This window comes from Helianthus annuus, chromosome 12, assembly GCF_002127325.2.
Source record: "Helianthus annuus cultivar XRQ/B chromosome 12, HanXRQr2.0-SUNRISE, whole genome shotgun sequence".
Taxonomy (NCBI): Eukaryota; Viridiplantae; Streptophyta; class Magnoliopsida; order Asterales; family Asteraceae; genus Helianthus; species Helianthus annuus.
In genome coordinates this window covers 144,636,457-144,708,545 of record NC_035444.2, presented here as the reverse complement: position 1 = coordinate 144,708,545, position 72,089 = coordinate 144,636,457, and the positions used below count along the sequence as shown (strand labels likewise).

At 35.3% G+C, this 72,089-nt stretch overlaps 4 protein-coding genes, 3 long non-coding RNA genes and 1 other non-coding gene across 13 annotated transcripts; 4 read left to right on the top strand and 4 right to left on the bottom strand.

The window, feature by feature from the left end:
• The first annotated feature begins 866 nt into the window (after positions 1 to 866).
• On the top strand, positions 867 to 1,514 carry LOC110893301. The gene has a single exon (XM_022140414.1). The coding sequence runs from the start codon at positions 867 to 869 to the stop codon at positions 1,512 to 1,514; it is 648 nt and encodes a 215-aa protein (XP_021996106.1).
• A 17,857-nt stretch (positions 1,515 to 19,371) lies between these two features.
• On the top strand, positions 19,372 to 19,478 carry LOC118485159. The gene has a single exon (XR_004875464.1). It is a non-coding gene; the product is annotated as a small nucleolar RNA R71 (small nucleolar RNA).
• Positions 19,479 to 27,171: 7,693 nt separating this feature from the next.
• Positions 27,172 to 28,825, bottom strand: LOC110895605 (protein JINGUBANG). Its single transcript, XM_022142923.2, has 2 exons — positions 28,115 to 28,825; positions 27,172 to 27,977 (listed from the first exon to the last, which is right to left on the bottom strand). The coding sequence occupies exons 1-2, from the start codon at positions 28,707 to 28,709 to the stop codon at positions 27,259 to 27,261; spliced, it is 1,314 nt and encodes a 437-aa protein (XP_021998615.1). The 5' UTR covers positions 28,710 to 28,825; the 3' UTR covers positions 27,172 to 27,258.
• A 5,050-nt stretch (positions 28,826 to 33,875) lies between these two features.
• LOC110895606 (protein root UVB sensitive 4) lies at positions 33,876 to 38,807 on the bottom strand. 6 transcript variants are annotated; one of them, XR_004875051.1, is made up of 12 exons: positions 38,205 to 38,806; positions 37,610 to 37,756; positions 37,389 to 37,535; positions 37,030 to 37,092; positions 36,891 to 36,967; positions 36,700 to 36,805; positions 36,147 to 36,249; positions 35,922 to 36,070; positions 35,793 to 35,858; positions 34,838 to 35,151; positions 34,204 to 34,618; positions 33,876 to 34,074 (listed from the first exon to the last, which is right to left on the bottom strand). XR_004875051.1 is itself a non-coding variant. In XM_022142924.2 (10 exons), the coding sequence occupies exons 1-10, from the start codon at positions 38,688 to 38,690 to the stop codon at positions 34,945 to 34,947; spliced, it is 1,551 nt and encodes a 516-aa protein (XP_021998616.1). In that variant the 5' UTR covers positions 38,691 to 38,806; the 3' UTR covers positions 34,756 to 34,944. The 6 variants fall into 6 exon arrangements, 2 of the variants coding, with proteins under 2 accessions (XP_021998616.1, XP_035836922.1); XR_004875052.1 differs by having other exon boundaries at positions 34,208 to 34,618; XR_004875053.1 differs by lacking the exon at positions 35,793 to 35,858 and having other exon boundaries at positions 38,205 to 38,807.
• Positions 38,808 to 41,018: 2,211 nt separating this feature from the next.
• On the top strand, positions 41,019 to 42,314 carry LOC118484917. Its single transcript, XR_004875050.1, has 3 exons — positions 41,019 to 41,147; positions 41,654 to 41,847; positions 41,957 to 42,314. It is a non-coding gene; the product is annotated as an uncharacterized LOC118484917 (long non-coding RNA).
• Positions 42,315 to 42,832: 518 nt separating this feature from the next.
• On the top strand, positions 42,833 to 44,206 carry LOC118484916. Its single transcript, XR_004875049.1, has 3 exons — positions 42,833 to 42,920; positions 43,444 to 43,917; positions 44,004 to 44,206. It is a non-coding gene; the product is annotated as an uncharacterized LOC118484916 (long non-coding RNA).
• A 12,843-nt stretch (positions 44,207 to 57,049) lies between these two features.
• On the bottom strand, positions 57,050 to 58,236 carry LOC110895608 (B3 domain-containing transcription factor VRN1). Its single transcript, XM_022142926.2, has 3 exons — positions 58,110 to 58,236; positions 57,549 to 57,890; positions 57,050 to 57,453 (listed from the first exon to the last, which is right to left on the bottom strand). The coding sequence occupies exons 1-3, from the start codon at positions 58,176 to 58,178 to the stop codon at positions 57,187 to 57,189; spliced, it is 678 nt and encodes a 225-aa protein (XP_021998618.1). The 5' UTR covers positions 58,179 to 58,236; the 3' UTR covers positions 57,050 to 57,186.
• A 9,308-nt stretch (positions 58,237 to 67,544) lies between these two features.
• On the bottom strand, positions 67,545 to 68,907 carry LOC110896991. Its single transcript, XR_002568347.2, has 3 exons — positions 68,795 to 68,907; positions 68,430 to 68,520; positions 67,545 to 67,769 (listed from the first exon to the last, which is right to left on the bottom strand). It is a non-coding gene; the product is annotated as an uncharacterized LOC110896991 (long non-coding RNA).
• Between the last annotated feature and the right edge of the window lie 3,182 nt (positions 68,908 to 72,089).

Below are 72,089 nucleotides of genomic sequence, written 5' to 3'. Positions count from 1 at the left end.
CAAAGCTGGTGCAAGTTCCGTCCTAGCTCATGTTGATTCATTACTGGTCGCCAACCAAGTCAATGGAGAATACGAGGCACGTGAAGAAAACATGATTCGGTATTTAAACCAAGTCAATAGTTTAATGTCCACATTCGATTCATGCAAGATAGTCCACATCCCGAGAAGTAAGAATAAAAAAGTTGATGCTCTGAGTAAACTTGCATCCGTTGCATTCTGTCATCTATCCAAAGAAGTGCTGGTTGAAACTCTGCAAGCTCCGGCCATCAATCAGGCAGAAACCGTAATGTTAATCTCCATACAAGAAAAATCATGGATGGCCCCAATTTTAGATTATCTAGAAAACGACACGCTTCCGTAAGATAAAGCTCAGGCACGGAAGATGAAGGTCAAAGCACTTCAATACCAAGTTCACGATGGAAAGTTTATCGAAAGACGTTCCTGGGTCCACTCCTGAGATGCCTAACTCCGGAAGAAGCCAGTTAGTTATGTTATAAGGGAAATCCATTGGGGAATCTGCGGCATACACTCCGGACCTAGGATGGTGATAGCCAAAGCAATGAACGCCAGATATTTTTGGTCGGGCATGCATCAAAGCGCTGTAACAAGCCTGTGAAGATTGTCAGCGGCACGCCCCGATCAGCCAACGAGCAAACAACGACCTCGTCCCTGTAACTTCGGCTTGGCCCTTCCAGAAGTGGGGAATCGACATCGTCGGTCCTTTCCCCGTCTCCACCGGAGTAGTAAGGTTCCTATTGGTCGCGATTGATTACTTCACAAAATGGATTGAGGCCAAACCACTCCGAACCATTACAGGAGATCAAATACTAAGGTTCGTATGGGAAAACATAGTGTGCAGATACGGAATGCCGCTGTACATCGTAAGCGACAATGGGAAGCACTTCGCGGAAAAACCGTTCAAGACCTGGTGCGAAAGAATGCACATTGAACAAAATTTCACTTCGGTCGCCCATCCCCTGGCTAACGGACAAGTAGAAAGAGCCAACCGCAGCATCGTGGAGGGTATTAAAAAACGTCTGGGGAAGGAAGGAGTCTCCTGGGTAGACAAACTCTCGCACGTCCTATGGGCGCACCGGACGATGCCAAAGAAAAGCACAAGGGAGACCCCCTTCAGTTTAACGTACGGCTCGGAGGCAGTCATACCCACCGAAGTTGGCGTTCCTGCCCCCCGCATGCGACAAAGTCAAGAAGAGAATGAGCAACAACTCCGTCTGAACCTTGACCTAGCCGAGGAGCGAAGAGAACTCGCGGCCATCCGAGAAGCAAAGTACAAAAAAGAGTTGGAAAAACACTATAACTCAAAAGTAAAAGAGGTCTGGTTTAAAGAAGGGGATTACGTCATGCGAAGGAACGATGCTAGCCTGGCCAAGGGTACGGGAAAGATGGCTCCGAAAAAACAGTGCCTACACGCTCACCAAGATGGATGGAACTCCCGTTCGTCGTACCTGGAACGGGATGCACCTCAAAAAGTGCTTCCTTTGAAGAAATTTTGAATGTTTTTTTCTTAAAAAATAAGTTTGTAATGTGGAGGCTACGGCCCGCATCATTTCTACCTTTCTTGTACTACGGAGGGTATTACCCGCATCCTTTTATTTTTCGTGTATTGCGGAGGGTATTACCCGCACCTAGTAAACGTTTTACCAGTTTGTATTATCCGGAGAATATACTCCAGAATATTTCAAATAGAATACATGAATTTTCTATCACTTATGAGTTGCAACATAAAAGTACCATCGGCCAAACCAGGGATACTAACCCTAAAAAGTGAAAATGGACTGGCTTACGTCCAAACCTTTGCTTTCATTAAAAAATTATTCTAAATATACAAGTAAGACGGATCTGCACACTAATAAAGAATGTTCCAAAAAGAAAAGATGTAATCATAAAAACATGGACGCATGCAAAGTAAAATGATCACATCAAAAATAACCGGATTAGTACCTCCGGAAGTCATTCTAACCATTTACAAAGGATAATTGTCAGATATACAAACGGTAAAGACGATAATCATTACAGAATTACGAACTAAACAAGGTGCATATCCCAAATGACCGGATATGTCCACCTAAAAGTTTAAAACCAACTAACACTCAAAAGGTGCATACCCCAAATAACCAGGTATATCCACCTCATTCCTTTGATGATGCTCCCCCGGCGAAGAAAAGAGCATCCTTAATCTTCGAAAGCGGTTCATTTATAAGCTTCGGGAGATCATCCACCAAGGGAAAAGTCAAAGATTCATAGCAGGCAACAGCCATGTTCAAGTCAGCTTCAGCGTTCCGATTCAACAGAGCCTCTGCATAGGGAGTCTTCTTCTTGAGCGCATGAACATACCCTTGATGAAGACCGGAGTTAACTCTAATGGAGCTCATGGCATTGTTCATTGCTGCCACGACCGCTGTCATTTCTGGTCCTCTATGAACATTTTTCTCTAACACTTGTGCTCCCTCAGACAGAAGCCACGCTTTGGTCGCTTGCAAATCCTCCACCTTCGCCGCCAAATCAGCACTTTCCAACTTCAGCTCCTCAATCTTGGCCTTATGATGACTCTTCATCTCGTCCATCCGGGCCTTTAAATCAGCCTCCCCTATTTTGAGGGCATCACGCTCTGACCAATGTGTTAGAAAAAATTTTAAAATATATGAAAAGTTAATCAAGTAAAAGACAAACCTGCCATCATCTTCTCATAAGTCGTGCGGGCATTCGAAATAGACTCCTCCATCTTCGTCAGAACCATTTTATGCTCCTCGTCTTTCTTCCTTGAAGATTCAGCAAAATCCTTCAACTCCGCTGCTACCCTATCACGTTCCTCCGAAGCGGAAGCAGCTGCGGCTTGAGAAGATTGATTTTGAGTTGTTAAAGATTTTATCTTTTCTTTCTATGCCTGAAGGTCTTGGGAAAGTTGGGCAAGCTTCTTTTCGGTATCCGTAGCTCGGTGAATCTTGCGTTTTAAAGAAAGAGTCTCCTTCTCCAGATCCTCCTTCACCGATTCCGCCTCATCCCACCGACAGTACAACTCCGTCACATAAACGTTAGATTGAGCTTGATTCAACAGTATCGCCGCTCCCAAATCTTGATGCTTCATTTTTCTACTCCGGACGTGGTCCAATGGAGTGCTGATATTTAACAAGAACATCCGAGCAGTAAGGTTATTCATCACCGAGTCCTTATTCCGAATATCCCAGTCTGGGACGAACTTGTCATTAGCTGTGTTTGGGTCAATCTCCATATCCTCAGCAAACACATCTGCATATCAAAAAAAGGACATCAACTCAGGTCCAAACCAAGATGGAGGAAGAGAAGATACTTGATCTTCCTCATCATCAATAAAGCAGTCCGGACCCAAAGATGAGTCCAAAATCGTACCTGAAAAGGTCACCATCTTCGGTTCACTTTGAGTTTTTCCATCCCCTTTGCTCGTAGTCACCGGATCCTCCACTTCCATATTTTCTACTTCATTAACTGGGAGGAAACCTCCGGAAAAAGTGGGGGTGGGTGCAGAGCGAGCCAGGGCAGCCTCCTCCCTAGATGATTTCCCACCAGAAAGGTGTTCATCTAACTCAGTTATAACGTTGCCACTAGAGTGAGAGGAGCTCTTCTTAGGCTTCTTCGCCTTCAGCATGGGGAGAGGATCGGACGAACGGATCTGAGGAACTTCATTTTTTCGCTTACGAACCAGACCTTTTAGCTCAACATCGGAAGCAGTACCCTTGCTCTTGAGAGAAGCAGTAGAAGGGTGATGCTTCAAATCCTTGTCTAAACTCCGCACATCTGGGTCACTATCCACCTCTTCCTGTGGAGGATCGTCTTTGGCTCGAGATCCGGATGACCCAGTAGTATCCTTTGTAGGTTTTGGTACAGAAGAAGTGGCATCAACGGCAGAAGGTTCTGAAGTGCCTTGATCAATCAGAGGACGAATCTCCTGAGCCGCCGAAGCAACCTGCTTCATAAAGGGGGCCTCACCTTCAGCTTGTTCATCAAAATCAAAATCAAGAATGTTGAAGTTCTGAATTTTCAAAGCATCCCTGAGAGACATTTCAGTTCCTGCGTTTCAGAAGAAAAAACAAGTTAGAAAAAATCGTAAAAGGTGCCGAAGGGAAGGTACGAGGCCGAAGACTTGCTTTCACGCTTCGTGCGGATAACCGGCCAATCCCTATCCCCTCAGCCCCAGGAAAAACAAACCCGTCCCCATAAAAGAAAATGTTAGGGAAGGGGACGGATAGGGGACTTGTTCTCAATCAAGGATCTGGCTAACTCTTTGTTAAAAACAAAATCATCACCCAAGTCGAAGGACATGGTTTGGTCCTTGAACCTCCACATCATCTCCACCGGAAGGCAGCGATCGTCCAGCCAGAAAAGGTTTATCTTTCCAGTTGTTTAGGCTGGACCTTTCATCCTCGGAAGGACTGGGGACTCCCTTCCGATGGGCGAAGGTATACCAATCGCCGGCTGTAATGAACTCATAGAAGTATCTAAAGACGTCTAGATCCGGCCTCTGGTCCAAAGCCCTACAAGAGATATCGAAATGATTTATGCGGCTTAATCCGAAAGGGTTCACTTGCCAAGGTGAACCCGGAAGTACCGAAGCACCCTAATTAACAATTTCGAGAGGGGAACCCTGTAATTTGCAAAATTGCACACACGAGTGTACAAAGGGAACTTCCCCTGACGAAAGGGATATATGGCCTCATTTTTCGAGGGAAGGACCGGATTAAGGTCCAAGGGGATCCTATACTCTTGAATGAACTTATCCAACTGACGTTGGGTAAGAACACTAACGCTCTCGGCAAGATTATCTTTACCGGGAGCCATGATGAGTAAACAATGGAATGGACGCACCTTTGAAGAAGAAGAAGTTGAGTGAACAAAGAGGATAACAGACGATAGGAGTTTTAGAGAGTAAAAAGGTAAAAATCGAATGAAAAAAGAAGTTTATATAGGGGATTTTAAGTCGGTTAAGTGGCCATCAAATCAACCGTCACATCTGGGCGACGGTCACGGTTCCCAAAGAAACGGTTTCTAACCGTCACCCGTCGGTGACAGAAGGACAAATCAAATAGCTCACCCACGCCACGTCGACTCCACACAAGCATTGCCACGTCATTCGGCCAGAAAAAACTTTATGCAAACATTTTATTAAGTCCTTCACAGAACTTAACAAACTGGGGGACTTGAAGATACATATCCGAGTCCGGACATCATCCTTAGGGACGGACCGGATCACACATGGACGAACACTCTGAAGACATCCGCCCCCATGCCGCCGAGGATGGACATCCGTTTAAGTGCGTCTAGATGAGTGACGTCATCACAGTTGACCATTATAAATACCCAGTTCAAGTACACTGCCAAGTACGACTTTCTGAACCTTCGTCCTTACTTTCTCTCTCTACCAATACTTATCCTCACGCTGGAGGGTGGTCGCAGAGGGGCCCTCCCATCTCTGCGACGAGCCTAACGGTTTGCTGTTTTGCAGGTGAAGGTTCTCATCTCCAACAAGATCCAATTCCCCATTTACAGGCTTCGGCCTTGATCAATTTTGGATCTTCAATTGGCGCCATCCGATTTCATAGCTCACAGTCCTTCACTTTAGTGAATTTCTTGAGCAACGAAATAACTGATCTATGGCGGCCCCAGGTTCTCTGAATTCGGGATCCATTGCAGCTAGTGTACAAGCTACAACTCCGACGAGTCTCACTTCTATGGTTTCAGCTCCTTTGAGCTCGGGACCAGGAACAACTCTACCGTTCATATTAATGCCAACTTCGCAGGAATCAGAATTCGATGTGGAGTTTCTCCCCAAAAATGCTAGTCTCTTACGAAGATTAAAAGCACAGCAAGCCAGAGATGAACAGATCCTCGGTTTACGAACCAGGCTCTTTCATGACGAAACTCCGGTAAGGACTATGGGTCCTACAATTTTCGCCTCTCCTATTTTCTCCACAGTTGTTACTTCGGAAACTTATAATGGATACGTGCAAAACCCAACCACCTCGTGGTATTCAATCTTCCACCGGTGACAACTCTCTTCGGCCACCACTAATAATCACCACCATTAATTTGGACCACTGCCCAAATACCAATACCAACCTTTACCCTCTCCTACACCACCACCGACCACCACCCACACCTGCTACTTGAAGCAGATCTAGAAGATGGGTGTCGCCAGAAAGTCGAGCATCAACTATTGGGATCCCTAATCCTCTTGGCGGTCGGAAACAAGTGCAACAAGGTGCATGTGAGCGACGGGTTTATTTTGTGTTTCGTAACATAGGGATGGTGGCTGGAGATCCTTGGATCTCGCCGGATATATTTAAACGGAGATTATTAGTGGTGGTCGGAGATGGTGGTCACCGGACGTGGTGTAGGAGAGGTTAGTGGTCGGGGGTGGTGCCTAGATGGTGGTCCACATTAATGGAAGTGTTACTAGTGATGGTCGGAGAGGGTGGTCACTGGCAGAAACATGGTAAGGAAGATTGAAGTCAGCTACCGGTCACCGAAGAAGGTGGTGGTTGTCACCGACGACTGTGGTGATGACCGGTAAACTCAACTCAAAACACTAAAGTAACTCAAAACACTTTACCCTCAAAAAAAGTTTTGCAATGGACATAAGTAGAAGTTAGAATCATCTTAAAAAATTTATATGTACCAAATCAAATAAAAAAAAAGTATAGTTAAATAAGTGGATCGATAATGGTTATCGTTTGTGTTGTAAGGGTATATTTTATAGGATTACGTATTAATCATACCGGGTCTTGATTCGGGTTAAAAACGAATAGTAACTATTAAGGATTTTAGTGATGTTGGGCTAGTTAGGGGTGTTTGGGCCAAACCATAGGTTAATGGTGGGACTAGGAGTTCGAAACCCGTGTGATATATAAACAAGGTTTCTACTCCATTTACACGTTAGCCATTTGTTGATAGAATTCTCTATACTAGACGTTTTGCTCTCAGGTAATAGAATGTGTGCATATTTAAAGTGATTCTCGTGTTAATCATCGTGTTTATTCTTGAATCACTTATTGATTGGATTCCACAAAATCAGTAGGTTTGATTGATATCATTATAAGATCCATTTTGGGACTTACATGTGTCATTGTTGAATTAACCGGACTAAGCCAAAAGTTATATATTTAAAATAAATAGAAAATGCCACTCATAGAATTCCATATTACCTTCTTAGTTCATTTATTGAGTTTAATCATTAACTAGTGGTTTCGAGACGCGCGTTGCGTGAGGGGAATTAGCGTCTTCGCATAACACATGTATGCCAGCTCAATATGGTCGTATTCCCAGCCATATACATGCATATTTTCAGCCCTTTATGGCTGTAACATTAGCCCCTGCAGTACAGCAACAATTTTCTAACCCTGTATGAGCATAAAGTCCACATATAACAGCCCCTAAACAGCTTAATACAACTTTAACTTAGCTAATTCAAGTCAAAAAAAATGCAACTATAAATATGTAAAGTTCTAGCATCAAGTTCACATTTGATAGATAGGTAATAATGTACAACACATTTTAATAAAGTTAACAAATTAGAATTCTTCAAGAATATCATAACCATCCTTCAATAGCTATAATCCAAGTAATAACATGTAAGCATAAATCATCTAAAGGTTACCTATACTTCACTCGTTGTTCATTTGGCGTTGCATTAGTGTTTGTGATCCTGTTGATGTTTCTATTATTGTCTATTCCCAAGAATCTTTTCCATTTTCTATGATCATATCAAGCAACTGCAAACATAATCACAGAAAAAATTAATCAGGATTGGCGTAAATAAAATGGCGTATAAAATTGCAATGGGCGCGCTTATGCTCCTTGAAGCTGTACATTTTAAATATTAAGATGTGCGTATATTCAAATAAACATTTGGTACCTGATGAATCCAAGAAAAACAGATGCCAAAAAAACATGGTTCAAGAAGAAACTATGCAACTGCACACAAAACTTCGTTTGCCACATCATCTGAGAGCTGACCAATCACGGGTCCTGTATTATCCATTGGTTTCACAAGCGAAAAATCATTCCCACCGGACAAAACTTAACCAAACGCCATATCAATATCCCAAGGTTGTTCAATATTCTTGTTTCCCAGCACATGTACTGGCATGCCACGTTTAACCCGCCAAGTGCTTCCAAAGTGGCTTCATCTTTTGATGTTTTCCAAACACTTCTTATGGATGGACCACCTCCAAATCTAACAGGCCTAGACTGATTAACCTATTATTCACATCTCGTCTCAAGTCCATTTGTGTGTTTGGACCGTGTGTATGATAGTTTGAATAGCCGTTGTATTTGCCAAATGGTCTTTTAGAAGATTCGTGAAAGCAGTTATTATAACATCTTAAAGTATCCACTGAAACTAACAAATTACATGCCATGTCATCAACCATTCTCTCCAGAGCCATCCCCGAAAACTCTTGAAAAAATTTAGGCCTCGGGCGACGAAAAGAATTGGGCCCAAAATTATGGTTAAGGGTAAATCAATTACAAAAATAAAAACTTAGTGATGGAGCAAAGACTTGAACTTGAGACATTTAAATTATTTTGAGATGGTTTTTGCCACTACACCACCAATATTTTTTTGCATAATAAACGGATGAATATACTAAATATATTATTTAATAAATATATACAAGTTTATAAAAACTTTTTGGGCCCTTTGAAATTTTGGGCCTCGGGCATCGGCACGGGTTTGCCAGGCCCAGAGCCGGCCCTGATTCTCTCTAGGCCACACACTTGATTATCTAGAGTTACCATACCATCACGTGATCCACCCTTAAAAGCCTGTAAGAACAATAGATTGTTTAATTTATATGCAGGCACCGCTATGGTTTTTTTTTTTTTTTTGATATATTACCACAATAAAACACAGCAAACTGTTTTACCATTAGGATCATTCTGAAACTCAACCCCATTCCTATCATTTTGAAAGATGAGTGCAGTTGTTTTAAAATTCAAAATGAGTTAAAAGAAAAACGATTGCGTAATTAAGTCATCCCTTTAGTCAAGAATCTTGCTGGTTACTTGACTCCTAGGTAAGTGATTAAACAATCTAAATAAGTTGATCTACATACTAACATAATTTGTTTCAAAACCCAAATATCAATCCGAAACAATAATCTACATATAACATTTAAAAACATATACAAACTCCAACAACATATCAACATTTCAAAAAGCAATAACAGTTGTGCACCCATGTTAAAAACAGCTAACCTAACTTCAAATATGATGAAAGCATAATCAACCCTAACTATGAACTTCTTTCAAACAATTCATAAAAAGTGAATTCTATCTAAATACCAAATAAGTAGCTACTATAACAGCATGCAGATTGAAAAACAGTCAAACTACAACTAACTTCCAAGTGTATTCAACATGAAGCATAACAACACCAAAAAGTAAAAAAGTATATATAGGACTATTGACTATGTTATACCATTATATCAAGTTATTTGTACCAAAGACCTTAAACCCTAACTGTGATATTATGGGTATAAGCTTCAGATTCCAAAAACATTAAAAATCAATAACAATACATCAATCAAATTAACACCAAACCATTGCAAATATGTAAACAAAAAGCATGTTAACAATCACATAACAAAGAAAAAGATCAAAGTAAAAACTAATGAAACATATAAACGTAACAAAGTTAAACCAACAGTGCCACATCAAAACATCAAATAAGATAAAATTTTCACCTCATTAATAGCAATCATCCGACCATTACTCTTCTTCACCTTCTTCAGCTTCCTCAAATAATACCAAATTTTGACCACCAAAAATCAACCAATTAACATCCATAACCAACACCTCCACGTATCATTAGAACATAAAAGAGTTAATTAAAACAAAGACTGACCAGAACTTGCTTTTAGCACGAACTTCATCCCGTAGATCTTCGAACTCTCATCAAACCTCGGTCGGTAAACCTCTTCCAACGGCTTGAAATTACTGATACTGCAACAAGTACAACATCAAAACACAATTATTCACCATTTCAGCAACAAAAATGGAAGAAAACATTCAACTTTTCGATCTATGGAGACGCGTGATATATCGATGACAGAAATAGGACGCGTGTTTTAAAAACATGCGGCCCAATGAACATGGGCCACACAGTTATCTACCAGTGTTCATTTTATAATATTAATTAAATTAAAAGAGACAAACATCAAACAAAAACACTATTCATTTGCCTTGGTTAATTAACAGATCATAATAGAAAAGCTAACAAATAGGCTTGTATTTGCTAACAAATACAACAATATGATTTTTAATGACATTTGGTAATAGATACTCTCCTACAAGTTTTGGTGCCAAAATTATCCACTGGCTACAAAATTTAAAAGAGGTGTGAGTTATCAAATATGGATATGGTAAATCGGCCCTTTAAGCATTCCAAGCAACATAAACTTTATAAGAAAATCTTTCATGGGGATGTCCAACACTTAATGTATTATATTTGTTCATATAATCTTAACACTCAAATAAAACAATATCAAATGGGTCTTTGAGAATTATTTAAGATCAAAAACTCCATTGACCTTAAAAAACCTTATAGTCTTTAATACGAAGAAACTTGTCTCTGACCTAAAAAATTAGTTATAGTACTATGCAAAAATCAAATAAAGATGTATAACTATGTACTGTAATGTTCTCAAACATGTTCAACAACAAATTATAACAAACAATTAAGTCCAAGGGAGTATAGGGGAATCATCATTATCTTACAGTATTTTTGTAAGTCTTTAGTCATGTATTAAGCTCATTTTTCAAATAATAGGTTGTTTATAGACAAATGTGATTATATGTAAAAGATTCTAAAGCCATGTAACAACTCTCACCAAAACTATTATTTCTTATTATATTTTGTCCTATAGGAAACCCTAATTAAGACCCCCAAGTGATACTGCATGACCCCTAAAATTTTCAGAACAATCGGAATCAGGATCAGGGCCCCTAAAACTCAGGGGGGGGGGTATTTCCTAGTTAGTATTATCCAAACAGTTTTCGATAGAAATTGAATTTTAACGAACCGTCGACTCACCCAAGCTACTGAGACGCGTGGCTACCATATGCTGAAAGTGACCTCTCGCGCCACGCGAGAGCCTCTCATGACACGCGAGCGCGCCGTTTTTCCAGTATAAATAAAGGAGTTTGGCACTTGAATTTGGGCGTTGGTTCGACGAGCAAATTCGATTCAGGCAACGAGATATCATCCAAATACTACAAAAACCCACATAATATCGAAATTCTGCCGCGATAACAGGGTAATAACTCGATCGCTGCTACGATTCAATATCCGATCGATTGAAACTATCCGATGAATGTTTAAGTGCTGCTCAAATTGGGTTTATACTTTGTCATTCGTCGTGATTCCGACAGGATGTTTGAGTGTCACCCGAATTCGGGCTATACTCTGTCATTCGTTGTGAATCCGCTGGATGTTTAAGTATTGCACTTTATCATTCGTTGGGAGGGTATTAATCTCGTGAGTTTATCGTAAAAGTTGTATTCAGTTAATTACCTAGTTTCATGTGCATCATCGCTTAAATTAGGTTATCAGGCTTATCAGTAGACTAAACTTTACCCATACACTTACAATCAAAGTAGATGCTAATTCTCAGAAGAGCTTGAATCAGGAAACTTGTTAAATCCATACTGCATGCTTATGATGTGAGTCATCCTCTTTTTATCAACTGTTTTACAAAACTCCAAATTATTTTCAAAGTTATAATTACAGGGATTAAGTCTTTGTAATCACCATATTACAGCCGGTATGTGGGGTTTTGTATACATTACTTGATAACCGTCACCATTGGACAATGGGTTAGCCAAGGGGTTATATGACCATAGTCACAGACACCATCGGGCAATGAGGCTACCGATGGCTGGTCGAGTGACAAATACTGTGGGTAGTTGGTTGATAATCAGAAACATTGTAATCGCTCTTAATACTGTAAATTATAACAAAGTTGTAATTGCAGTGATTGAGTCTTTGCCAATCTTAAAGAAGCAAATGTAAAAACTCTCAATGCTGTGAATTATAACAAATATGTTTTTGTATAAAACCTGAATGAACTCACTCAGTATTTCCCGCTGACAAAACCTTTTTAAAACGCGTTTCAGGTAATTACAGTAGATTGGAGTAAGGATTGGATCCGGCACTAAAGGACTTCAAGATGTGGCTCATTTTTATCAATTAAATTAAATTAAGAAATATTGTTTTATATAATCAAATTTATTTATATTAAAGCTACCATTGTAAAACATGGGTTTTATCCCATCTATTTAATAAATAAAATCCGGTGTTTCTAAACTCTGATATTGTTTTCCTAACTCACGGTCCTGATGAAATTTCCGCTGCAATGTTTTTAAAATAACCACATGTACCACTTGGCTGTTCGCGGCTCCCGATTCCGTCCAGGGTGGGTCGGGGGTCGTGACAGAAGGTGGTATCAGAACCACTGCTTTAGGCCTATAAGTGTTGTGATAATAATACTTAAGCTTAAATAAAAGAGTTAGGAGATTGCTATTAACTGGTAGCACACCTGATAGCATTTAGACTTGAACTTAAGAAAAGATGCCTTAGTATAAGCTAAGCCACTTGTTTAAGCAATTAGGTGTTGTAATAATACCTAAGTTTAAACGGAGAGTTAGGAACTTAATATTATCTGATAGCACTCCGGATGATATTTAGACTTGAACTTAAGAATTTTGTCTTAATATAAGCTTCAAGATAAATTACTTATATAATATAATGAATATCACTATACCATAAGAATGGTAATTAGAATATTGCAAGATATGATAAATAAGTAATAACACTTAATTACTATTAATCCTTGCTTATTGATATTACTTGGTCTAGAATAAGATATGTTATGGGAATACAAATTTCCCTAATTCTGAATAAAAGCCTAATAAAAGAGGCACTTTTAAAAATACTATTTATGGGAAATATAAAATTTTCTCCTACAAGACTGGGTATGGTGAAGCAGACTCTCCAGCTTGTCCGGATATACTGAAGTTACCTCTCCGGCGAGAACCGGATAATACGGGGTAAATAATATGTCAAATCAGTGACAAGATTTCCCTAAATAGTATCATGACCTGATATCTGACTTGTTTTTGGAAATATGAATCTGTTAAATACATTGACCTTATAGAGGGTATGTATATTACAGCATGGGAAATATATGATTATATAGATATGTATATCTATAAGGAATTCCAAAAGTCAAATAAGACTAAAGCACAAGCATATGTGTCAATAATAAATCTAGATTTCTTTATCAGAAATCTCTTGCATATATCTTTAATTCCGATATCAAACATTATTTAGTTTGATCATTTGTCTCGTAACTCATGCGACAAAATAAACGACGGGAACCCTTTAAGTTGGTACGCCATCAAAAGTATAAGAATTTCCAAATGCGTTACCATAAATTATTTACCGCAAGTAAGAAACATGTAAAGTTGTGCTGATGCACAAGAAAACACCTGAAACTTAAATTAAACGTTCACAGACGCCAAAGTATAGCACACACGACTTTCAAAGCAAGACCTTTTTGGGGCATGACAACTCCAATGTGAATCCCGTCAGTGGAAGAACTACTAATCAAAAAGCAGCACTTAGCTACATGATCCTACAAACAACATGAATCTTGCTGAAGTACGTTGGAACAAGACTTCACAACCATCAGTGCACAGTCTAACCAAAGTTATAATTATTGGCACTGCACAAGAAGTTACATACCTTTACAAATCCCCTATTTCATTTTATTCGACCTTCCCTGGTAATGTCACTTAACAAACGGTTATCACGCGGAATTCCAGGAAGAGTTCTTATATTTCTTTCATTGAAATCCTGACTTCTGCATATAAGGAGTTGACTTTCGCGTTTCTACTTCCCCTAGTGATTTCTTTCATAGTAGAAATTATTGATCTATTTCATTCTTGGTAAATCCACACGTTACACATGCCCTGTTTGTTGCGCATGTGGTTCGTTTGATTTATGAAGACCACTAGAGGGCTTCATTCCAATTTGTTATTTTATAAAAACTCAAATATCGTTTCGCTATACTTGATCTTTGCATTGTAAACCGCATTTTTGCAAAACGATAATTCTTTGATATTGAATCGATGAATTTCTTGAAAAAACTCGATTTTCTTTTGAATGGTATACATGGTTTTTGTTGTGACTGATGCGTGTGTAGTGTAATATATTTTTAATGTATAATTAAGCCCTTTTTTACACCTTTAGCCAAGTTTTAAATTTATAAAACACGATATTCACTAACACTAAACACACATATGGGCAAGTGCACCCATCGTGGACGTAGTATAGTGTTGGTAAGATACCGAGGTCGTCCAAAGACACAAGAGCTTTTAGTACCGGTTTATCCTCAACGTCTAATCAAATCAAAAAGTTAGAAAAATGATTTTAAACTAAGAAAATAAAACTAACTAAATGCTGAAAAATAAAAATAAAATAAAAACAGATAGACAAGATGAATCACTTGGATCCGACTTGTGTATTAGTATAACCTTTGATTATTTTCGCACTTTTGCACTTGTTTAAGAGATTATCTTAGTTATTGTAGTAGGCCCCTCTTTTGAAGGCGACGTTACCCTCAACCCAGTAGTTTGAGTCAGCAAGGATACAATCCTAAAAGGTTGGATTATTGGAAGATAATGAATTAAGTTATTAACGCAAATTATGGTAGGCCCCGCTTTTGGCGGAGACGTTACCCTCGACTAAGTAGTCTGAGTCAGCAGGGATACAATCCTAAATAGCCGGGTTATAGTATTAATAGTAGTTAACTTATGAGGGGGTCAAAGAGTTTGGATCCCCGCCATCCAATACCTATGGGCATTGAAGGAGATCCTACTAAATTTGACCCAGGTCCCTTACAGGACCTCTAAACGCTGAACAAGGGCAAGACCCTTACCAAACCGTTCCCTTAACCCCCGACCAGGTAGCCAACATACCTCCATATAGACCGTGGAGATATGAATGGTGAAAATCTTTTATTTTATATAGACAGTAAAATAATGCCAAGACACCACGGACAAACGATAAGGAAAGATCACCTTCAACATAAGTAACTAGTTATTAAAGTCATTAATACAAAACCAAATAAAAAGTGCAAAAGATTAAAAATAAAAAGTATTATACTAAACACTTGTCTTCACCAAGTGATGTAAGAGACTTAGGCAAACATGGCCTTGATTGTCAAGAACTCTTACGATCAATCTTGGATCCCGAGACGACTCACACACCCTACGATGGACAATGGATGATGGTGGTGGATGATGGTGTTATGGTGGTGGTGGGTGGTGGATGAAGTGTGAGAGAGGTGGTGTGCCAAGGGATGGATTGGAATGAAGCCAAGCACTCCTATTTATAGGCTGAACAAAAGGCTGGGCACGGCCCCGTGTCCGCTGGACACGCCCCCGTGCCCGTCTGACACTATCTCTCTTCATTAATTGTAATTCGCAATTACAATTAATGCGCCTGCTGTACTTTCGCCACGCCCCCGTGCTCACTGGACACGGCCCCGTGGTGGGCAATAGAAGCTTCTACAGGTTTGTCTTTTCTGCTGCTTCTTGGGCACGGCCCCGTGCTGGCTGAGCACGGGGCGTGTTCAGGCTTCTGTTTTCTATTCTTTGCTTGGGAAGATGCCGTTGAGGGTTCGGGCAGTCTACTTTTATTCCTTTTCTTGTATTTGTGTTAGAATTGGCTGTCTTTTTGCTTCTTTTGTGAATTTGAGCTCATTTCATCCTGAAAATACAAAAGGAAGACAAAAACACTCTTTTTCCAACATTAGTACTTAAAAAGGGTTAGTTTTATGCCTTATTTGATGTAATTTATATGTTGCATTTTACACACATCAAATACCCCCACACTTGAACTTTTGCTTGTCCTCAAGCAGAACTCTTTAAATGTGGCTTACACTCCCAAATGGAATAGGTAGAAGAGAAGGTTTTTGGCTTGTCATAGAGTGTCGGGAATCCAAGATCTTTTTGGGTTTTATTTTTATTTATTTACAATCCTATTCGTTATGATTTATTTAGAACGTTTCATAGGATAAATTACTTATTTGGGCATAACATGCCTTTTTAAAATTTTATTTATATACAAGTTCACATACCTCACGGGAGAAATCACTCAACACTCGGCCGAAGGTGTATTTTTTTTTTTTTTAGTGAATCACTCGAGAGCGGCATGGAGCTTACGCCTTCCATAGGCTTGCCAAGCAATCAATCCTCCTCCTTTTTAACTTTATACCTTTATAAATATCAAGAGGACTTTTTGGGTGAAGGGTTAGGCTTTGGCTAAAGGTGGGTGGTTGGGTTAGTCGTTAGTAAAAGGGCGAAAAGCGTAAAAAGCGTCGGTTTTCGTAACACAATTTTTAGTGACTTTTTATTTTGAAGTATTTCTCCAAACAAGCTTTTGTTTGTATAGCTTTGTTTGTTTTTAACTTCATCATCATATAAATTTTTTTTTTAGTCACATAAAAGAACGAGCTTGCGAAAAACCGAGCTTGTTACTAAAATAAGGGGTGAAAAATAAAAAGGGTTTTTGGTGGGTAAAAAGGGTTTAGGGTAAAGAAACGAAAGGTTTAGACTCAAAGGGGTTAACTAGGGGGATTTTGGGTAGGTGGTAAAAAAAATGAAAAATAATGGTGTAGAAAGAAAAATGGTTAGTCCTAATGCCTCCATCATTTACTTACTTGGGTTTAAGTTGGTAAGGACCGGGAATGAATCGTTGTGGCAAGTTCTAGAGTTGTAAGAACCAAGCGGCTATTCACACAAGAAACGAAAAATGAACATTTAGTCTAAAGATGTAAATTTGTATACTCAATAAAGGCTCAAAACTCACTTTTGTGGGAATGGGTTTTTAATGTGATCAAGTATATATAATCAAATTTTAACTAGACTTGTTATGTCATTTCATAATTTTCTTATGTTGGTTCTTGTTATCACGACGCTTTTGGTTGTAAATTTTATAAAAATATAACCTTATTAATCTTAGGGTTCCCAACTTAAACTTTAGACAAGTTAAGAAAAAATGAAATTTTTTGAAAAAATTTGGGGTGTTTAGCGGTTCCAATAGAGTTTTGTGTAAGGCTTGTTGTTAGGACTTGCAAAATTTCAAAGTGTTAGCTTCCCCCCCCCCCCCACACTTAAATTACACATTGTCCTCAATGTGTCCCAAAAATAAATTTTTAGGTTGATTGGATGTGTAATGTGGTGTTAAAAAAGCAAAGATTTATGTTACTGGCAGTCTGGACACGGCCCCATGGGGACCGGACACGGCCCCGTGTTCAGGTGCCAGTAACAGAAATTAAAGAAATGAGACAGAAGCCTGGACACGGGGGCGTGTCTGGTGAACACGGCCCGTGTCCAGTTACCTGAACTGGGCGATTTTTCTGCAGGTGGCTCAGCACGGGGCCGTGTTGGTTGAGCACGGCCCGTGTTGAGCCTTCTGTAAAGGAAATTTGTGTCGGGTTGCCTCGTTCTTTGTGCATGGGGCCATTTTTCTCGTTCCCTTTTTCATCCATTACCACCACGAGTGTGTTTTATTCCTGCAAATTAAAACTAAAAGATTAAACTAAACTAAGGATAGTTCCGCGGAATGCCTCCGTGGTGCGCCACGTTTATAAGGGTCCTTGGCTAGACCCAATGTGAGGTTATATATTTTCTGAGTGGGATGCTTGGCGTCCCATATTACACCGTCAGAGAGCAGCATCCAAGCTCGAATCAATAACCTTCATGTAGTTGACCGGGTCGTCGTCCTCTATTCTCTTCCCAACTCCGAATTTTACTTCATCATCCCCATACCTCAAGGTGAGTGTTCCGTCATTCATATCTACCACTGCTTGTGCGGTGGCAAGAAATGGTCTCCCTAGTATGAGGGGGACCTCGGTGTCTTCCTCCATATCGAGTATGACAAAGTCGGCTGGATAGACGAATCTGCCTACCTTTACCAAGACATTTTCAATGACACCTTGCGGGAATTTGACGGATCGATCAGCGAGTTGTATGCTCATTTTTGTAGGACTCGTGGTTCCCAGGCCGAGTCTTTTAAACATTGATGAGGGCATGAGGTTAATGCTAGCTCCAAGGTCGGCTAGGGCATTACGAACGGGGGACTCCCCTATTGAGCAGGGAATCGTGAAGCTTCCAGGATCGATTTTCTTTTGGGGAAGTTTATTGAGTACGAGGGCAGAGCATTCTTCGCCTAAATTGACTAATTGCAAATTTTCATTTTTCTTTTTATGAGTGAGGAAGTCCCTCATGAACTTAGAGTATTTTGGCATTTGGGTTAGGACCTCAATAAAAGGAATATTGACATGCAATTGCTTTAATAGACTTTCGAACTTCGCGAATTGCTCATTGGTCTTTTGACGAATTAACCTACCGGGGTATGGAACTCGAGGAGCCTTGGTAGGTTCTGGCGATGGAGGGGAGTTCTTTTCCTGCAGCGGTGTGGGTACCGTTTCTTCTGTTGGTGGCGGTGCTTCTGTAGGCCCTACGGTGCGGTTTCGTAGCGTGATGTGGTGAACTTGCGCTTTTGGGTTTGTTTCGGTATTGCTAGGTAATGCGCTTTGCGGTCTCTCGGCAAAATTTTGAGCTATTTGATTTAATTGTTTTTCTATGTTTTGAATACTAGCTTGTTGATTTCTAAAATTTGATTCTAATTGTAGAAATCTTTCCGAGTTTTTCTTTTCAGTGTCGGAGATGAGGCGAGATACAGTATCTTCAAGCCTTTCTCGTCCACTTTGTTGTAGAGTGAAATTTTGTGACTCATTTCTTGGTTGTTGAAAGTTTGTTCGTTGGGTTTGTTGGTTACTACTATTGCCGGGTTCTCTCCAACCAAGGTTTGGGTGGTTTCGCCATCCTTGGTTGTAAGTTCCCGTTGGGGGACCCGACGGCCTAGGTCTATTATCAATGTAGTTTACCATTTCTTGTTGATCGTCCGTTTCTTTCATACAACTCCAATTTTCATGTGACCCACCACACCCTTCACAAGCCATAACCGAGACTGTTTTTGTCATTTCTAATTTTTTTATTTTTGAGGAAAGTGCCTCGATTTGGGCTTGTAAAGAGGTGCTTTCATCGACCTTATGGGCGCCCGGGGCAATAGTTTTATTGCCTCGGGGGGTGTGCCATTGAAAATTGGTTTGAGCAATTTCCTCAATTTGGTTATATATTTCATGCGGGCGTCGATTACCTAAAAGTCCCCCGGAGCTAGAATCAAGTGTCTGCCTTGTGTGTGGCAACAATCCATTATAGAAAGTGGATACTTGTTGCCATATCGCAAGGCCGTGATGTGGACACTTGCGTAATAACTCCTTGAACCTTTCCCAAGTTTCATATAAGGATTCCCCGTCCTCTTGTGAATATGTATTAATTTCAGTCATTAATTTAGCAGTTTTAGCGGGAGGGAAATACTTATATAGAAATTTTTGGGCTAGTTCATCCCAGGTGTTTACCGATCCAGCTGGGAGGGCGTTGAGCCAAGCTTTTGCTCGGTCTTTTAGTGAGAAAGGAAACATTCGGAGGCGGATGGCGTCATTTGATGCTCCGTTGATCCGAAAGGTATCACATATTTATAAGAAATTAGTAATATGTAGATGAGGATCCTCGTCCGCAAGCCCATGGAAGGTTGCGGAGTTTTGGAGCATTTGTATCAGATGTGGCCGAAGTTCGAAGTTATTAGCTTCAACATTCGGAGCATTGATAGCGGCGCCTAGGTTACCTACGGTGGGTCGTAGATAATCCATGAGGGTACGTTGGTCCGCCATTTGAGGTGGATCACCCGAAACCTTCCCTTGGTTTTTAGCTTTTAATCTTTTTCTGAGAAAGCGTTCGGGTTCTTCTAGAGGTTCTTTTATGTCCTTATTAGAACTGGAGCTCATACACAATGTAAGATTGGCGTCGGGTTCCAAGTCCTGCAATAAAAACAGAAAAGAATGCTGGTCAGAAGGTTCACCACGGCCCCGTGTTCAGCGAACACGGCCCGTGGTCGGAGTTGCAGTGATTGTTTTTCCAGATCCTAGTTACTGGAAGTTGGACACGGCCCCGTGTTGCACCGACACGGCCCCGTGGTCAGCCTTCTGTAACTTAGAAAACTAAAAACTGCCAGTAACGATGCTGGGCACGGCCCGTGTCCGACCAGGCACGGCCCGTACTGAGCTCTGCAGAAGCTGAAAAACTAAGAAAATCCTAAAAAATTAAAAAGAAAAATAAAAATATGATTAGGCCGTTGATTCCTAACTTTCTTAAAATCCTTGTGTCCCCGGCAGCAGCGCCAAAAACTTGATGCGTGTGTAGTGTAATATATTTTTAATGTATAATTAAGCCCTTTTTTACACCTTTAGCCAAGTTTTAAATTTATAAAACACGATATTCACTAACACTAAACACACATATGGGCAAGTGCACCCATCGTGGACGTAGTATAGTGTTGGTAAGATACCGAGGTCGTCCAAGGACACAAGAGCTTTTAGTACCGGTTTATCCTCAACGTCTAATCAAATCAAAAAGTTAGAAAAATGATTTTAAACTAAGAAAATAAAAACTAACTAAATGCTGAAAAATAAAAATAAAATAAAAACAGATAGACAAGATGAATCACTTGGATCCGACTCGTGTATTAGTATAACCTTTGATTATTTTCGCACTTTTGCACTTGTTTAAGAGATTATCTTAGTTATTGTAGTAGGCCCCTCTTTTGACGGCGACGTTACCCTCAACCCAGTAGTTTGAGTCAGCAAGGATACAATCCTAAAAGGTTGGATTATTGGAAGATAATGAATTAAGTTATTAATGCAAATTATGGTAGGCCCCGCTTTTGGCGGTGACGTTACCCTCGACTAAGTAGTCTGAGTCAGCAGGGATACAGTCCTAAATAGCCGGGTTATAGTATTAATAGTAGTTAACTTATGAGGGGGTCAAAGAGTTTGGATCCCCGTCATCCAATACCTATGGGCATTGAAGGAGATCCTACTAAATTTGACCCAGGTCCCTTGCAGGACCTCTAAACGCTGAACAAGGGCAAGACCCTTACCAAACCGTTCCCTTAACCCCCGACCAGGTAGCCAACATACCTCCATATAGACCGTGGAGATATGAATGGTGAAAATCTTTTATTTTATATAGACAGTAAAATAATGCCAAGACACCACGGACAAACGATAAGGAAAGATCACCTTCAACATAAGTAACTAGTTATTAAAGTCATTAATACAAAACCAAATAAAAAGTGCAAAAGATTAAAAATAAAAAGTATTATACTAAACACTTGTCTTCACCAAGTGATGTAAGAGACTTAGGCAAACATGGCCTTGATTGTCAAGAACTCTTACGATCAATCTTGGATCCCGAGACGACTCAGACACCCTACGATGGACAATGGATGATGGTGTTATGGTGGTGGTGGGTGGTGGATGAAGTGTGAGAGAGGTGGTGTGCCAAGGGATGGATTGGAATGAAGCCAAGCACTCCTATTTATAGGCTGAACAGAAGGCTGGGCACGGCCCCGTGTCCGCTGGACACGCCCCCGTGCCCGTCTGACACTATCTCTCTTCATTAATTGTAATTCGCAATTACAATTAATGCGCCTGCTGTACTTTCGCCACGCCCCCGTGCTCACTGGACACGGCCCCGTGGTGGGCAATAGAAGCTTCTACAGGTTTGTCTTTTCTGCTCCTTCTTGGGCACGGCCCCGTGCTGGCTGAGCATGGGGCGTGTTCAGGCTTCTGTTTTCTCTTCTTTGCTTGGGAAGATGCCGTTGAGGGTTCGGGCAGTCTACTTTTATTCCTTTTCTTGTATTTGTGTTAGAATTGGCTGTCTTTTTGCTTCTTTTGTGAATTTGAGCTCATTTCATCCTGAAAATACAAAAGGAAGACAAAAACACTCTTTTTCCAATATTAGTACTTAAAAAGGGTTAGTTTTATGCCTTATTTGATGTAATTTATATGTTGCATTTTACACACATCAGTGACCATGTCAGAACTTTTCTTATCAATATATGAACTCGTTGTGTTTAAACCAAGTTCAATTGTTTGAACTTGCTCGCATTACGTATTCAATTCAAGGTCCCATATGATGGATTGCAGCTATCATATTCAAAATAATCCCAACAAGCACTTCATTTGTTTTGAACCATAACAGGCTTGTTTGGTATTTGACTTCATCAAATTGTTTCTTTGATCCCGATCACCTTGTGGTGACGTTTCCACAAATTTGAAGCTTGCGCTAATCTCGTTGCTCACACCATGCTCGGATTTAATTATTTAATTATTTATTGTGTATTGATATTAAATCCGCTTGTTTGATCTATGTATTATCAGTCTTAATGCAATTATGTGTTAAGATAATGGTACCCCAGTTCGTGTTAAATATTTCGGTGTACCTCTTAACGATTCTTTCACCATCGAGCGAACATTTCGTGATATCCACTGCCTTTCCTCTTCGCTCAAAAATATTGTTTATTCGTTCCATTTTCAGTTGTAGATCCTATGAAAAATATTTGAAACAAATATTCAGATTTACTTTGTGAACCCTTCGCTTAAATTCAAAACACGGTGATACTTGTTTGATCACTTCTATTATTGCCTGTTTGAATCCCTACGACACCTTGTGGTGTGGGTATAAACTTGCAACTTGTGTTAAATTACTATCAGTTGTTTCATGCGGAACTATTTATGCTTTTCGTTTGCACACATTATATACGGATTTAATTGTACTGAATTCTCTTTATTGGTTTATCCTATAAAAGCAATCTTAACACCATCGTGTGTTAAGATAATGTTACACAAATTCATATCATATTTCAGTGTATCTCTTAATAATTCTTACATCATCAATCGAGCATTTCATAATCTTTATTGCTTTATCATCTTTGATCGAAAAACATTATTCAATTGTTTCATTTTCAATCAGGAAATCCTACTAGAAGTATTCGGATTTACTTCGTTAAACTTTCATTTCAAACTCAGTGAACTCGTCTGGTCACCGCTATTATTATTTCGATTATTACGACACCTTGTGGCGTCGCAATAAATTGTAGCTTGAGTTAATCTCCCTTTTGACATCTGATATACGATTTTATTTATTTATTTTCTATTGGTTCATTATCTTAAACAATCTTAATACAATTATGTGTTAAGATAAAAGTGCACAAATTTGTATCATATTCCTATGTAAAATTTCTTTCATCATTTCTATGATATTCATTTGGTTTTATCATCATCAATTGAAAATCCTATTCAAAAGGAATATCCAAAATTTTATTTCAAAAAGTTTTCAGTTGATTATAAAAATGGTGAAAATTGTTCAGTCACCGCAATTATTGAATCATTTCAATCATTACGACGCCTTGCGGTATCGGTATAAACTCGTAGCTTGCGCTAATCATTATCATACGAATTATTCAAAATCACGTACGTCTTTCATCCTTGAAAATAGTCTTAATACAACTATGTTTTAAGACAATGATACACTAAACTCTGTTGTATACCGGTGTATCCTTGCTATTCAATAAATATTCACACATTGATTTTCTTATACCATAACGCGATAGTTGACAAATCATTTTCGTACTTCTATTTTATTCAAACTTGTTGATTCTGAATCTTCATCAGTTGACAATCAAAGTGAATTTTCTGGTGACAGTAAATTCTATTGTTTCTAAAAATCATTTACAAACTTGTAAACATTCATTGATCATGTATCCTGTGACTTGAACCTAATCACCTTGGAAATTATATCATTTCATCTCATTCATTTTAAAATATCCAGACTCGCTTCCTTGAAACTCTCAGTTAGTTTCGAAAACGGTGAATTTATTCAGTCACCATAATTATTTAATTCTTTCCATCATTACAACACCTTGAAGTGTCCGTATAAATTTGTAGCATGTGCTAATAATAAATCTTATTCATATTTCATTCATTTGATTCATCCTTTTTAATGGTCCTGATACAGTACTCAGATCATGATACACTAAAATTCTATTGTATTGTCGAGTGTATCCTTACCATTTAAGTAAACGATATTGATTTTCGGGTTGATCATTGACAAATCATTTTTCATACTTCTATTCACAAATAGAGATTTATTAATTCAGAACCTCCCTCAATTGATCAAAGTAAGTTCTTTTCTGACATTGAATTCTATTGTTTCTATAAAAGTCAATTTATTTCAAAATTCATGCCTATCAAATATCTTTTTGATTCATGAGACTTGGTCAAACTTGTTAATATTATTATTTCATCCTATTTGGTCAAACATCAATTCCTGAAACTAAAGTTTTTGAATTCCAACTATCCTATAATATTGATCTTTTGATTCCATCCCAGAAACCATGATATATTAAAAGAGGTAACGTAACCCCAAGAAGATATCATAGTCCAAATCTCGAGGACGAGATTTTTATTAAGGTGGGGAGAATGTAACAACTCTCACCAAAACTATTATTTCTTATTATATTTTGTCCAATAGGAAACCCTAATTAAGACCCCCAAGTGATACTGCATGACCCCTAAAATTTTTAGAACAATCGGAATCAGGATCAAGGCCCCTAAAACTCAGAGGGGGGGGGGGTATTTCCTAGTTAGTATTATCCAAACAGTTTTCGATAGAAATTGAATTTTAACGAACCGTCGACTCACCCAAGCTACTGAGACGCGTGGCTACCCTATGCTGAAAGTGACCTCTCGCGCCACGCGAGAGGCTCTCGTGACACGCGAGCGCGCCGTTTTTCCAGTATAAATAAAGGAGTTTGGCACTTGAATTTGGGCGTTGGTTCGACGAGCAAATTCGATTCAGGCAACGAGATATCATCCAAATACTACAAAAACCCACATAATATCGAAATTCTGCCGCGATAACAGGGTAATAACTCGATCGCTGCTATGATTCAATATCCGATCGATTGAAACTATCCGATGAATGTTTAAGTGCTGCTCAAATTGGGTTTATACTTTGTCATTCGTCGTGATTCCGACAGGATGTTTGAGTGTCACCCGAATTCGGGCTATACTCTGTCATTCGTTGTGAATCCGCTGGATGTTTAAGTATTGCACTTTGTCATTCGTTGTGAGGGTATTAATCTCGTGAGTTTATCGTAAAAGTTGTATTCAGTTAATTACGTAGTTTCGTGTGCATCATCGCTTAAATTAGGTTATCAGGCTTATCAGTAGACTAAACTTTACCCATACACTTACAATCAAAGTAGATGCTAATTCTCAGAAGAGCTTGAATCAGGAAACTTGTTAAATCCATACTGCATGCTTATGATGTGAGTCATCCTCTTTTTATCAACTGTTTTACAAAACTCCAAATTATTTTCAAAGTTATAATTACAGGGTTAAGTCTTTGTAATCACCATATTACAACCGGTATATGGGGTTTTGTATACATTACTTGATAACCGTCACCATTGGACAACGGGTTAGCCAAGGGGTGATATGACCATAGTCACAGACACCATCGGGCAATGAGGCTACCGATGGCTGGTCGAGTGACAAATACTGTGGGTAGTTGGTTGATAATCAGAAACATTGTAATCGCTCTTAATACTGTAAATTATAACAAAGTTGTAATTGCAGTGACTGAGTCTTTGCCAATCTTAAAGAAGCAAATGTAAAAACTCTCAATGTTGTGAATTATAACAAATATGTTTTTGTATAAAACCTGAATGAACTCACTCAGTATTTCCCGCTGACAAAACATTTTTAAAACGCGTTTCAGGTAATTACAGTAGATTGGCGTAAGGATTGGATCCGGCACTAAAGGACTTCAAGATGTGGCTCATTTTTATCAGTTAAATTAAATTAAGAAATATTGTTTTATATAATCAAATTTATTTATATTAAAGCTACCATTGTAAAACATGGGTTTTATCCCATCTATTTAATAAATAAAATCCGGTGTTTCTAAACTCTGATATTTTTTTCCTAACTCACGGTCCTGATGAAATTTCCGCTGCAATGTTTTTAAAATAACCACCGGTACCACTTGGCTGTTCGCGGCTCCCGATTCCGTCCAGGGTGGGTCGGGGGTCGTGACAAGCCAATATAAAGAAAACCATGTTGAGCAATCGAGTCAACAACGGGGATAATTATTTGAAGTCTTTTACTACATTGCATAAAGTTCTATTTATTGGAATAGGCTAGCAAGTACGGAATAGGCTGGAGCTGCTCGATAATTGCTTATTGGAATTTGCGACTCCATGCAAAAAGTCTAGTAGTCTTTATGTAATCATTTTGTAAATTTCGATCCTCCTGTAGATCTTTTAGTACACGTTCGGTCTGTATATTATTTTGAACTTTCGAACATTTGTACTTTATAATAATTATTTTATACTCCCAAGACTTCTGTTGTGTTAAATGTGAATATTTATATCAATCGTCACGCATAAACCCCAAGTCCAGGCCCACCGGAAAATCAACGTGTGACATATGTATTGATGGTGATGATCACGATGTGGTTCAATGTGTGAATTATTATGTTCAGTGTGAATTGTTATGTTCTGTGTGGTTCATGATCAGGTTTGTTGTTCATGGTGATGTACATATACAGTAAGTTTATACATATACAAGTTTGTTATTGATGGTGTGTAAATTGTTATCTTCTGTGTTGATGTACATTGTGGATGATCCTGATGTTGAGATGTAAATTGTGATGATCATGATGTTGAGATGTACATTGTTCTGTTCATCTTGAAGATATGTGGATCATTTGTAAATTATGAGACCATCACCGGATTCATTTGTAAGTTATGATCAGGTTCATCATGGTGCAGGTTAGTGTAGTGCAGCAGGTGGAATTGATCCATCATGCAGTTGGAATTATAAAAGTCAAAGTGGGTTTATAATTCGTTGACTTATAAAAGTCAAAATAATTGTAATTTGGAGGGAGTTGCGTATTGTGATAGTCTACAAACCACTGGGTCGCATATGGCAATAGTAAAGGGGTAAAATTATCTTTTCACATGGGATTACAACTGTTACTAATAGTGTTGGGGCATTAGGTAATGAAATAACCACGTTGGGGAGTCAGAGGGCAAAAACTGGAAAAGAGGGAATCAGACCAAACCTTAGAGAGGCAAATTGCAGTTTACTCATTCTAAAATTTACAAAAGAAAAGGTTGGCACCCATTGAATTTGCAACCCTAATGTACAACTTCCTTCTTATCGACTACTTTCTCCGTTGATTCAATCGGCCTTGATCCGTGAAGCTCTGAAATCCGCCATTACAGCTCTTACTCGACCTATTTTTGTGCTTCGACGGTGATGGTGGGTCTTGCTCATCAATTTGTGGCGTTTGCATACACACCCGCCATATCTTCACTGACCTATCTAAACTACCACTATACAACGTCCAAGATTGTTCACCAATCCCGTCACGACGACTCATATCCACCGCCAAACACCTCACCGGCTCACTGTGTCCACTCAAAACGTACATACATTTATGCTCTCCTCCATCGTCTCTCCGCCACACACATATATTTGTATCCACTGAACCGCTGAACACCAAACTCCCTGCTGCTGCTAAGCACAGAACCGCCACCTTATGCCATCTCAAAACTCTACCACCAGATAACAACTTATCTCTTTCCCAAAAATGCAAAAGCCCGTCTGATAAACCAGCATACACCACCGTCCCGGAGGGATTAACAACCAATGACGTCACCGCACATTCCTGATTCAATAACGTATGCACAAATGAGTGCTTCGTTCTTTTCCCGGGTATCTCCCGTCGCCAAACTTTCACCGCCCCATCCGCTGATCCGGAGAAAACGTAATCGTCAAACCCGGCCACCACCGCGTTAACGACGTCATCGTGAGCAGGAATCGATTCCAAACATTTGAAATTTGATACTTTCCACACTTTAATCGTCTTATCCCACGAACCTAAAGGCAAAAGAAAAATAAATAAAATAAAAAGTTGTAGAGCCCGGGTCTAGTCGGAGGTGTAACCCTGGTCTCACCCGCACCAGACCCTACCATATGAGTGAGATTTTGTTTGTTTGGTTAACCCATGCACGAACCTGAATATAGTAGCGAACGATCTTCCGTCAAATCAAGACTCGAAATGACATCGAAATGCTTGATCCAAATCGCACGATGATTCCTCCTCACCTCCGTATAATTCTTGGGTTTCATAGCTTTTTCCACGATGGAAGTCAAACTGGGTAGAGTTCCAATCTTATTATACACGCTAGGGTTCTTAACTGATGCATGCCAAACCCTAATTTTCCCATCACGGTGACCTGTAAATATCTTATCATCCGCTATGACAATCGATTTAACCAACCCGCTTTTGGATTTAAACCCGGTAAACTCCTTGCGGTTTTTCCAGACGCGGATGTTCTTGCTATCTGATCCGGTGTACAACATATCTTCAATGGCCGCTAATGAATATACATTGCCTTCTTCACGTACTAGAGAAGCTAATATACCGGTGTAATTGGAATATAAATCCATGCAATCATTAACCGCTTCATGTTGTTCTCGATACGACCATAGAGAGTTTGCAACCGGTGATGATTGTGTGGAGCTCATTTTGTCGGATGATGGAGGAGAAGAATAGGAGTCCCATAATTGCTCGTTGTCGTCCGAGGAATCATGTTGAGAATCCGGCATGTTGTTGTTGTTGACGTGCAGATGAAACGTTTCGTTTGGATGGCTGGTGATGATCGTTGTTCATCAACATGGTGGAGGGTTTATCATGGCTTGGAACTTTGTTTTTCTTTTATGTCTTGCAGAAGGTTAATACAAATTGTGGTAATAAAGAAGCTATAATCATAGGATTATGATGCATGTAGTTTTTTTTTAAGAGGGAAGTTGATGAGAGAAATTTGAAAATTCAAATTGTCATCAACAAAAATCAACAGCTACAGATGGGGTTTTTAATTATGGTTTTTGATTGATGGTCGAAATGTAATAAGAAAAAGATTATGGGTTAGTGATCGTTTTGGACATAAACCACTAGCTTTCTTTAACGGTCTGCATTAATTAATTAAGTATTTATTTATTTCTAAAATCAATCAAAGTATACACCATATATTACAATCCAGGGCCGGACCGTTACACTTTTCATACCTTAGGTACGGACATGACCTAAGGCTATCAAAAAATAAGGGCCTCCACTTTTAATAAGTTATTATATATAGCATACTAGGTTATAACCCCGTGTATTACACGGGTTGAATAAATGAATGTTATATACTAATTGATAAAACAATATATATTTAAAAACGTCCTTTATTGCATGTGTTTCAATTTTGTGTCTAGCATTATATATACTATGGTAAAAGTTTAAAGTTTATTAGAGATAATTACATCATCGAAAAGACTAAGAGCAAATTTGTATATATTACAAATAAAAAGTAGGCGTCTGTCATATTATATAGAAAATCAAATAAATAATATTATAAATGAGAAATGTACATTAAATTTAAACTAATAGTTAAGTAGAAGAGATTAAATAAAATAATATTTAGTAGGAGATTATCTATAATTAATTATAAGATATTAAACTAAATAATAATTATCCTTAAGATATTAAACTAAATAATATTTAGTAGGAGGGTTACAGGATGTCCCCCTTGTTGGGTTAGGCTAAAGGAAAACTGTTTCGGCTGGCAAGATTGTGTTGAAGGCAGAATCAAAGAAAGTTTCCAAGCAATGAAAAAGCTTGTGTTGAAGATCAACATTTGTTCATTTCCCTTGCCTTTAATACTTTTGGTTCCCTTGCTCCTGAAGTTGTCGGATTCCCTAGACAAAGTGCAGAATGTCGTGCAAAACAATTTTCAACGTCGAGGAATCAAAGTTTTGTTTTCGATAGAATTGGATTTGCTATTAAAAAAGGAGTTACGGCGCAGATTGTTGCATGTCTACATGTCATTCTTTTGTTATTTTATGTATCTATATAAAATTATTCCTTGTCGGTGAATTAAAGAGTTAATTTTAAAATAAAGAAAAAATAAATTATTAAAACTATTATAATAATTTACTGTTGTAAAGATTAATAATATTGTATTTTTAAATACATATTTAAAACTAATAATATTATACATCTTATCTAAAATCTAAATCTATTATTAAGCTAAAAGATATATTACGTAGTATCTTAAGTTGATTAATATCAAAACTTAATAATATTGCTTTTTTAAATACATATTTAAAAAATAGATTAAATTAAAATAGTTATCCATAAGATATTTAAATGGTATAGATATAAAATTTGTATAGATATAGATTAATAATAAAAATTTGTATTAATTTAGATTAAATATTATTATTATTAGAATTATTAATATTTTTAATCAATTAAATGAGAGAATGACAAGTGTCCCAAAATAGGTTTCTTTCTGATAATAAAAAGACTCACGTTATATTAGATTATTATTTAAGATATATATACTACTACATAGTTTATTTAGAAATATACTAGGTTAGAACCCCGTGTATTACACGGGTTGAATAAATGTATTTTTATATACCAAATAATATAAATATATATATATATATATATATAGGATAATGCTAGATAAAAAACCCTAAAATTCTTAGAAAACTCTGGAAACCCAAATGGGAAGCCATTTTTACCCAACCTCCCGACATTTTTTTTTTTTTGAAAAAAATTACACATGTAATATACATGTTTTAGAGTGTTTTGGGCCAAAAAAAACAAAAAAGCGCCGAAGGGATTTTTTTAAAAAAAATAAACAAATTTCAGCTCCTAACACGTGTTAAGCAAAAAATCCATGATTTCGCTGAAAATTGCTGAAACTTGTTTTTTTTTTTTAAAAATATCCCTTCGGCGCTTTTTTGATTTTTTTGGCCCAAAAGTCTTAAAAACATGTATTTTACATGTGTTATTTTTTTCAAAAAAAAAATGTCGGGAGCTTGGGTTTTCTCGGGTTTTTTATATATATAGGGTTTTCTATCTAGCCCTACCCTATATATATATATATATATATATATATATATATATATATATATATATATATATATATATATATTAAGATCTATATACTACTACATAGTTTATTTAGAAATATATATATTTTAAAAATATATACTACTACATAGTATATATATTTTAAGATCTATATACTACTACAAATAATATAAATAAATAAATATATATATATATATATATATATATATATATTTTAAGATCTATATACTACTACATAGTTTATTTAGAAATATACTAGGTTAGAACCCCGTGTATTACACGGGTTGAATAAATGTATTTTTATATACCAAATAATATAAATATATATATATATATATATATATATATATATATCTGATAAATATTTTAAAATATTAGATTATCTCCTATACGAATTGTTTAAATGTATATTAAATTTAATTTTATAATTATCTTTTAATTGATGGCTTCAATGAATGACATGTGTCCCTTTATTGATTTCTTTTATTATATAGTATAGATGTGTTAAGGCCCAAATTAACAAATTAATTGTAAAATAAAAAAAGTTTTTCTATTTAAAAAAAGAGTTAAATGCTCGGATAGTCCCTGTGGTTTGGACTTTTTTCACCTTTAGTCCCTAACTTTCTAAAATTACCCATATAGTCCCCAACTTTTCAATTTTCGTTCCCGGATAGTCTCTGCCGCGGATGAGGGTTAGTTTTTGGTGTTAGATTGGTGGAAAATGACTAAAATACCCTTACTAATAAAATATGTTATTAATTGTATATTTTATTAATTATATAATAATAAAATAAAGTGAGCCCCACCCCCAACCCTCTCCCCTTTTTCTTCTCTGTTTCTCCCTTTTCTTTATTTCATCTCCTCTGTGCCTCCACCACCACCACCACCAAGCCACCACCATCACCACCGTCATCATCAGCATCAATGGCCATCATACACTCACGAGTCTAAGCTCGCCCGTTTCCTTGTGTCATACATACACTCGCGAGTCTTCACTCCCGCTACGGTTCACCTCCGTCATAACCACCACCCACCGGAGAATCCTCCACCAGCCACATTTTCGAGCTCAAAAATCATCCAGTGCTATTCAAGAGGAAGCTGTGGCAGCTTACTCGTATCCGTACACCGTAAATGTTGCCAATTTTGTCTCTGTGAGGCTCTCAGGCGAAAATAAATGCTTTGCCTCATAGAAGGTCATGACATGCTTGGTTTCATCAAGGGCATACGGCCCGAGACTGAAAGCAAAAAACATCAGTGGTGGCGGAGGTCCGACGCCCTAACCCAGGGGTGGATATTAGGGTCTCTAAGTGAAGATGTGCTCATTACCACCATTAACTTAAAAACTGCCAAAGATATTTGGCTACATTTAGGAAAAATTTATGGTTCTTCTTTGCCATCACAATCTGGATCAATTCCGGAGTTGAAAAAAAAACTGCCTGGATATTGGATATGACGCATTGGAACTTTATGCCTGTACTTCCGGTTCGTAGTGTGTCGCAACAAATCGATCTGAAAGGGGATTCATTGACGCTAGCCGTGGAACGCAGTTTCAACGGCAGGTTATTGGTGTTAGAAAGGGTTGTTTCCCCGGAGTTGGGTGGTCGGCCGAAGTTATAGCGGTGGGGGTTTGGGGTGCTCGAAACAACCGGTGGGTGTGGGTTTGTCGGGAAGACAGAAGGAAGGGGGATAGGGGTGGGGTGGGGGATAGGGGTTGGGGTTGTTTTTTTTATTTATTTATAAAGTAGTGGGTCCCACATAAAAATAAATCTATTAAATAGATTAAGTTATTTTGTTTTTTAGTAAGGGTATTTTTGTCATTTCACATCATTTTAACAGAGAAAACAAACTGAAATTAGACCCAAGGACTATCCGGGAACAAAAAATGAAAACTTGGGGACTATTCAGGTAATTTTAGAAAGTTGGGGACTATAGGTGAAAAAAGGCGAAACCACAGAGACTATCCGGACATTTTTCTCTTAAAAAAAAAAGCCCAATTTCAAAGCCACACTTTTTAATTAAAAACACCAGCTAATGTGGATGTTGCATACATCGACATAGTGGTTATTCTCAATTAGAGGTGCCATTATCATTCTTAATTCCCAACTGTCTGTTGCCAATGAATCACTATACCCTTACCACTTACAATGATTTTAGTTTATATTCTTAGATGCATGTTCTTTTTTTGTAAAACTTAATGGTCCCCACTTTGTATTTCGTATAGGGCTTCCAAAACATTGAAACGGCCTTGTTGCATTCGATCTCTCTGAGTTTGGTCGCATGTTATCGACTTGTAATTTTATTATTTAGTTTATGTCCCACCATATACAAACGCATCTTCGTAATTCTTTAGCTATGAATTCTAGCTCGGTTCTTGATCAACATCGAACGGTGGGACATCTTAATGTCGCATTAATCAATATTATATGAATTTCGTAGCTTCCGTTAGGAAAAGGATTTTGCTCCGTCTAAGTCAAGTGGAAATGGGCCTGTAGTCAAAACTATTTAGTCTACTTTTTCAATTTCAACCTGTATGGACTCGAACCCAGTCCTTGACTAATTATATGGACCCCATGCCCATGCCAAGTCACGAACACGCTTGATATGAAAAGAAATCCAATTTAAAGTTAGCTAACTATGACATGCTTTGACGTTTAGATATCGCATACACTCTAATTGTGCTTAAATTTACCAGCTATTACTACTACATTGGCAGGCTGGCATACCATTGATTATGAGTTGGCGAGTTGCAATCACTTTCCTCCTATTACATGATAAAACCAGTGAGTGACCTATACCATTGATGAATCTTCTTCAGTTCAACCAACTCTTCCAACAGCCAGCCATACGTTTTAAAAAGATTTCTACTATTCCATGATGTAACTTCTACAATTTAAAGACCAAACCACCATATGGATGTTGTCAAGCATGAAAAGAAGATAATTTATTTAGGTGTATAAAATGAAACATGTTAAAGCAGAGTATGACAGGGAGAAGCTAGGTCCAGGATCAACTCCAAAAGATAGCTCCTAGCTTGATCGGAATCTGCAATCAAAGAACACCGTTAGCCTTAACGCGAGAGATGGTCTCCCACGTGAGAATCAGTAGAATGATCTTGAGAGTCTTAGCAAAGAGAATGGATAAGAGTTTTCAGAGTGAGAGAGATTAACTTACTTACTTTCGGCTGGAACAAGACCCTCCTTTTGTAGGTTGATTGTTCTGCCCAAGGGGACCTCATGCCAGCTTTGCACCTTCTAGTCTTGGCAAGCTTATCCTACCCACCCTGATGTTTCTTGCAGGGTTAGCCTCGCCTCGCCTCTTTGGATATGTTTCAGGTTTGTGTGTCTCAAGGACACCTTTATGCTTTATAGAGAGTTGTCTAATCAGTTTGACTTATTCAATTCAAGTCCCAAGGTTGTACAGTAACCTTAGCTTCCTATCACCAGCTAGCTGTTGGTGTGTCAGGAGCTTCCAACTTCTGACTTTCAGCTTCTTTTTTCTGGTTTGTGTTCAGCACTCTTTATTTTATTTTCACGATTGTCGTTGACTTTGACTTTGCTGATTGAGTACCCACGTCATCAAAACACAGCTAATTAAATAGCAAAACAAGATTCAGAAACCTATCAAGTAACAAACAGCAGACTCACTCACGAACCAAACAGGCCACAAATTTCAACAGGCCGAAATTATAACATAAACAACAAAAACTTTTATAACAGATACAAATAAAAAGAAGAGACGACGGTATGTATCATATCATCTGTTTCTTATTGATTAAAGAACTGTATGTAGCAAGTATCTTACTTACATTATTTATCAGTCCTTCATTGGCTCATTGCTATATAAAAAAAACACAAACTTGTTAAACATTTCACATTCACCTTTTACTACCGGTGGTGTAAGGACTTGTTAACATTAGTCGTCTATAAAACTAAACCTTGTTTGTTCATCTGTGCTCAACAATATATTTTTACAAGCCCAACCTAATTCAACCATCTTTTCATTCAGCAACTCCATATCTTCTCGTGCACACCGCTTGCAGTCTTTTGCTAGTTCCAACCACTCCTGATCTTCTAAAATACCACCGGTCTTGCATAGTAGCCGCTCGCGAATATAGCATGCCTGTACCCAAAAAAAAATATTATAATCCAAAACGCTCTAAGGTGGTCTTTGTATATTTATTTGCCTTTTGAAAATGGTTATTTAAATCTTTTTGATGTAGGAATAATAATCGTTTTTAATGTTTGGGTTAACAAATTGTGTTTCAGAAATAATTAGTTTCATATCATCAGCTGCAACGAAACTGAATACCACATAATCGTTTTCTAAACTAGGTGTGTGCATGGGTAGGTTTAGGGCTCAAACCGAACCGTTGTTTCTGTTTTTACAGTTTTTGGTTTCCACAATGGGTTCGGTTTTGGTTTTTGGCCAAAGAAAATGGCCCAAAATAACGAATTTAGGCCTATAACTTCTTTTTTTTTTTTGTTAATTAATCATTAATCGATTGTTACACATTTGGGCATAACATTTTTGGGCTACACCATTAATTATTTTTTACAATTCAAAAATGAAATTTATAATCCATCAATTCAATAGCAAACGTCGGTTTTTTCAGTTTTCGGTACATGCAAAACTGAGATCAAACCTGAAAGTCGATTTTTTAAAAAACGTCTGTTTTGGGCTGGGTTCGGACTTTGGTATTTCAGTTATGGGTCGGTTCATGCACACCCCTGGACCAAACACTCCTAAAAGGTATGGTTAACCTGTAAGACACCCATGATGATATCTGTAGTACTTGCCCCTTCTTCACGTAAACAAAGAAGAATACCCTGCGATTTGGTAACCGTATTAAGATCACAGAAACAGGAAAAAAGAAGTTGATAAATACGTACTTGGGTTCTTTCAATTCCGTGAAAGCAGACCTCCGTGCATACAAAGTAAAAGTCGTCTCTACATAAAGATTGCATCGCCATCATTGATGTGTTAGGTATCTGGCATTTGGGGTTCAAGCCACCAATCCTTATGGGCCATTTTAGTCTACCTGAAATGTTAAAAAAAAAAAAATTAACGCTTACAAGTTCTAAAGCAAATCTTTAAAGGTCACGGCCGGGTCTAACCTTTGCTCGGGATGAAATTAATGCCTTCCCGTTTACTTACTTCCGCTGGTGACGGAACGTATCGAAATTGAATCCATGTATCTATGATCATCTCTAGCCTATCCTACACATCATCAAACTATGTAAAAATGAGGTACTAAACACAGGTTATAGAAGCTTCTAGTTACGACTGCAAACAAACTGCACGTTCATTAATTTTCGTGAACGTTCGGTAACGTGTTTGTTTATGTCCGTTTGTGTTCGATAATTCATTAGGGTTTTTGACTTCTATAATTTGTTTAAATACATCAAAATTACACTAATAATAAAATATTTAATAAATATTAGTGTATTGTATATTACATACATACCTTTCAAAATGTGTTTGAAGTTTTGTTCATGAACGCTTGTTTGTGTTCATGAACGTTCGTTAACAAACGAACACGTTCATTTCCTTAATGAGTGAACACGAACAAAAACTCCCCTTGGGTAAGTTTCACAAACAAACAATTCGTAAACACATACCGAACGAACACAAACTCGTTTACTTCTAGTAATGGAAGTTTTGTCAAACCTTAGTTAATGTTTGCAGATGCACGTGTTTCAAACTCTGATATATCCCGTAAAGATCAATGGCTGTGAAAATTGGGTATACAACAAAGGGCAAAAATGCTTGCAATCTGTTGAGTTAGGCTAATTGGCTAAGTCAAAACTTGACCTTTTTAACAAATCAGATAAATACTTGGCAAGAATAAGACGAAGAACCTTTGGTTGTTTTTTAACATGACATTTAAGGCTGCGGCTAGCATAAGACCAAGGTTGTCAAAGCACACTGTTTGAATCTACAACAGGAAATATATTAATCCTAAGAAATAAAAAAAATAAAAAAAAAAGCTGAATCAACCTGTGCCTTGGCAGAAACTTCCCCGAGGTTATCAGCTACTGCAAAACTTCGATGCACGGCAGTCTGCCAGTCCAAATTATGAATTAAAATATTTAATATACAAGATGCCAACTCATTATTTGCAACGAAAAATTCATACATATATGATACACCATTCCATACATAACCAATTGTAAGTATAGAATTGCGAGAAACACCTTTAGTTTTAACTGTGATACGTAAGACGGTAACCGCTTAACTCACTCTCTTTCTAACTCCCATTATATTTATCAATTTCTACGTGCAAGTCAGTTATCGCGATTCTCTACGTAAAACTGTTTTCGTAATGATGCGTTTAAAAACAGAAAGATTAAACTTACACCAGTTGCAAGGTAACAGGCGAGGCTTATCTGCTTAGCAACATTGGCTATTGAAGCAAGAAGCAAAAAGTATTGCGGAAAAGCAGGAGTCATCAACTCAATTCCAATGCTCAAGCTGAAAACAACCGATGTCGAGAACCTAACTCTCTTCGATCAAAACAAAATAACATCAACTTTACATCATTTTCCATAACAAAACATTTGATTGACTTGCAAAATACCTTTAGATTCGTATCAAAAGCCGAAGCTAGGCTAGCTGTATAGATGCACCGACTTAACCGTCCAAGACCATCTTTTAACACCCAGTTCAGGGCCGCTGCAGAAGGAAGTGAACGGGCGTATCCGATTCCGATAGCCCTGAACATTGCCTAAAAAACACTCGCAATTAATCGATTATGAGACTTTTATAGTTTTATTCACACAACTCGAATTGGGTTAGTCTGAAGGTACACCACTGACAGACCATATGGGCCGTATAACATTTTTGTCGTATCATACGGGCTGTATGATATGCTGTATAATGTATATAACCCTACATGAACAGTATGATATGCTGAAAATGTATATAAGACCCCTACATTAAATACTTAAATGGGTTAACGGGTCAACCCGTTTATACGTGGGTCAGCCCAAACCCGACCCATTTAAAAACACAGGTATCGTTAACCAACCCAAAACCTGTTTTTTTCCGAGTCGGGTTCAGGTTCGGTTTTGAGTCGTATCTGGAACGGCCATCCCTAGATTTTGATATCAATTTCATAAAACTGTTTACCAAAACATATTACATTTATTTAAAGAATACTATCTCTCTCATACCTGTGTAGCAAGAACCTGAAGTGCAGAACTAAACACTCTATGCAAAAACTTCCACTTCACATATTCAAAATAATTTTCACTAATCTCTCTAGGAAACAAGAAATTCCTCACACCCAAACTACACCTCCTAAACAACCTTCGAAACCCATCTCCCAAATCCTCAAACCCACCAAAACAAACCGTCTTCCCATCAACAGAAACCAATTTCAAATCACTACCATCCCAAACATATCGACAAACGCCATCAGACTGTCGAATAAGAACCGGAAGCAACGTAGGTGCTGTTGGTTTGAGCTCTTTTCTTAATTTTTCGTCTTCGAAGTCGAATTGGAATGAAGTTTTTAGTGATTTTGGTGGGTTTGAGAGTGTTTGGAAAGAGGGGTTTTGGTTAATTGGGATAAAGGAGTGGAATTTGTTGTGTTTTTGCCATTGGGTGTATGAATTGAATGGTGGGTTTGAGGTGGGGATATGTATGGGGGATTGCATGAGAGGTGAAAGGCGATTTGAAGTGGAGGTTCGGTGTTTGTGTGTGTTCTACTAGGGTTTAAGGACATGAATGGGTTTTGGGTGGTGACAGATGTGTGAGAATCTGAGATTATTATTTCAAAATCAAAAGAGAAGATATTAAATTAGGAATAATTGCATATTTCCCCTTAAAAACACCCTTAATTGCATATTTACCCAAACTTAAATAAAAATTGCATATTTCCCCTTCTCTATTATAATGACAAAACTACCCACCTCTAAATCCTCTTTGAATCATACATCATCTTCTCAATGCTCTGAACCAAGTGTTTGAAGTTCTGCAAAGGATCCTTCTGCCCCTACCCGTCTTCTCTTTTATTAATGTGTTTAAAGGCTATAGTGCTTTGTCTTTTCCTCAGATCACCTTTATTGTTTCCTCCAATCTCTATAATATTAAAATTGCTAAGTTTTGCTTTATAAACCCTGTTGTATCCGCCTGACCCAATAAGATATTGTTTGGAAAATTTCTTGGTGGCTGCCGATACATCATTTAGTGGAATCTTCACTGATTCACCCGCCCCACAACTCGCTTCAGAAGGGTTTTGGCTCAGAATTGTCATGTTAAACTCACAAGCTGGAATGGTGGACAACGCACTCAAGGTGTTCGACGAAATGCTTCAGAGAAAAACCTGCACGTTGACTGAAAAATCGCTTTGTGGGATGCTTTCTGTGATGCTGGATAATAAGATTCACGATGATAAGTTTCATCAGACTTATGAAACATTCGTAAAAAAGACGGGTGTTTCGCCAGGTGTTAAGTCGTTTAATCTGGTATTGAAGGCTCATTTTAAAGCGGGTCGAGTTGATCAAGCTCAGGAGTTAGTAAAATGAAGGGTAAAATAGTCTTTCTATAATTTAATTTTAATAAATTAAATCAAAATGGGTAAATTTGCAATTTTACTAGTTAATAGAGGGGAAATATGCAATTTAATTTTTGGCTCGGGTATATATGCAATTTCAAAGTTTTTTAAGGGGAAATATGCAAAAAACCCATTAAATTGTTATCGAAAGGGTTTGGTGTCGAAGAATCATGCGGCGTAAGTCTCACGGGCCAAAAGATGTGTCACGCTGTCACCATCGGCACTTCATTGGTCGAGAGTTTTTTAGGCTATTTTACATACGTGGAACTAGGTTACAACCCCGTGTATTACATGGGTTGAAAAAAATAAATATAGTTAACATATGATGCAAAATGATAATAATACTAACAATAAAAACAACAACAATAATATAAATATTTTATGCGGGTTGGTAGATAATTTCTAAGAACACAGTTATCACACTTTATGATAGCGTTAGGTTATAAGTTGATTATCTTTTATGTAGTTTCATTTGTGTAACATCCTGATTTTAAAACTACATATTACTAATAATATATACATTTACCACGGAGATAATAATAATATTAATAAAATCATGAATGAATTGAATTTTCTTTAGTATGGATATAAAAGAAAAACACAACCTTAAGAATTCTAATAACAATATGAAATTTGTAAAGTAATAAAATGAATTTAGTTACAAAATTTATAAATCAGTTAGAAAATATATAAATAATAATTAGACCTAATGAATAGATAAAATAAAAAATAAAACTTATCTATAATTATTGTTTATCACTTATCACAGTTAGAAAATATATAAATAATAATTAGACCTAAAGAATAGATAAAATAAAAAATAAAACTTATCTATAATTATTGTTTATCACTTATCAGTCAGGAAATATATAAATCTATACTATCTATAATAAGAGATTATGAGCTGATGTAAAACTGCCTATGTGTCAATTTCTAAGGTATGCCACATGTAATCGCTGATGTCATAATTCCTTTTTTAATATTTAGATATGTATAAATCTTTCTAAAATATATAATCAGATTTTATTATTAGTAAATAAGAGATTTCTTTAGGAGGGAAGTTTGAAATTGCATGGGGAGAAGAAATCAACAATTAATACACTGTAAGAAGTAATCATATCTAATAATTAATAATCTATCTAAAATATATAATCAGTATCTAAATGGGCAAAAGGGCAAACACTGATGATCATCCAAACCACTGGCCAACTCCAAAAGTCACGAACTGATGATTCAAAATCAACCACTGATGATTCAAAATCAAAATTATGGCTCCAAATTCAAAATTCAAAATTATGGCTCCAGATATATAACCTATCATCTTCTTCAATCAATTACCCTCTCTAATCAATTTCTCTCTCAACTCTCTCTCTCTCTAAAATTCACAGTCTTTTGAAAGATAAATCATTAGGTTCACAGTAGCAGGCCCCTCTTTTGAAAGATAAATCTTTCTTCTTTGGCAAGAATCTGGAATTATTTTAATTTCTTCTTCATATCGAAATCTTCTGCCCTAATTCTGTCTGCCGTCCTTCAGCCTTACGAAATCTTCATCACAAAGGTACAATTCCATCTCTCTGGTAACATTCAATCTTGGTTTTCTTGCCTTTTCTTTTGATTTCTTACTTTTTATTTACTGGAACCATATTAGGGTTTTTAGAGTCATCAGGGCATAGGTAGTTGAATATTACACCGAATCTTGACCCTCATGTACTGTTTATTCATCATCTTTACCATCGATTTGAATATTATTGTATTTGTATGACCTGTTGTTAATTGTTACCTGACCCTCGATGTGTAGATTATGAGCCCATAAACAAACATATATCATTAATAACCTAGGGGATAAAAAGCATTTATGTTTGGCAGAGTATTATGAGCTAATTTCACTAGGTTAAAAAGCATTTATGTTTGGCAGAGTTTTATGAGCCGATATTTGTGCAGTATAATCTTATACAGAGTTAAAAAAATATGAATACCCCGATCTTACAAATGGTGATGAACGAGTTTCTTTATTGAAATTACTAATTACTATGGTTGTGAGTAACAAGTTGATTGTTAATTTAGGTAATGGGGATTTCCGTGTCATCAGTATGTATCTGTGGTAGAAGAAAAAAGAGTTTCAGGTATGAGAACCAACTTAAGAGTTATTAGTTATTAATTATTATAAAGGAAGATATGTTCTTGCTTATAAAGGTGAAGTTAGAATTGATGACAACGTTATCGGAGAAAGGTCTGGTGGCAAGAAGAAAGACTTTCAGGTATGAGTTTCAGTTTTATATATAGATATATAGATCATTATAGTGTCGGTGTATAACGTTTCAATATGCTAAGCGTAATGGTTATTAACGTTTTGGTTGAATTTTATAGGCGTAGAGCGGAAACTGCTGGAGAGGTGGAGGCTTGCAAGCGATGTAACTGTAAGAAATCCAAGTTTTTGAGGTTGTATGTAACTTTGTTGAAGAAGCAACCAGTGAGAGTGTTTTGGTGGAAAACTTGGAGGGGTCGGTGGCGTTGTCGAGGTTGTCAGGAAATGCAAAGTGATAGCATTTCCTGACAACCCTCGACAATGTCACCGACCTCCTAATCTGAGCGTGACCCTCTGAAAACATAAATGTTTTTCAACTTCACCATGAATAGAGAAGAAAGAGACAGTTGGGTTTCTAGCTCCAGTTGTGTTGCAGCCGAATCAACAGCAAATTCAACAGCAGTAGTTGTTGATGCATGAATATGAAGATTGAATTTGTGAGGTTCAGTTAATAATCGACTGATTGAAATTATATTATTTATTGTATTCACAATTGTTAAACCAAAATGATTGAATTTGTGAGGTTCAGGAATATGAAGATTGAATTTGTGAGGTTCAGCAGCAGCAGTTGTTGATTCAGCAGAAGTAGCAGTAGTTGTTGATGTAGGTGAGTTTTGCAAAGGTTTGCGGGTTGAAATAAAATTATTTATTGTATTCACAATTGTTAAACCGATTGTGCTTTATGTTTATGATTTGAACTTGTGATAATTTGTGCCTAATAATCGACTGATTGAACGGATTTTGATTTTTAATTAAGTTTATTAATGTGAACCAAAAGTTTTGGTAAACTAAGGTATGTGCTCTCACATATTCTTGGTTCAAATTAATTTCATGGGATGAAAACATCTTCATTTTTATTATTTAGTTTAGGGATTGAATTTTGTGTAGAGATGGATGGATGAATTGGGCACCTGTTTCATCGGACGAGTTTTGGTTTAATCGAACCGAATGGAATATTGGTGCTAATCTGAATGGAATGTTGGATCCTTATGCAATCATCACTTGTGGTTCAGAAAAGCGGTTTAGGTAATAGATAGTATAAATTAAGTTTGTTGTGAAACATGTATTTGGCAAAGGTCTGTTTTATGTTTGAAACCTCTGTTTGTTGTAAACAGATGTTAGAATATAAAACAGATGTTTCAAACGACTGTTAGGTTAAACAGTGTTTTGTGTAGAAAATAGTGGTTGAAACCACTGTTGGGTTAAAACGCTGGTTGAAACCAGTGTTGGGTTAAAACGGTGGTTGAAACCACTGTTGGGTTAAAACGCTGGTTGAAACCAGTGTTGGGTTAAAACGGTGGTTGAAACCACTGTTGGGGTTAAAACGGTGGTTCAAACCACTGCTTGAAACTACTGTTCGGTTAAAACGGAGGTTTGAAACCATTGTTGGGTTAAAACAGTGGTTGGAACCACTGTTTGGATGTGTGTTGAAAGTGTTTTGATGTGTTGAAAGTGTGGAAGCGAAGGGTAATAAAGTGGTTTTGTGATTTGGTGGTTTCATATCAATGTGGTTCTTTCCATTTACGGTTTTTTTTCTATTTGTATGTAGTGAAATTGGCTGAATTTATGAAATGTTTTTAGAGCTTTATTGGAAGAACCGAGACGAGAGGGTTTTTGAACTAAAGTATATGGATACATCAACACATCTCCTGGAAAGTATAAAGGCAGAATGAAATCATACCGGTGGATGGTTAAAAGGAGAAAAATTGCGGATCTCACCTTAGATAGCTGGAACAATTTTGTAAAACTTGGATTTTGTATAGGCTTCTCTGTAGTTTGTTTGTTGTTTTTGTTCTATTTGGGGTGTATTTGTTCTTATGTTATGGCTAATATAGCAGTTATCAGATAGAAGCATTAGCTCAGGCAATTAAGGAGAACACTGTAGTGTTCTTTGAGACGGGATCAGGCAAGACGTTGATCGCGATTATGCTTTTATGTCACTACGCTTATCTGCTGAAAAAACCCTCCCCATGTATTGATGTGTTCTTGGTAGTTGGTACCCACTGTTGTATTGGTTAAACAGGTATGTCGGCTGACTTAGTTGTTTCTTGAACATGTTTTCAACATGTGGTTAAAGCATACTAATGGAAGCTTTGTCTATCTTATTAGCAAGCGGAGTATGCGAGAAAGCACCTTGATTTGAAAGTGGAGGAGTATTGGGGTGAAAAAGGTGTTGATTTTTGGAATGCTGCTGATTTGAAGAAACAACGATATCAGAATCAGGTATGACAAGTCAACATTTGACTTTTTTGTTGACCGCATACAATCTCATCAGAATTTTGACTAATGATCAAATACGTAAAGTACCCCTGAGGCAGACAAATGCAGTCTTGAGTAATAAACTTTTATTGTGTTACTCTTTACCTTTGTTGTATCATGTAGTTTTTATTTTTCAATTTAAACTGAACACACGTATATGTTATACATCATTCTTACAGCTATTGGTTATGACCCCTGACATTTTAAGGAATGCATTGAGGCATAGATTCTTAACGTTAGATATTATCAAGGTGTTAATATTTGATGAATGCCACAACGCAAAGAAAAATCATGCGTATGCTATCATCATGAAGGTATATTAATGATCGTAATTTTTAACGTTATTAATTTGTTTTAGTTGAGTTTAAAAATTGAAATAATATTTGTTCAAACCACTACTTGAAACTACTGTTCGGTTAAAACGGAGGTTTGAAACCATTGTTGGGTTAAAACAGTGGTTGAAACCACTGTTTGGATGTGTGTTGAAAATGTTTGGATGTGTTGAAAGTGTGGAAGCGAAGGGTAATAAAGTGGTTTTGTGATTTGTTGGTTTCATATCAACGTAGTTCTTTCCATTTGCGTTTTTTTCTATTTGTATGTAGTGAAATTGGATGAATTTATGAAATGTTTTTAGAGCTTTATTGGAAGAACCGAGACGAGAGGGTTTTTGAACTAAAGTATATGGATACATCAACACATCTCCTGGAAAGTATAAAGGCAGAATGAAATCATACCGGTGGATGGTTAAAAGGAGAAAAATTGCGGATCTCACCTTAGATAGCTGGAACAATTTTGTAAAACTTGGATTTTGTATAGGCTTCTGTGTAGTTTGTTTTTTGCTTTTGTTCTACTTGGGGTGTATTTGCTCTTATGTTATGGCTAATATAGCAGTTTTATATTAATTATGCAAAAGAACAATTTCATCAGCATTTCAATATTAAAGTTTTCAAATTAGAAGAAGAGGTACCACCATCTTATTTTTCAATATCATAATATTTTTATTAACCATCGAGATAGTGTTGTTAATGATGTTTTTTTATAGAATGTTAGATGTATTTTGATCTTATCCACTAAAGAAAATCCGTTTGTTACACTTAACTAAGAACAAGTTTTGTTTGGGCCAAATAAGACTGCTTTTAATGAAAGTTTGTGCGAATGTTAATTCATCAAATATTTGTTCACATGATAGTTTACATAGACAAAAACTTTTATCATTATGGTTATTATAATACTAATACATACTGTATTTAACATTAGTTTATAAAGATATAGAACTAAAGACCACAATTTAAATGATATATTATAATCTGAATTTGATGCGCCTCTTTTATACACGCCTCTTTTGTTGGGATTGAACCATATCAGAGGAACAGATAATAAGAGCCAAAACTGGTTCACATCAGTGGATTCATCATAAGCAGCTGTTTGCATTAGACTATCCCCTTGAAAGTGGTTATAACATCTGATGGCCCTCATCCATTGTTTGTATACTACAACTACTGTCCATTAAGTACTGCTTGTGTACAACAACTGCTGAAGACAAGGTGCTGCTACTTAATCTACTGTCCTAACTCAAGTGCTGCTAAAGAGCAAAGCCCTGCTTGGAATGAAGCAGTGGAATGTAAAAACTGCTGACAAATTAATACGATTAAAATATGAAGTATTAAGAAAGTAGCAATTACATACAAAAAAGAAAACTAATCAGACACGTCTAACTCTAATAACAAGAATCAAGAAACTTTAACTTCAACTCCATGGAGCGCTGAACCTCTCGATGTATCTCATTGATCTTTCTCATGAACTCCAGGTCTCTTTCTCCACGTTCTATATTACTCGCAACACACATGTCACGAACGGAAGTAGTCGGCATCGCCCTCAAGTCCCTCGAAACCTGGTCTCTTGTCAGCAGACCAACTTCCAGACCGTTAAAACACCTCTTCAACTCTTGAAGAGTATACCTATCAGCCAAAACTTGGTCTTCGATTTGTTTAATAAAACGTTTATTGAAATCGTCATATTTTGCAGAAGTATATGACTCCATTTTAGTATATTTATAAGAATTAAGGCAAAATAATAATAGTTGCTCTTCTGTTTCACTGAATGAATCTGCTTTGATGAAAAAACTTTTTATTATCAATGCTATTATATAGAATATATGTAAACAGGCCAAAGGTCAGATTTAAATGCAATCATTAAATAAACATTTATACATAAAAACCATGTACATTTAATGATTTAACAGTAAAAAACGTGTATATGGGAGATGCCTGTTCAGTCACCCTATCAAACATTTTAATGCAAAACCTTTGAAAAATGAGTTTTCATGGGAAAACAAGTAAAATTAAATATCTAGAAAACCAAAGAACAAAATTGAAACCTTCAAAAAAAAAGGTTATCATAATTAGGAGACGTCTCTTCAGTTATCCTATCAAACATTTTAAACACTATAAAGGATCATTATTAGTTTACTTAAAAACATCAACGCTTCAATTTAAAAAAAAACGTTCATCCTAAAGCAAACCGTCCAAAAACACTCACATTCTTCGTAAATGGCAAGGAAAACCTTCTACCACTGGTCGGATACTACTGATCTTAAAATCAAATTTTCAACACGGTCACTCCAAGAACAGAGAAACACTGAAGAACTCAACAAAAAAGTTGGTATGGTTAGTGATAAATATTATAAGCAAACCTGGAGTAGCATTGCACTGCTGGATGAAGTTGCCTCTTCTACTCCAACAGAATTTAAAGAAAAAGCGGAAGAGTTTATCACAAATTTGTTGAAACAGGATCAGAAGACCTGTGATATGCTAGCTGATCTGCAAATTAAAACAAAAAATGAAAATGGATGGAAGAAGACGAGAGAACGAGATATTCTAGGAAGTGTTAATTGTAATGTTTAATGTTTAATTTTTATTATTTTTCAAAATCATAATTTTGTAATACTATGGTTTATTATTGAATGAATGAAGAAAATTCAAACTTTGATAAGTTTTACAGTACTGAAAAATAATCTAAAGAGTATTGGGATTGAACCCTATCAGAGGAACATATAGTTAAAGCCAAAACTGGTTCACAACATTGGATTTATCATAAGCAGTAGTTTACACCAGGTTTTCACCTTGAAAGTGTTTATAACATCTGATGTCCTCTATCCACTGTCTCTATATAACAGTTGTTGTCCTTCAAACTGCTGATGAAGTCATGAAGACTGTTAAGGATTAAACACTGGTGGTTCAATCTACTTATGCTATCTAAGTACTGCTGTTGATTAAAGTACTGCCCACTTAAGGACTGATCAACTTTGAAGAAACCACTGGGTGTCAAACATCAGTGCTTGACATGCAACAATGGAAGGAAGAAGCAATAGTTTAGTTTGTCACTTATATTGTATAGAATCAGTGGTTAAGGTTAGCAGTGTTTGAAACCACTGTTCGGCTAAAATAGTGTTGTTAATGATATTTTTTGGCGTTGTCGTGGAAACCTTCTCAGGTGGATTTGATAACTTGTGCCTAAATTCAGTAACTGTATGGTGTATAGAGTTTTCTTATTACTATTAATCATTCATCATAAGCAGTAGTTTACACCAAGCTTTCCCCTTGAAAGTGTTTATAACATCTGATGTCCTCTATCCACTGTCTCTATACAACAGTTGCTGTCCTTCAAACTGCTGATGAAGCCCTGAAGACTGTTAAGGATTAAACACTGCTGGTTCAATCTGCTGATGCTATATAAGTACTGCTGTTGATTAAAGTAGTGCCCACTCAAGGACTGATCAACTTTGAAGAAACCACTGAATGTCAAACATCAGTGCTTGACATGCAACAATGGAAGGAAGAAGAAGTAGTTTAGTTTGTCACTGTTCGGTTAAAATAGTGTTGTTAATGATATGTTTTGAAACCATTTTTGGGTTAACACTGTTTGAAACTACTGTTGATTTAAGGACAGTGTTTGAAACCAATGTTTTAAGCCAAAAGTGTTTTCAAAACAGTTTTTTAACAACACTAAGTATAATTCACCAATCTATCATTGTTTGTATCTTCAATGGTCACACAACTTGAATCGTCAAATCATAACATTGAGAGCAGCCCATTAACAAATATTACAAACTGTATTCTCTATAGAGTTTTCTTATAACTATTAATCATTCATTGAATGTTGATTTATCTATTGTAACTGATGAAAGGAGGACATCTTCTAGAAAAGTTGCGTATTACAGAAAAAGTTGATCCAGTTGGTTCTCTCATATCATTCACATAACCTGATATTTAAGGAGAGTTGTTGATGAAAGTTGTATTGGCATTGTTAATAATTTTATAACAAATTATTAAAGCCTAAATTGTGTATTAAATGTAAAGTTTTAATACATACAATACAGAGACAAAACGTCATACCAACTTCGTAGACTTGACGGAACTTACAGACTAGATAACAAAAGATTGTAACATACAATACAGAGACAAAACGTCATACCACCACAAGCAATTGTGGATCTTTACTGACGGTGCACTTCGGAATGTAGCAGATATGAATGAATATAACTCCAGTGTAGCTAATTACATATTTGCCACTTGGGTTATATTCATTCATATGAATGAATATAACGCCAATGTAGCTCTTAGATTTTCCTTGAAATTCCAGAGTTCGCTAATTACATATCTACCACTGGGGTTGTATTCATTCATATGCAATTGATCGTTTTGATCAATCACTTCCTTATGTGCACCATACTATCTTCTAGGAGGTTGTCAAGTGTTCTCGCCTTCGTAGTTGGTGTTTTGCGTATCTTTACATCCACAGCCATTATGTACAAAATTTTCACAAAAAACATCACAAACAAACCTGAACAAGGCAAAACAAATCAACCCTCTGTTTTTTCAAAGCAAAACAAACAAAACAAACAAACATAACAAAGCAGAACAAAAACAAAACAAACAAACAGAACAAAACAGAACAAAAACAGAACAAACAAACCTGAAAAACTGAAAGCAAAATACCCAAATTAACCCATTCACAAATAAGTGATTATCATCATCATACGGCATTCAGATTATCAAAGAACTGATTATCAAAGAACTGATTATAAAAAACTGATTATCAAAAACTGATTCACAAATAACTGATTATCATCATCATCATCATGCGGCATTCAGATTATCATTATCAAAAACTGAAACCTAAATACCCAAATCATCCCTCTGTTTTTTCAAAAAAAACATACACAAAAAACTGATTATCATCATCATCATCATGCGGCATTCAGATTATCATTATCAAAAACTGAAACAAAATACCCAAATCAACCCTCTATTTTTTACAAAAACATCACAAATATAAAAAATATATATAGATAAGATGATGATTCAAACCTCTGTTTTTAAGATGAAGATGGATGAAGATGATGAAGCTGGATGAAGATGATGAAGATCTGTGTTGACTGTTGAGAGTTGAGAGAGATATTTGGAGATTTTTGGAGAAGTGTGATGATGATAATGATCGGTGATGATGTTAGTCATTTCATACAACTTATAACAGTCAAGTTGCATTTTTGGAGAAGTGTGATGATGACAAGGAGATTAAACTAAAAAATAATTATCCATAAGAAATTAAACTAAATAATATTTAGTAGGAGGATTATATATAAATTAATTAGAAAAGATTAAACTAAAATAATACTTATCTATAAAACATGGTCTAATATAGTATAAATAGAACTAAAGACCAAAATTTAAATGATATATTATAATCTGATGTAAATCTGCCTATGTTACGGGTATTAAGGGATAAGGGTATTAAGGAATATTAAGGGATATTAAGGGATAAGGGTATTAAGGACATTTCAAACCTGTCTTTAACAAATCTAATCCATATTTGATAGAAGGGTTTTAACGGGCCTACAAAATCTAATCCATTAGTAAGCTTAATTGGATCAAATATAAGGGGCTTTATTGAACTGTTTAATAACATTTGGTTATTTGAATTAGGTCAGGCTTTAATTATTAGACAATATAAAATTAGGTCATGCTTTCAGTTTACACTAGAAATTTTGAGTTAGTTAGCTAATTTCTATATCAAACATGAACTAAATACAAACAATTTAAATGATGTATTATAATCTATTTCGATGGTTATTAAAACTACCCGTGTGGTCACACATACTGTCTTCAACATTACTTTATAAAGATATAGAAATATAGACCAAAATTTAAATGATATATTATAATCTGTTTTTTAGTATTTGATTTCGATCATTACTAAACCTACCCGTGTGGTTACACGAGTACTACACCTAGTTATATTTAAACCTAAAGGATATCAACTAAATTAGAGAAAAAAAGGGCAGAAAAACAATTATGAAAATGCATAGTAATTCGACACGTGTCCCCTCATAGGTTTCTTTTATTATATAGTATAGATTACATTTCTTCAACACGTGCAATAAAGGAGACTTTTAAAAAGATAATGTTTTATTATTTGATATATAAAATTCATTTATTCAACCCGTGTAATATACGGGTTATAACCTAGTTCATTATAAAAGAGACTTGTCGAAACTCATCTTCCGGCTTAGATTGTATTGTATGAGCTCAGGTCCAAGTTGATGTTGGCTCCACTCAGTTCACACGTCGAACCTTACCCAAGGTGCCTAGTACAAACTCATGATCAATTTAATTAGAATATCCTGCAATTGAAATCCTGTTTTTTTTCTTTTAAAAAAACGGCCCATCTCTTAAATGAGTTGTTATAAAAGTGTCATGAAATAATTTACCCTAAAAAACCCCGTGTATTACATTAATATTATAATATTATATATAGTTTTTTATGTATATATTAAAAACAGAAACCAATAAATCCCTAATAACATATAAATTAATTAATAAAGGATAAAACAAATCACTAATCTATACTATATAATAAAAGAAACCTGTTTTGGGACACTTGTCATCGTCTCATTTAATTGATTAAAATTATTAATAATACTAATAATAATAATTGTAGATAATTATTCTTTAATTTAAATTATTATTCATTTAAGCTATTTATTTTTATGTTTTCCCATCTCTATCTCCTACTTAATTATCTCCTACTTAATTTTAAATATCTATTTATTTTTAATTAAAGATATTCATTTTAAGCTTATCTAAATGAATACGTTGATTTATTTTTTGTTTTATATGAATAAATCTACATAAAAAGAACACAAATTTGATTTAATTTTTGTTTTATATGAATAAATCTACATAAAAAGAACATAAATTAGAATTTCTTACGTGCTTCAATATTATATTAATATCAAATATCTTTTTACACAAAAATCTAAAAAATAGTATATATCAATCTATATACTTCCCTTAAAAATAATAAATTAAAATAAAGCTAGGGGAAACACATGTTATTCATTAGAACTATCCATTTTTATGTTTTCCCGTCTCTGTTTTCTACTTAATTATAAATACCATAAATAAAATTATCTTCAAATTATCTAAATAAAATATTAAATACATTTGTTTTTCATTATTCCAGACATATGTTAAATAAAATTTTATTTACATGACATATATTATTCCTGCATACTTTTGTATGTTCTTTTAGCTAAGAAACATATAAATGATCATGTATCTCTTTATTTATGCGTATCAAAATAGATTAGATATTAGTTGATATAGAACATATTCATATAATAAATATAAATGAATCGTTTTGCTTTTATAGTAGAACCAATATATATTGTTTTATTTATTAATATTAATTTCAATGATTATTGCTATATAATTATTATTTTTTTCGCTTATCTCTTATTTATTGATTCAACTATGTAGAACACACAAGTTTCTAACCTATTAATAAATAAATAAAAACAATGTAAAATGTTATAACTTATGTAATACACAAGTTTCTAACCTAATAATAAATTAAAAAAACAAAGTGAAATGTTGTAAAATTACATAGTATATCAAAGTTCATTTTTTCAAAAAAAAAAAAAAAAACATATATTAACGATTGTGTGTGTTAACCGATTACATCATATGTATTTAAACCGTGTAATACATGTATATGTTCAATTAGTGCAATAGACGGTTTTTAAAGATACATTTTTTATTTAGTATATAAAATTATATTTATTCAGCCCGTGTAATACACAGGGTTCTAACCTAATAATATATAAATTATTAGTAAAGATAAAGAAAGAAATATGATATCGTATATAACACAATAATTGAAAAAAAATGAGATAATGTACAACTTAAGCACTGATTCATTGCTATATTACCTACATCAACAAAAATATTACCTAATAAAGAGGGCAATAGTTATACGTAGAATTGGTGGAAAAAGGCGGTTGGCCTTTTCCTCCTTTCTTTCTATTTTTTTTTAATTATTGGCTTACATGGGTGACAAAGGAAACAGTGCTAGGCTGTCTAACACTCTCCTGTTGGCCTAACAAATTTACGATTTTATCCCGCTTTAAAATTACAATTTTATCGTCAGTTCAAAATTATGTTTTTAACCCCACTTAAAAATAAATTCAGCTAAAAATTTCAATTTCGCCATCGGTTGAAAATTACGATTTTGCCCCGTTTAATTTACAGTTTTGCCATTAGTTTTTTTTTTCTCCCAGCCAAGTTACAATTTTGCCCTCAACTTAAATTTACATTTTCTCCATCGTTTTTGTTTGTTTTCCTGGTTAAATTACAATTTTCTCCCCAGTGTAAAATTACAGTCATGTCATTGTTTTAGTTTTTTTAAATTGTGGTGGTGTTTTGTTTTAATTTGTTGACTCAGTGTAATTTTTATTCGTGTCAGGCGGCTGCCTGACACACGCTCATTTGTCCTGAAAAATTATAATTTTCCCCCAATTTAGCAAAAATATGATAATGGTTGACTCGATGTAATTTTTTTGAGACCGTGTTATGAATAGTATGTGCAAGTAAAAGAAACACAGATGTACATGTTATGAGAGAGGAAAAATCGACTTAGTGCCCCACAACGCGGACGGGGCAAACACTAGTGTAATACAATAATGTAAAAACTAATATACTATTTATTCGTATGAATTCTTATTAGGTTTGATTAAATATTATTGATAATAAAAATTTGTATTAGATTAGATTTTAGATTTGATTAAATATTATTAATAATAAGAATTAGTATTAATATTATTATTTTTAGTATTATTAATAATTTTAATCAATTAAATGAGAGAATGACAAGTGTCCCAAAACAGGTTTCTTTTATTATATAGTATAGATGTGTAAGACTAAGCGGTATGGGGGCCGGCTTAGGCCCGGCGCCGGTCCCCCACACCGCCCCCCTCGCCCCATCCCGGCTTGACCGGCAGCCCACGTTCGAACTCGACGGGCCAGGATTTCAAACATTAGCCGTTACAACGGCTAGTTTTTAAATAGAAAAAAATTTACTTTTTCACTTTAAATATATACCACTTTCATCCATTTTTTATACCATTCTCATCCATTTCTCCCCATTCTTCTCTCATTCTCATTCATTTTTATAAAAAAACACTCCCATTTTTTATACCAATGGCATCTAATTCTTGGTGGTCCTCGTCTTCTTCGGACGAAGAGGAGATGTTTTTCGCAAACGCTGTGGTAAAGGCGGCGCAGATTCTTTTGGAGGAGGAAGAGGAAGATGGCTCGTCTGAAAACGTTATTACCAGACGAATACGGATTAACAGAGACCGCCAAGGTTTGTCATTAATAAATTTTATATATTTATATATTTTCTCGTACTTATATATTTTTTACGACAGGAGCGCACGAGAAATTGGTTAACGATTATTTTTCGGATGCACCCCTTTACAACACCGACACTTTCAAACGAAGGTTCCGAATGAGTCGCCGTTTATTCACACGGATTGCTGATGATTTGGCGGGGCTAGACCCGTTTTTCACTCAACGACCCGATGCTCGGAATTATGAAGGGTTCACCATGTTACAAAACTATTTCATTTCCCGAGGACGAAAAAAGGAAAAAATTCGCCAAGCGTCAAGAAGCAGCAAGAAAAGACATCGAACGTGCTTTTGGTGTTTTACAAAAAAAATGGTCATCCTTGAACAACCGGCACGTGCGTTCACACCGAAGAGGTTGCGCCTTTGTATATACGCTTGCATTTTGCTCCATAACATGATTATTGAAGACGAAGGTCGGGCGATTTGTGAGTATGATGAGAATGCATCTTACGGGAATACTGTCCCGGTAGATCCGACGCAACAGGATTTAAACTCCTTCGCGCTAACCAACGACTTCACGCATGCAAACCTTCAACAGGATTTGGTAGAACATATATGGAACAACGTAAACGTCGGGGACGGTGACGGAGACGAAGACGAAGACGAGTAGTGTAATTTTTTATTTTTAGGAAATGTAATTTTTTTTTCGGAAATGTTTTTTTTTTAATTTTTAGGAAATGTAATTTTTTTATGTTATGAAATGAATTTATTTATGTTTTTATGTTGTATTTTTTAATTTTTATAAAGTTTTTATTAACTTAATAAAAAAAATTAGAAAATTATAAAATAATAAAATATGAAGGTGGGGTAGCCCCATCCTCCACCCCCTCAAAAGTGAATGAGGCCCATCCCCCATGAGCCGGTGATGTGACGCCTACGTGGCGGCCCATCCTCATAGGGATGGGCCTCACCATACCTTCTAGTCTAATAAGGTTATACTCCTTCAATTTATATAGATCTATCTATATATGTGTGACTTGTGAGAGCAGGAATAATGTCCACGCCGTTATAATTGAACCGTCACACGGCGCCGCCCGAGGCGGTGTTCCCTAGCGCTATACGGGGTTATGTGGGTGGTTGGTGTTATATCCCGTGCGACCACGGGTGCACTTAGAAATACAGTTCATACACTACAAATTTTACTACTGAACTATGTTTATTTATTGTCTAAAAAATATGGACATCCTCATTCCCCCAACACGATAAAGATAAATATGGACATAAAAAGGTAAATACAGCCCGAATAATGTTTTTCTAACCTTTTGCGTTTGTTTTGTGGTCCTAGTTTCGACTTAAAAAAAAATTAAATAGAAGAATTGACCAAGTTAATGTGAACCTTTTGGAAATGGGTGGAGATTATTTTATACTTTTATCCGGTTATAAAATATGGTTTCATATTGACCCCATAACTATTGGGTACTTGTTAGACCATCAGTAATAGGGTGTGATCTTTCAAAAATTCTCGAAAAAAACGCCGCATAACGCCGACACCGCCATTACATCCGGTGTGTTCGAGCGTTTTTTTTGGCAAAATTCGATTTAGCGTTTTTTAAATAACGCTTCAGGGTGTTTGACTGGCCAGTCAAATGAGGCCATGTGGGTTTAGAGAGAGATGGTATGTGGGTTTGATTTGGCCGGAATTTCAAGGGGGTTTGCAGGTCACATGCACGAAGAAGAAGAAGAAGGGCCTTTGTTTTAAAACTTTGATATTGACACATTAGGCCTCTATAGTTTTAAACTTTAATATTTTCTGTTTTGACACATTACGCCTAAAAGTAATTTTTTAGTATTGTATTTTTTTTAATTTAATGAATTATTTTAAGTTTTTTCGGTTTTTTTATTTTCTGTTTTTTTTCGGGTTTTTTTTTTTAATTTTAAGTAGTGTAATTTTTATTTTAAATTAATGAAGATTGCATGGACGTTATTAGAATAATGCCCTACTACGCCACTTTTGCAATAATGCTCCATGCTGACTGGATTGCCACGTGTCGAATAATGCCCCATGGTGGGGGCATTATTTTGTTTAACCACTACACATGGTCTTAGGCCGGAGGGTATGGAGGGCGCCACCCCTGCCACCTCACCTCCGATAGCTCCGGAGGGGCGCCACCAGCCATACCCACCTTGTTAAACCGGGGCTCCATGGATGTGTCGCCAGCATGGTAACAAGCAAGAGTTAGCATTTTCGATGAAGGATTGGTTGGGGGGAGGGGGGGGGGGGCTATAGTCTGAAGGGGGCTTTATCGCACACCCTGCAAGTTAAGGGGAGCGGCCTTAAAGCCCACTATGTGACGTGGCGTGATAAAGCCCCTAGAGGCTTTATCCCACACCCTCCAACCTTACTCGTCATGGGTATGCATGTTTACAAGAGCGGACCTACATAGCTTGTTAAGGGTTCACGTGAACCCATTGACTTTCGATATTTTAGTAGATGTTATATATAATAAATTTGAAGTGAACCTACAAAAAACAAGCATCACCACTTATTGTAATGTGTCTCCCCATCAGCAATCATTCTATCAATTGTTTCTATATCTTCCTGAACACCAACGAACAGAAAAGAACGCACATCAAATCTTAATTTGTTGAAACTCATTTGATTTGTTGATGCTTTCTATGTGTGTTATAATTCTGTATGTTATTTTTTATAAACATTTTACTAATTTTGTATGTGTTTGTTTTACTATTTATTGTTAAAGGCAGTGATAATATTTGGGTGTGTTTGTTTAACAATTTATATTTTATACTTTGTTTGAGCTCCGAAATGGTTGAGCCGCCCCATATGACTATAAATCGGTAAAGCGACAACTTCGGTTTGACCATGAATTATGTTGGGTCCGATCCGACCAGAAAATTCCAACATTTGGTTGTGAGAAATCTGACTACCGATTTTTTTTTTGGATCTGCCACTACCCGTTTATGATCTTTTATTGTTAAATTTATCGGTTGGGATGATCTTTGTCCGAAACTCGATCTTAAACTTATCTACAAGATCAACTTGAAATGTCAAATACTCAAACTACATGATCTTAAACTTATCTAAGGAAACAACTTGAAATGTCAAATACTCAAACTACATGTTTGGTTTTGATGAGTTCAGGTAAACAAACATTTATCACATAAACATGCTCAATGTCACAAACCATACAAAACCACCAAAAACAGTTACATTGCAACATATTACACCCAAAACAGTTGATCACCACCAACATTTCCACCAAAAACAGTTAACAATGTAGCAAATCACACCCAAAAACAAACCCATCTACACCAACCAACCTTCTTCACTCGTCTCCACAAGCACGAGAAATGGTGACTTTCATTACGTTTTCAACATCATTTATCAACTCAAACACACAAACATCACCGAGGCCCAGATGATTCTCGTCGCTAAATTTCTTCCAGTTTTGACCATATAGCCCAGCACGTGACTTGTTCACCACCCTGCAGTTAACCCCACCCCAGCTTCCCCCTTGTGCCATCTGAAGAACACACCTTACATTCTTTTTATAACCACCCAAACACCTTCTATAAAATCGAACAGGTACATACTGTAACACACAAAAAAAAAAAAAAAAAAAACCGAATGAGATGATCAAAATGGATATAAATTTACTCATCTAAATACCAAGCTAAGAATCATTACCAGCATTGAGCTCCGTAAGTAAGCATATCTTACAGTGACCGTGAAAGAACGCTTACTTTCGATTTCTTTCTCCGGTTGTAAGTTATATAATTCTATATAACCCGGGTCGAATATTCTAACATGAAATTTAGATTTTCCTAGATGTTTGAAGACCAACAAATGCCCAAACTTTAAGCAATAATGCTTATGAAACTCAGGCCAACCCTTCTGCAGCCAGAGCTTACCGTCGTCAGACACTGTCCAACCGAGATGCCAAACCTTGTCATCTGAAACAATTAACAGGACATTGTTGTTCAACAGGATTTGCTTCCGGTGATCTTTGGTAAACTTCTTCGGGATTTTCTGTTCGTGAAAAAAAAAATATTGATGGTACGAAAGAACAGTGAAAAAAAAGTGAAAATGTTGAAGAAGGTAAATATTGGAATAAATAATCTTTGTAAAAGATATCTTGCAATTTTATAATACTTGAAAATGCCACAATATGTATACATTTATCCTATGCTATATATGGTAATGTTATATAGTTTAGATAATAGATATAGTAAAGAAGAGGGAACTCACGAGACCAGTTTGGTCGGTGTCGGAGGTGATGAATCTGTAGAAGTTACGTAGCTTTCGGTGTGACCGCATTGCAATGAGGCAGAGAATACGATTTGGCTATGTAATATCAAAACCTACAATGTTTTGAAGCTTTGAGAGAAGTCAATATATAGCACAATATTCTTGACCAATTGGATCAATAATTATGAAATTTGTTGACTGAAATAGTAATAAAAAACTAAAATATTAAACGAGTAATGTTATTTTTACATATACGATTTGGCTATGTAATATCAAAACCTACAATACAATATTTTGAAGCTTTTGAGAGAAGCCAGTAGCACAATATTCTTGACCAGTTGGATCAATAATTATGAAATTTGCTGACTGAAATAGTAATAAAAAAACTAAAATATTAAACCAGTAATGTTATTTTTACATTTAGTGCCAATGATCTCTGGATTAAGTAATGAAAGACTTGTATTTCTTTTGAAAAATATAGGTTTAACTTTTATTTAGTGCAGAGTGAGAGTGAGGTACTGGTGAAAGACTTGTATTTCTCTTGAGAAATGTAGGTTTAACTTCCTTGAGTCAAACGGGTTTTATCGGTAATTTCACTGTCGTGCCTATGGATGGGTGTGTTACCGGGTTTTCCCAGAATTAGTGGTGAACTCGGTTTAGTCTCGGAGTAATCCGTTTGATGTAGTGATAAAGTTAAGTGATGCGTGTAATGCACCAAGTTATATTTATTACACATCTATTCTTGTTATAAATCTTATCCTTACTTTACAGAAATTACGAGTCTAATAATATAAATCATGTTAATTGGGTTCAAATAAAGCTTTGTTTGTTTTGAAATCAAATCGACTAGACTCGCAACAATGTATAGAATATACAAAAAAGACATTAGGAAGATCACGAGAATTGTGGTATATGGTTAGAAAATAACATCAAGTCTATGTGTTACGGTTTTGTTGTCACTGACACATCATAAAGTGGTTGTTACATAACCATACTGCTTTCAGTCTCTTCTTTTATCACTGCACCATGTTTTCGTTTTACAAGTTTTCACTACCCACCACCTATTAAAATAACATTATAATTAAATAAAATTAAATAAAAAGAATATGAAAGTTTAACATGATTGGTTGATAGCCATTGGGGCTCACCTACATCTTCTTCCTCATGTCGTGTATTAGGACGGTGTATAACGCCTAATCACGCTGACAATTTTGTTACCTCACCGGGGCATAAATCAATAATAACCAACTAGGAATGGCAAAAGTACACGAGCGCGCCTGACAGGCATACTCGAAACCTGAAGCATTTGGGACGGGTATACCCGATACCCGACTGGTATTGGGACGGGTATGGAATAAAAATATTCCGCGGGTATGAGACGAGTATGGGATTAGATGATACCCAAAACTATATACCTGATTACCCGAAACTAATGTATACCCAAAAACTTTTAAGTTTTATATTTCTTTTTCTTTAACTATTGTTAGTAATGTTTCATTCTTGTAGCGTTATTATTTGAAAAATAAACTTTTATTTTGAAAGATATATTTTGATGACATTATTCATATTTATATGCTATAAAATACGAATTATTTATTTAAGATTAACATTATACGATGACGATGACATGTTTGTTATTCATCATAATTTAATATATTATATAGATTTTTAAGACATAAAATTATAAAGGAAAATAAAAATACATTACATGAAAATCTCATCAGGTATCTCCGATACCTGCGGGTATGCCCGATACTCGACAGGTAAATAACACCAAATACCTAATGGGTAATGGACCGAGTATTGGACAAGATTTTACAACCGGGTATGAGATTAGCCATACCTGCTCTATTGTCATCCCTACAGCCTTATACTCATTCAAACCATAAAATTTAAGGTCTTGAGAATGGTATTAGTAATGAGAACTCGGTTAAAAGCATTCACATCTCATTCCTTATACTCATTCAAACCATAAAATTTAAGAAAACTAACTAAAAACACTACTATATCCCATTCATTAGAAAATTCACAAGCTTCTTTATCTTTCTCTCAATAATGTAACCAAAAAAACATATTTCTTAAATATAAAGATCAATTAAAAATGCCACATCTTATTATTTATATTTATCTCTAGTAAGAGCATTTACATTGAGGCCTCAATAGAGATATAATGTAGAGGAAGAAACAACAAAAACACCACTACATTGGAATCTCTATAGTAGAGAAAGTTTTATAGATATTAAAGTAAACCTCTATATTTAGAGGCTCATATCCAAGCCTTTATATTTTTGTTATGAGTGTGCAGAAAAGAGAAATAAATAATAAAATAAGTTATTGTGAGTATGATAGAGATATATAGAGAGAGCTGGATGTGGAATGTTTTTGAAAAGTAAACATAATTTAGAGAAATATGTGTTTTTTGATTAAATTATATCGATTGAGATAAATGCTCCAATGTGAACGCTTTAAATTTAGTAATACTTTTTTTTTTTTATCCTTTTTATTACATTTTCTCTTTCTTCACTCACAAATATTATAAAAAATAACTATAGAGAATGATGATGAATCTCAATACTTAGAGAATCACTTTTCATTCTCAATAATTGTTTTCTAATTTAGACAACCTGATGTCATACGTAAATACAATAATCCATTAAGTTTTTCCTAAATAACAGAGATAAGGTGTGAATAGAGAAGCCGATGTGAGTACTTTTATCTTAATACCTTATTCATATATTTTTAAAGAAAACTAAAGTAAATTCTTATATTTAAGAAAAATTTAAATAAAACCTTACATTTTTATGGATTAAGAAAAATGTAAATAAAACCTTACATTTTTATGGATAAGGAATGAATTATGAGAATGTTTAAAAAATTTATCTCACCTTACATTTTTATGGATAAGGAATGAATTATGAGAATGTTTAATTTAAGATAAATTTATAGAGTAGTGACTTTTAATTAAATTATATAGATAAGGATATAGAATAAGAGCATTCACAACGGATCTCTTATGTACTTATGAGTGTGTTAGTTATATTATAAGTAATGATTGTAAGTGATTTGGAGTATTTGTGAGTGTAGGAGATAAAAAAATGTTTCTAGTCATCTGTAAATATATAGGAAACACTATTCAAGCCTATAAATTTTTTAATATTTTTTAAAGTGGTTGTGAGTAGAGGAGAGAGAAAAGTAATGTAAAAATATAAAATAAATATTATCAATTGAAAAGAATAGAGAAAAAGTAGTGTTTTTAGTGTAATAAGACCGTGTGTAGTGGAAGGGGAAGATAATGCCCCCACCCTAGGGCATTTTACGCCATGTGGCGGTCCAGTCAGCAAAGGGGCATTATTGGACGTTTTCTAAAATGGGTGTAGTTGGGATGGGGCATTATTGGGGCATTAAATAAAATAAAGAAAAAACACCTAAAAATCTTATTAGATAACAAAAAGAAAGATAAAAGATGATTGGACAAGGAGAAGGGGGCAAGGCGTGCTTCAAACCACACCAAGGGGGCTTTTTTTGATTTTTTTTAAATGATTAAAAAAAAACGCCCTACAATGGGGGGTCTAATTAGAATAGAGATAAGATATTGAATGTGAATATTCTAAGTCATGAAAACTAAAATAACAAATCTTAACCATTGATTGCAAGATGAATTATGGTTGGGATTATAAGAGTATTCACATTCAAACCCTCATTTTTTACTCTATATTACACTAGAAATCACTATCTTTTCTCTCTCATTTTTAATTAAATAATACTTTTTAATACTTGTATCATTACATTTTCTTTCTCTTCCACTCACAACCACTTTCAAAATATATTAAAAATTATAAAGGATAAATAGTATCTCTCAAATTTACAAATAAATAGTAACACTTTCACTCTCCCCTATAGGGCTGTAAACGAACCAAACGTTCAGCGAACAGTTCGTGAACCGTTCGGCGGGAAGTTTGTTTATGTTCGTTCGTTTCGTAAATGAACGAACACAAACAAGAAATTTCGTTCGTTAAGTTAAACGAACGAACATGAACAGAGGTTGCGTTCGTTCGTTTATGTTCGTGAACGTTCGGTAATGTGTTCGTTTATGTTCGTGAGCGTTCGGTAATGAGTTCATTTATGTTTGCTTGTTAATATTTATTTGTGTTAGTTCGTTAAAGGTTTTTATATGTTGTATTTTGTTTTATTATTTCTAGTTTTAAAAATTTTTGAAACCCTAGTTATTTTATATGCCTCTCACAACATCCCTCATTTCATTATTTCAATTTTAGTTTGTGTTAAGGCTTAACAAACTCTTAGTTTTGTGTTTATCATGTTTTTGATAATCACGCCAACTCTGTTCGGATAATTATGCTAAGTGTTTATTTATTTTTTGTGGATTCTTTGTATGTTTGTGATGAAAATGCAGATTTTATTCTAAAATGAATATCGTGTTCATAAACGTTGGTTGTGTTCATTTATGTTCATGAACATTTGTTAGAGTTCATTAGCATATGGTAAGTGTTCGTGAACAGTTCACGAACATGTTCGTTTCCTTAATGAACGAACACGAACAAGAAATCTCGTTCGGCAAGCGTTCATGAACAAGCTTGTTCTTTAACGAACGAACACGAACATGGCCTTATTCGTGTTTGTTCGGTTCGTTTACAGCTCTACTCCCCTACTCACAACCACTAATAACCATCTACAACCACTTTTCATAACATAAAAACCTCATCACATAATTTGAAGGGTTGGATATGAATGCTCTAATATATTAAAAAATAATTAACAAAAAGAATAAAAAAATACGTAAAAACATTTTAAAATTTGATTTCCCCTTTTTAGAAAAGTGGGTCACTTGACACCTTTCTTTCTTCCCATCAATCAAATCAAAATGCAACAACTTCTTTTATAATCTTCTTTCATTGTTCATTTATAAATAAAAAAAAATTAAAGTTAACCTTCATATTACATTCTCTCTCACCTTTTTAATTGAAATCTCTTTGTTTTTCTTTAACACAAACTAAATAACTAGATTTATTTTATAAATCTAGATTAAAAAAAAAACAAAATATGATACTTAAAAATGATACTTTTTGTTGCTCAATCTGTTGCGATAACAATAAGTTTAGTACTAACTATGACACTAATTGTAACTAAGTTTTGAAAAGATTGGAATTTGGAATTAATAACTTGTATTAGGTTGTTGCTGATTAAGGATTTTATGTCTCACATAAATATCCCTAAACACTTCTTCCTATATTAATAAATAAAAAATTTTTTTACACGTGTCACTCTCTGGTGCCTCCTCCTTTTAATAATAGTATTACATATTAATTTTTATACACAAAATATAATATAATATTAATTAATATAGTTAGAGATAAACGCATAAATTCAAATTTAATTAATAATTATCTATAATAAATATAAATGTATCAAATAATATAATAACTATAATATTATTTAATATATTTAGAGATCAAAGGTATAATTTCGAATTTTTAATAGTAAATTACTTTTTGAGTCCCTATGTTTTAGTGGTTTTAACCATTTGAATCCAAAATCAAAAAGTTTAATGTCCTGAGTCTCTAACTGCTCATTCACACCCCCTGTAAAAAAAATTCAAAAAACCTTTTGTAAGGCCAAGTTCTCTAAGTTCTCACAATTTGTCGAAATTTTCATTTTACCCTAACCATATATATTTGTTAAGATAAAATATATTATTTGGATATAAACAATAATTACTAATAAAGTATCAAATCACATGTACAAGTACTTATAGTATATAACTTAGAAGACTAAATTTACAAACGGATTATCTAAATAAAGTACCAAATTATCTTTAAAGCGAACACTAAATGGTTTTTAAAAAGACATATTTTTTTTGCTATTAAGTATATAACATTATATTTACTTAAGCCGTGTAATACACGTGTTCAATATTTTCTTCCAATTTTAAATTTATGTTACTATCAATATGTTTTCATCTTAAAAAATGTTCAAACTTTCTAATAACATTCAGTTTTAAATATTAAACTTAATTTTAATCATATTACGCAACTAAAGACACTATCATCATGCTAAATAAAGACATTATATAATATTATAAAAATTTTAATATGAATATTTAAATGTCAACTACTAATTAAAAAAGTTGTTGTAGACGCTCAAATTTATAGTTTAAAAAAATTTAGTCCTACTTTTTTAAACGTATACTTTATTTTTAGTATGATTTTTTAATATATAATATTTTCTATATAATGATGATATTCGTATCTTGTCTCATGATCCATATATCTAAAAGTAGTATTTATATCAAAGTATTTATTATATCATTAATATACATAGTAGAATTTAATTACAAATCATTTACCATAACCTCATAACTTATAATTATTTTTAAAAAATACTTACAATTTTATGATCATTATTTTTTTATTTTTTAGTGTTACTTCTTTTGAAGACATAATAAAATGGATTGTAGTATCTCAAAAGAGAAGTGAAAACTTAGAAAATTATTTTGAATAGCGAAAATATAACTGTTCTTTTGTTTTACTATTTTATCTAAATAAATCATTTCATTAATAAAGATTATATACAAGTTTATAATTTACATTTTTTCGTTATTTAACCCGTGTAATACATGGAGTTGTAAGCTAGTAATGTAATCACCAAAAATGAAGATTAAGAGTTACAAACATGAATTAAGATGATAATTGTGGAATAATTGTTTTAAACAACATCAATAATGAAGCTTTGGTTTATAACCAATAACATTGAATATCATAAATCATATTGTTCAATTGATTGAAGAATAATAAAGACCAAAGCTCATATGAATCAATTGGATGATCAATGATCACACACATCAAATAAAACAAATTGGGAGCTTAGAAAGATTAATATATGAAAATAGACAAAGCTAAGTGAAGATCAAGAAATGTATTTTAATGGTTTTCATATAATCTAAATAAGTATATAAAAATATCATTTTTATAAAGCAATGATAATTTCTCGAAGGATTGCTATAAGGAAAATTAGTTTTTAATAAATCAACTTTTGTCCTGTTGGTAAATAATAATCTTACCTACGTAACTGGTATACAATAATCCTACCTATCAACATGTTGGTACTCAATGAACTTCCGTTAATTTTTTTAACTGAAGTTAGTTTTTAAGTTTTATTTATTACACAAAAAGTCCCTGTAGTTGTAATTTACTAGTTTTAACTATTTTATAAAACAAAAAAACCTCAAGGGACTTTAATTTACTAGTTTTAAAATAGTTAAAACTAGTAAATTACAACTATATGGACTGTTTGTGTAATAAATAAAACTTAAAAACTAACTTCAGTTAAAAAAAAATTAACGGAAGTTCATTGAGTACCAACATATTGATAGGTAACATTATTGTATACCAATTACGTAGGTAATATTATTATTTACCAACGGGACAAAGGTTGATTTATTAAAAACCAATTTTCCTTGCTATAAAACATCAAACTAATTTTCATAAAACTAATAAGTCTTGCAAATTAAAAAGAAAAAGAGTTTTTGAATCGATTTGAATTTAAAGTTGGTGGATGGAGCTTGTTAAGCTTGGTAGAAATCCAAAATGCATCTATACTCAAGACACCAAATTACTTAGAATGGTTAAAAGGAAAATACCTTATAGATACATCATAAACCTTTTACAAATCACAAAGTAAATTTGAAAAAAAGTAGCTGGTGGCTAGTGGCTAGAAGTTGGTAGCTAGTAGATGTAGCTTTTTAGATATATTTGGTGTTTGGCAGAGTATCTACAACTTTTAATAAAATGTATAAAATGACCAAAATGGACATAACTAAATATTTAAATAGTTTGTGCATTAAAAAGTTCATTATTTTTAGAGGTTAAAATAGTTATGTTTCCCTAAAAGCTTGTAGCTCCTTCTAAACGCAACAAGTAGGGGTATGTTTGGCAAAAGTAGCTGGTGGCTGGAAGCTGGTAGTAGTAGCTGTAATTTTTTAGATATATTTGGTGTTTGCCAGAGTAGCTGAAGCTTTTAATAAAATGTATAAAATGACCAAAATAGACATACCTAAAAATTTAAAAAGTTTGTGCATTAAAAAGTTTATTATCTTTAGATGTTAAAATAGTCATTTTTCCCTAAAAGTTTGTAGCTCATTCTAAACGCTACTAATAGGAGCGTTCAACCAAAAACTTCAAACTCCTAACCTAAAAGCTTCAAGCTCCTTCAACCAAACAAGTCTTTTTATTGAGTAGGAGCTTTATCTTAAAAGTTTAAAGCTAGAACCTCCTAAAAGCTCCATGCCAAACATACCCTAGGAGCGTTCAACCAAAAGCTTCAAGCTCCTAACATAAAAGCTTCAAGCTCCTTCAATCAAACAAGGCTTTTTATTGAGTAAGAACTTTTTTCTTAAAAGTTTAAAGCTAGAAGCTCCTAAAAGCTCCATGCCAAGCATACCCTTATTATGCTTGTGTTTAACACATGTTAAAGTCACCAAGTTGAATGTAATCTTCATGAGACTTAAAATCTGAAGAAAATGTGTTTAAATAGGTTAGGAAGAAAAGGATGAGATAATTCATAACGTTCCCAACACAAAACAACAAAAAATAAGAAATTAGACGACCCGTGGTTTATGGATCGAGCATGGGAGGTCCAGATTTTCGTACTTGGTTTTTTGTTTTGTGCATATAAACAAAACCATCCATTTTCATATACAAAACCATCCATTTTCGTGTTTGGTTTTTTGTTTTGTGCATAATTCACTACCTTTGCCCTATGCACTTTCATATACACTAGTGGGAATGCCCGCGCGTTGCGGCGGGTGTCCACAACTGATATCAGTTTCAATTACGGTGTCTATTACGAACCACCACCCATTCCGGGTTTCTAACCTTTTATTCTGTTAATCGAAAAAGTTTAACCCTAACTATTCCAAAAAGAAAGGTAGCACCAAGTATTGTAGAGGCAAATTGTGCATCAAAACCCCAACAGAAAAATTAATAAGTCAACTCATAAACATAAAAAAAAATGTTCATAACAATACTCTTGAAGATTTGAATCAAAATTTAGGTCATTGTGAGATAACTTTCTCCTTCAAAGATCCAACATTTGCCATTGTATTTGTGTGGAGCTTCACCAAGAACTTGAGCATCCCAACGACGTTTCACGAGTTCCCAATCACACACATTTTAAACAGAATCCTACAGCCTAGCAGGAAAGTGTTGGATTATTAAAGATATTAAAAATCTAATTAGGGTCATTTGGTGGTGGTGTATGAAGTTATTCATCCATTATTTTTTTTAACGGCAACGATTAAATTTATTCAATAAGAAACCCATTGTGGAGTTGGGAGCTTACAAGGAAAGACCAAACAAAACCAAACACACATCAGATGACCCTATTTAGAGGGGTCATTGTACCAGCCTTTACACTCCACGTGAGCAGTAAACATGATCACTTGCATTCCATTACCATGTGTGGTTGGTATGTGGGAATGGAAATAGTCATTCATGTATATTGCTTGATATCTAATTGCAAAGAAGGACTGAGGACAACCAGACATCATGGTGACATACATGCGCCCCCAACCAGAAGCCACCTGTGCATCAATGCCTTTGCTTCGTAGATGAAGTTCTGATTCAAGAATTTCAGCAAAACCAACACCTGAGACATTCAAACATCACGTCCATCACTAACCACTAAGCATGTGAACACGAATCCGTTTGGCACCATGCTAGCTAGCTCTTTTGAGCAACAACTATAGCCCAGATAAACAAAATTATCACCAAATGGAGGAAATCAAGCAAAATATTGATTGAATAATTACATTTAAGGGTCTAAGTGAGCCAAGCTACTCAACATCAGATCCTTAGCTAACTAACAACTCTGTTGGGAATATTCTTGATCGGGTCGGATACGGGTCAAGTCGGCAACGGGTTACGGTTTTAGAACTGGTCATAGATTGACCGAATTTGTTGGAAACAAATTAGAAAATGGGCATTGGGGTTCACTTTGGAAGTAGTTGCTGAATAATAGAGAATAGGTTGAATGTTTATTTTTGCATTATATAATTATTTATATATAAAAAGAGTCATTACATATGGACATAGGCTTTGGCTACATTTATGTAGTTGGCTTATATAAAATATATAATTATTTACATATAAAATGAGACATTATAGATGAGCATAGACTTTAGCTAGTTTTCAGTACTTTGCAGGTCAAAAGACAATTTTCTTTTTCATCTTACTATTGACATTGCCATTGCCATTGCCATTTGGGGAAAATCCCTAGAAAGGTTAACAATGAAAACAAAAGGCATACCAGTGAAGAAGCACCCGTTTGTAATAAAATTAATAGTGAAATCAATTTACATTTAGCCAACATTGCCATTACGAGTCGAGCGCTGGTTCTTCTGTTGTTCAGAAAGCAAAGAGCTTTTGTTAGATTGTCTTAACGGAAAAAAAAGTTGTCTATATTATAAATTGACATGTATAAGAATGTTCCTATTTCGTGTGTGTATGTATGTTTAATCCTACACAAATATAAAATACCTAGCATAGTAAAGCTGGCAACTCATCAGTCAACAAAATAGCGCTATACTTTATGTTCAGCTTCTCAATTATGCATGTATAGTAAATCAACTAAAGTTAGCACCACAAGTGGAACTGGAATATAAGTCGTCTTACTCTGTTGATCTTCCAGCAGCAGCAACAATTGGGTGAGCTTCCACACTCATCCCACAATTCCTTTCCTGCCATCATTTCAGAAATAAAACCAACTTATATTGCACTATCTATAGAACCAATTACAATTATGACAAACAGAGGCCAAGGGGTGTATCAAATGAGTAAGAAATTGATCAGAAATGGTCCAGCTCAAAATAGGTGACTATTAAGTTAAAAGATGAATGTTGGGTAACCTGAATGCACAAAAATAAATGATATCAAGCTTGTAAATCATGATCTAAATAATTCCAACATGCAATACACGATTACCTGAAAGCAAATAAAGATAAACCTCTATAGACGATCAAATTCATATATGAATCGAAAATATTTGATTGATTGGATCAGGATTTTATAAAGTTACGTGAGATATAGAGACGCTAATCTTTGATGAGCTCTTTAAAAACCAGGGTCCAACCTCACAGCCTCCTCACATTCCTTAACAGCCTCCCCCAACCTCCTTAACATAGTCAACGCCTGAAGGTGAAGCCCATTAACTCTGATCATTCTTCACTCCTATCTCACCTGTAAATTTCATTTTCAACAATAAAAAACCTCAATTTATTCATTCAAACACCATGTACACACCAAATACAAACACCAACATCATATTCTCACAATAAAACAACTGAATTTTACTCACATAACATCAAACCTATTCACAAACTCCTCAAAACACATTAATTTTACCAAAATATGAAAATAGCAAGAACCCTAGAGTTGTTAGTTCTTCCCTGCTGCACAATTCTCGCACTCAGTTATAAAGGACAACTGGGATGGAAACACAGGGGGTAGAGGCGACTTATTGAAGGCGAGAAGATTGAGGGGAAGCAACTTTGCAATATTAATCGCCTCCTTCAATTACGGGGCATAATTGCTCCTTTAATCTAGAGGAAAGATGAAAGGTCATGAATTAAATGTACGGCTTAAACTGATTCTCCATTCAAATGGTGGTAACTCCTCATCAATTTCACAATGTCGACATTAATTTGAACCCATAAATGTTTGATTTCATGATTCCATGTGCCACAATGTCGACATTAATTTGAACCGATAAATGGTGGTAATTAACCGGAACCTCAATCTTTTCACGAAAAACCCGAACCCCACAATTAAACAGCAAGTAGTTTAGATCATATTGGGTTTCTGAACAAATATTAAGTAACAAACTTTTTGAATGATCAAGAAATAACAGAATTTGGAGTCAAGTAACAAACTTTTTGCAGCAAGATTTCACAAACAACAACTTAGTCAACAACCCGACTCAACAAATCAGGCAAACATCATAAACCCATGTAAAAAAGCTAATTGAAAATCAAACCTGAAAAAGTAGAACAGCAAGAACCCTAATCTTGATCTCGAACCCCAACTCCAATGTAGTAAAAAAAATGATCATAAACCCAAGTTTAAACCCAATAAATAAACAGAACCCATAACAATAAACTTAAAATCAAGAATAAAAGTAGAATTTTGAATCAAAGATTCATAAAAAACAGAAAATCAGGGAACCTAAATACACAATTACAGTTGGCAGAAGAAGAGCGTAATCAGCGCTTGACGCATGAACACCTCAATTACAACATTCAATCATCTTGAATACCTATTATAACCTAAAATTCGCAGGACGCTTGGTTGGGTAGGATAGAAACGCACGAACGCCTTAATTGCAACATTCAATCACCTTCAATACCATTGAATAGGGTGATAACCACATGAAACCTAATTGATTGAATTAGTAATTACGCTGACGGTTTGAATCATCTAAGCATTCTTGATCAGCTCAAGACTTATTTGTGGGCGACTGACATTGAATTGAGGGTAAAATTGGGAGTAAGGGACGAAAGATCAGGGAACAAGCAAGACTCTTGATCTGCCATCTTAAAATTAAGGGGCAAAATTACATTTTAATCCTAAGGAAATGTATTATATAGTTACTAGTAGGGTGCCCGCGCGATGCGGCGGGGGCGACACTTTGCATTACGACACTCGTTTCTGGTAGTGAAGTCGTATGCATAATACTTTTTTGTACAAGAATGATATATGTAAAATGCACTTCTCTTGTTAATTCATTTCATATCCATTGCATTGTTTCTACATGGTATTTGTTCTTCGTATTGGCCATTCGTAAATGAACATTCGAGAAATAAAATGAGGGATTTTTTAAGTTAAGAGTTTTTATTTCTTTTTCTTTTTTTTGGGCACTTACAACGAAGTTTTATCTAGTTCTCGGTCTTATGAGACCATGATTGTCCGGTTGAATAAAAAGGTAAGAGCGGATGTTTCAGTTATTAGCAGGACGATCTCTAACAAGTTGCATGAATAGCACAAATAGAACGAATGGAACTTCTGCTATATCGTTTACTTATAAGAATATATTACTTTTTAACAATAATACACTTTTTTGTAATCATATTCCACACCAACCTAATTTTGTTAAAAGTTGATAGGGATTTATAATGAAATAAAAGGAAAAAGAAGAAACATGTTTGACCTCTAAACACGTTAACTCTAAAGCTTTATATTTATTATGAATCTATACAATACCTAGTGTCTTAAGAATCGCAAGGTGCTACCCAATATTTGATCAAAGAATACATGACACATTGACACCAAAGTGGAAATTTTGGACCATCAAAGACTGCAACATGTCTTTGTTTCTTGGTCTCATTTCTGATGGTTTGAATACCCTTGGCCAATACCTCAAGGTTTTTACGGGGTGGTCTCCAAATAAAGTATTATAGACTTTATTTTGCAGCTAATTCCTTCTTCACAAGCCTGTCAACAAAATCAAAAAGGCTTTCATGCACTAATACGAATTCTCTTAAACATATGAAAACAATGTACTTGGACAAAATCCGACATGTTTAACATGTTTCGTTTTTGGTTGTTTTCTTCATAGAACTCTTAAGAGAACAAACATGACCTGAATCGACCAGTTCATAAATAAATGGGCCAAAATTCTTCATATAACCCACATGTCAAACCTTTTTTAGCAGGGAGAGCCATCACTCCATACAAACTATCAAAAGAAAAAATGAATCAACTTGTTTATGCATAAGAAAATTGTGAAAGCAGATGTACCTAAAACAAATATAAAATCAAGGTAAGTGTATAGTTAAAAGAGAGTTAGGTATCAATACACAACATTATTAGGCTAAATTCTCAAGATTTTTTAGCAGTCCATTAAATAACCCAAATACCCAACATAATTCTTTAAACCCGAACACCAAATAAACCAAGCTTATTTGGGTCGGTG

Bases quoted from the DNA above. Each gene is read 5' to 3' on its own strand.
- LOC110893301 (XM_022140414.1), top strand. From the start codon at position 867: ATGCCGCTGTACATCGTAAGCGACAATGGGAAGCACTTCGCGGAAAAA.
- LOC110895605 (XM_022142923.2), bottom strand. From the start codon at position 28,709: ATGCCGGATTCTCAACATGATTCCTCGGACGACAACGAGCAATTATGG. The intron at 27,978-28,114 runs GTTCGTGCATGG...TTTTGCCTTTAG, and splicing joins TCGTTCGCTACTATATTCAG to GTTCGTGGGATAAGACGATT.
- LOC110895606 (XM_022142924.2), bottom strand. From the start codon at position 38,690: ATGCAATCCCCCATACATATCCCCACCTCAAACCCACCATTCAATTCA. The intron at 36,968-37,029 runs GTTGATTCAGCT...TTCCTGTTGTAG, and splicing joins AAGTTTCTGCCAAGGCACAG to ATTCAAACAGTGTGCTTTGA. The intron at 36,071-36,146 runs GTTAGACCCGGC...TTAACATTTCAG, and splicing joins TAATTTCATCCCGAGCAAAG to GTAGACTAAAATGGCCCATA.
- LOC110895608 (XM_022142926.2), bottom strand. From the start codon at position 58,178: ATGCGGTCACACCGAAAGCTACGTAACTTCTACAGATTCATCACCTCC. The intron at 57,891-58,109 runs GTGAGTTCCCTC...TTTCACGAACAG, and splicing joins ACACCGACCAAACTGGTCTC to AAAATCCCGAAGAAGTTTAC. The intron at 57,454-57,548 runs GTAATGATTCTT...TGTGTGTTACAG, and splicing joins ACTTACGGAGCTCAATGCTG to TATGTACCTGTTCGATTTTA.